Genomic DNA, 72,089 nt, shown 5'->3' on the forward strand with positions numbered 1-72,089 from the left:
TGCAAACCATCCTAATTGTTTATTTTTTTATTAAGATAATATAAAATTGTAGGCTAATCTTTTTAGATAGAACTCAGTTGATTTTATACTAAAAGTACAAATATTAGACTTGTCATTAAAAGATTTTTAGCATTTGCTTAATTTCTAAAAAATCCATGTAGGATCAATTAAGTATTTAGAAAATTGTAAACATTACTTGAAGAAAAATTCAACGTCATTTTATTAGGAGTTGAAATGGTCATTTTCATTATTATGATCGATAATGTTACTCCCCTAGATATTTTCATTTCTTTCCATTCCATTTTATTTTAACATGAATATGTTAAAGACGATAATGGTCATATTCATACCCCACATTATCCATATTATTTTATCTATACAAACAAATGAATGTACATCAAATGGTTTCCTTGGAATTATAAAAATCAATAATCAAATAGATGTCATATATAATTTTTGGAGACCAAAGTAAAATCGCTTTTTAATTTTCATATTACAGGAAGAATGGTTTTTTTTTCTTTTTTTGTCGTTATTGAGACTTTGTGTGTTATTTGCAAGTGACATGAATGGATCCGGAAATGTTATTAAGGGAGGCCAATAACACATATGATTAAAAATTATATAATATAAGATGTATTACAAAAATATACCGATAGAAAATATATTTTAAAGTATAAAAAATATGTGTATTTTTTATTAACGAAGTTGTCGATTTTTCATATGATATAATTTATCGATAAAAAAATTTGTGTTAAATTTTTCAGCAATTTTCTTTTCAATATAATTAAAAGATAATTAGCAAAAAATTATTTTTTATTTTGTTTTTAAATTATTTTTCACAATATTTATAGTTGGAAAAGATCTTTTAGTTGTAACATTTAAAACAGAGAAAATTAATACTAAATAATGAATTTTTATTTATATTATATTAAATATTAAATAATTTTTTTAAAATTAAATTATACATAATAACTTATTACTATTAATTTTTAAAAAAAAGTTGAACAGACTCGCTCCCCTTGTGTCGTCACTTGGAGTGTGGTTTATGAAAAAAAAAAACAATTCAATAACTGCACTTTAAACTATGGAGTTTGAACAAATAGGATTAAATGTTAAAAATCGACCCACAAATTTGTGACAAAAAATATTTTTAGGGATTAAATCAATGTTAAAAATATTTTAGTTAAATTGATCTAGTACATATGTATCTTTCAAGAACTAAACAATTGTCAAAAATATTTTGTGAATTAAATTAATAATTCTTCTATTTTTAAAATACAATAATATTGAAAAAATAAAAAATAATAAATTCAAACTATTTAAATGATTTTATTTATTGTATGGTATATTAAATAAAATTAAAAATAATAAATTTTGATAGTTTTAATTTTTAATTTTTTGTTATCAAATATTTTAAATAAGCGTTTCTTTTATTTCTGCACACGTAAGTTTTATTATTGATATATAAACATCACAGTATACGGCAAGTCGTTTCAGTTAGTAGTATCAAACTGCCATTTCTTTTTTGCGCGTACCGAAAACAGCAACACACTGAGACCGAGTCACTGACACTCAGCGTGATACTTCGCGCTCTCTGATCAAACGACGACGTCGGAGCATAAGCCCTATCGTAAGAGATCACATTTTGCAGCAGCGCCGGAGCTCCATGGCGGCGCCAAGCATAAGACCTTTGCCGGAGGCCGTTCGCAGTTCAGTGCGTTCCGGCATCTTCTTGTTCGATTCCACCCGCGTCGTCGAGGAACTAGTTTTCAATAGCCTCGATGCTGGTGCCACAAAGGTAGTATAGTATCTAGTATCTGTAATTTTTGTTAGCTTCTAATGCTGAACTTAAAACTGAAACTGTTCGGTGCGTTGTTTTCAGGTTTCTGTGTTTGTTAGCATTGGGAGCTGTTACGTAAAAGTAGTAGATGACGGTAATTCAATTTTGCTTAGCAATTTTGATTTCGTATTCTTTTTCCTGATTAAAAATTTTGATATACTGCAATGGACATTGGTTTTTTGTTCATTTTTTGGTTTCAATGAATGTATGTTTTGTAGGAGGTGGAATTGCTCGAGATGGACTTGAATTGGTGGGAGAAAGATATGGTACATTGCATATCCTTCGTTGTTTGTTTCTTTCTTTCTTAATGCATGTAACTTTTCTGAATGCAGCAGTATTAGTCTTGGGCTGTGTTCATTTTTCAAATTTTAGAGGGCGTCAAAAGACATTTTTGTTGTCAATTTTTTTAATTGCTAATACAAGTAGGTAGTCAAAATGGTTTTGTGGAAGCGATTATAGGTTATCAAAATATCCTTATTTCCTTCTCAAGTTGTATTATACACAGCTCTCCAGTGGGGCTGGCGTTAAGGGAAGCTGTGTTAGGACTTAGGAGAGTGCTTGAGTTTGTTATTATAACGTGCCAATCTCAACTTCTAAAAGGCTACAACTAGCGTGTTTTTATTTTGGATTGATTTAATAAGGAAGGGAAAAAAAAGAGGCTTTTCTTGTTTATCTTTCATGAATTTGATTTTGTTTATGTTGTCATTGATAATGTGATTCGGTGATACCTGCCTGTTGTGCAAGCAGCAACATCAAAACTTCGTAATTTGGATGACTTGAATGCCACCAGCGGAAACTTTGGTTTTCGTGGGGAAGCTTTAGCTTCCATTTCCGAAGTCTCTTTGTTGGAAATTGTGACAAGAACATACGGAAGGCCCAATGGATATAGAAAAGTATTGAAGGTGGGGATAATTTCCAGCAGTATGTTCATTAGTACTATCTCATGCAAGTATATATTATGATTGCTGTTGATTTTGATGCAAACTTTGTTCTGGTTTACTTTTCTGGTTTTACTGCAGGGGTGCAAATGCTTGTATCTTGGTGTTGATGATGATAGGAAGGAAGTTGGTACAACAGGTAATTATTTTGATGAATCTGAAAATTGTATGGTTTTAATTTCTCATTATGGTGGTGGTACTTGTTAATACATGGATGTTATTCAACTTTAGTGCATAATCTTTTATACGCTTCAGCTATTATTGATACAAGATTGCAATAATACTTGATTGATACGTAGACTAGTAGAGGCATCTAATGTGTTTGCTACTTCTCACTTGCTAATCATTTTTCCTTTTGCTTGCAATAAAAGTATTTGCTTTAAAATTTTCTCCTCCATGCTTGATGATCATTTTTATCTCATTTGTTTAATAGAACAATTTCATTGCTAACCATGAGCTGGTGACTGTCAGTTGCTGTCCGCGATTTATTTTACAACCAACCAGTTCGGAGGAAATACATGCAATCCAGGTTCTTTTCTCTTGTACCACCATGCAAATGACATATTTTGTGAAGTTTAATTTATCTTTAATGAACAATGGATCTGTTTGATAATTTTGTATTGACCGATGAATTCACCTCTGCAATAAAAGTCCCAATAAGGTGCTGCAATCAATCAAGAAATGTGTACAGCGGCTTGCTCTTGTGCGTCCAAATGTTTCCTTCAAAGTTATCGATGTTGAAAGGTATCTTCCCTTGCAAAATAACAAAGTCAATCTTCTTTGTATTTGTCTTAGTAACATTTTATATACTTTACGTGTAGAGATGATGAGCTTTTCTGCACACAAATTGCTTCTTCTCCACTAGCACTTTTGACCAGCGGCTTTGGGGAGGAGGTATCAAGCTTTCTTCAAGCTTTAGAAGTTGAGAATGATATCATAAAGCTATCTGGATATGTCTCTGGCACTTGCAATGCTTTGAATATGAAGGTGATTTATATTTCTCATGTAAAATCTTAAAAAAGTAATTAATACGTCAACTTTTTCTTCCTTTGATATAGATTCTGTCCCTGTCCCGTCCGCTAACTTCTGGTGTGTTTCTGTATTTGCTTTGCAGGCTTTACAGTATGTCTGTATCCTTGTGACTACAAATTTAGATAGTGTAATTATGGCACAGTAGATATGCTGAGGTTTGAAAAGTACTGAATACCATAAACATTTGAATTGTTGGCCTTAACATTGTTAGATGTTAACTCACAGTTTGTTAGCAGTGGCCCAATTCATAAGCTTCTGAGTCAATTGGCTAATAGGTTTGAGCATCTGAATTCATGGAATACTAATAATGAGTTTGAAAACAAGAAGAAAAGTAGGTCTCAACCATGTCCAGCTTATATCTTGAATATAAGTTGCCCTCGTTCTTTCTATGATTTGACATTTGAACCATCAAAAACTTGGGTACAATTCAAGGTAATTCTTTTGCCTTTTTCTTTACTCTTTTTTTTTTACCATGTTTGTCAATCATTGTTGCTGTATGGGCTCCATAATTCATAGTTGTTTGTTGAAGGTCCAAAAGTGAATTTTATAGGGTTCTAGTCCAAATTCAGAACATTTATTAGAGATGTGTAGAATTTCTTTTTTGGGGTTCCTGTATTATTGTTTCATTCAGTGGGAATTGTCTTATCACTTCTTGGTACACTAGATAAATCTGATTTTTTTTCTGGCTCAACATTTTTATATCCTGCAAATTAAGGATTGGGATTCTATACTCAACTTCATTGAGAAGGTCATAAAAGAATGCTGGGAGGAAAACCTAGATTGTGGTATGCCCTCTCACTGCATCTTACATAGGTATGATGAGCTATTGTTTTTCACATTTTTATTCACTATTTATTACTGGGATTCTTATAGGAGAGTCCTTCAATCAGTCCACTTACATGGTACATGAAGATCAACCTTGGGAAGATCTCAACATTCTTTCAACAGAAGCAGGTAAGGTTTATTGTTTTGGTGGTCAAACAGATTCCTTTGCTTTATTTGAGTGTGATCAATTTTGTTCGTTTACTTTTTGCTTTCTTGTCTTATACACATGGGTTGAACATTACATAAGGTAGATATCCCCATAATTGTTTTTTGTACAGTGGATCATGCTGGCTTGTTTTTATATACATTGGACTACTATTGTCAAATATCTTTGTTGCAGATAAATCAAGATTTGGAAGCCATACTAAGAATTCCCAAGAACTCTCTGTTTCCACTTCAGGCAAGCTAACCAAAGATGAATATCATCAATCTGACAGGGAAGATGTTAGAACCTCTCTTGGTTACTTGTGTCAAGGGACTGAAATATTGAGAGAGAAACAAAACAAGAGAGACTTCTCTTATCAGACTCTTTTTTCTGGAAATTTAGTGGATGATTCATATGCCAGATGCATGCCAACTGTTGGAAAGCATAAGAGTTTATTGATGTATGATAAGAATGGTCAATCACTAGGAGATTACTTTTCAGATGATAATGTTCCTAGTGCAGAAATTTTATTTGATAATGTACCTTTTGATGCACCAAGTTCTTCAAAGGGAAGAAAATCCTGTGCTGTAGGAGCTGATATGATCAACGAATCATTTGAAGACTGCTTACTTAATGATAGCCATGGGTTTTGTAACAACGTAGAGGTAAATGAGGATTTTCAAAAGCCTTTTCTGAAAAGCTGTTCTATAAAAGGAAGTATCCTGCGAGAGAAGGCTTTCTTTATAAATGATGAACATGAACTCCACACTGATGGCTTTTGGAGAAAACAAACAAGGGAAGACTGTGACAGTCTGAAGGACTATGGTGCTCAACGCTGTTCAAATGTGAAAAAATTAAAATTGTCTAGAGATTGTGATTTTTTCTCTAGAGCAGTGGCTGAAGATCTTCCATATTCATACTATTCAGCAGCACAAACAATGAACTCTGGGACTGTTGATCAGCTATTTACTTCTGAATGGCATTCTGTCTATCAAGAAGCCTCATCTCCAGCCAGTGCATGGGGTGGTGATCATGCAGCTGATATTAATGATCTTGGACTTCATCGTACAATACTTACTGATGAGGAAGAAAATGACTGTGACTTTGTCTACGATATTTCAAGGAATGCCAAACGAAATGTCTTTGAATTTACTGATGCTATTGATTCGGAAATGATATTCGACACAGAGGTTGACTGGCCTGATCGTGGTCATAAATATTCTACTAAAAAAAGGCCAGATGTTTTATTTGAGGAATCTGAGTGCTTGTTGCCTGATACATGTGTTGAAAAGTGCAAAAGCCATGACAAGAACAAAAGCAGGATGGATCATTTGAGACATCCAGCATTGGACAAGAATAATGAAAGATCTAAAAGAAGCTCTTCAGCTCCACCATTCCATAAAAGGAAAAGGAGGTTTGTATCTTTAAATCAGCCATCAGAAATGATAGCCAAAAGGCCTACTGGCCAAGCCTCCAATCCTGCTTTCAACCATCCATCAGGAATGATAGCCAAAAGACTTACTGGCCAAGCCTCCAATCCTGCTTTCAACCATCGAGGTTTTCCATTTTCCTTTGCCTTTCCCTTCCTATTTTTTGAAGCAACAATAATTCCCATTTTCATGATATTTCCCCCCTTCTCTTTTCAATCTGCAGAAGCTTCTGATTTTATATATGCTCAACAATCTAGTGGAGCTCTTCACCCAAGCACTGAAGATCACTTTCTGCAAGAATTCAAGTAGGATAGCTCTTGTTGACCATTTCTCTAGCTACTCAACTGTTGGGAATAATTTTTCACTGACCTCTTCAAATTACCCTGATCATAGATCTAATGTGAAACAGAGATCAGATGCTCTGGGAGATGCACATTGTAATGACAACAAGGAGATTGATGGGTTTGATAGTTTCAACATTCAGAACAATGCTCCACTCAGAGGTAAGTTCAAGTTGTTAAGAGAAACTACAGTATGACACAAGGAGCTTTTGAAAACTTTTTTTTTTGGCTCATAACCATGCTCAATATAGCCCGGCTTTTAATTCAGAATGAGTTGTCAGAGATCTGTTGTTTAGTAGCTGGTCTATCTTCAGAGATTATTTTGAGTAATATTTATAATTTTAAAATAGAAGTTTTGCTGTAGCATATTTCAATGTGCTGTGTCAGGCTGAAAGTTACTCTCTCATGTTTAGCAGTTTCTACCAAAAAACATAGGCAAGAGTTGTAGAAGCTTTGCATTTTGCACCATCTTCTTTTGCGGAAAAAGTTTACTTTCGGATTAATTTGGTTAGTTGAAACTTTTGTAAGCATTCATCTTATAATCAACTTTTAAACTGCTGTCGCATATTGTTCTGTATTTCAGAGTTGTTCTCAAGGGAAGCACAAGATTCCATAGATCAGGGGATCAAATGGAGGACATGCTCACCTGAAATTCCAGTTATGTTTTCAATCTTCGTGGGATTACTATGTTACATTTGAGACATTTATTACTATAGAGGATGACTGTAATCTGACCGTGAGTATGACCTTTGACTTTTAATAGAAAAACAATAAAGTGGTTGAAGTTCAAAGTCAAAACAATATACTTGATATCTCTTCGGGATTTTTGCATCTTGCTGGAGATTCATTAATACCTGAAGCAATCAGTAAGAAATGCCTTGAAGATGCCAAAGTTCTCCATCAGGTGGATAAGAAATTCATTCCAGTTGTGGCTGGTGGAACCCTTGCTGTTATTGATCAGGTCTGTCTTGCTGTACACTATTGCAGATACAGTACAGTTGAATATCAAATAAGCAAAAGTAATGATAAGTTTCTATGGAAATCTCATTGACCTCCAAATTTCTATTAAAAATCTCACGCTTGTATCTTAAAATTTGGCTGTCCACCTCCACGTGTACGTTTACTTGTATCTGCCTTTAAGCAACAGATATATTGCCTTAGGGTTATGCATTTGCATCTTTTCGGCTTAACACAAGCCTGGATTCTTGCTAAATGATTTTTTTTAAAAATAATACACTTTACAGATGCAGTAAGTTGTGTATAACATTGATAGTTCTTTTGTTACAGCATGCTGCAGATGAAAGAATCAGACTGGAAGAATTGCGGCAAAAGGTAAACTTGTTTGTGGTGAATGTCAGAAGATTTATCCAGTGTTATTTATGAGACTAAGTAACATGTAGGTATTATCTGGAGAAGCAAAAGGAATAACCCATCTGGATGCTGAACAGGAACTGGTATGTATCCTATGAATTAGAGGGTCTATGAGACTCTTTTCTCTCCCTGATTCTTTAAAATGATTACACCATTAGCAAAACGCATTATACAGGTGCTGCCAGAGATTGGTTATCAACTACTTCATAGTTATAACGAACAGATTAAAGATTGGGGTTGGATGTGCAACATTCATGTTCATTCTGAACCCTATAAAAGGTATGCTTGTCTGCTGGCTTGCAAAAGTTGTATACTTCCTAGATCAATGTTTTTAGAAGGCGAATAGTGTTGATGAGTCATTCATTATTTATTGTTTTGTCAACGAATCAAGATAGAAAATGCCTTTATTTGCTCATATCGTGCATCTTATTGTCTGGCCCCAAATTAAACTAGAATAATTTGTTACATCAAACTTATTCAGTTGGATGTGGTTTTTTAATATATAATTTTCATTGGCTTGCAGGAATCTGGATGTTCTCAACAGACAACCTATGGCCGTCACACTTATAGCGGTTCGCATCGAGCCATGCATTTATTATTATCAACTTCATTTAAATTCAATTTGCAAGAAGTGCTAAATGCCTTCCATGTTTTACATATTACTGATGTGTGGTGTTATGTAATTGCTTGTAGGTTCCTTGTATTTTAGGTGTCAACTTAAATGATGTTGATCTTTTAGAGTTTCTTCAGCAGGTTTAAAAAAAGCCTTATCTGAACCTTTGTTGCGTTTTAATTGTATTCCTTCAATAATTGAACATTTCACATCACCTGATTTCTTTATCTTAGCTTGCTGACACTGATGGATCATCAACTATGCCGCCCTCTGTTATACGAGTCCTAAATTTGAAAGCATGCAGAGGTATGTGGCCAATATCAAGGAGTTTTAAATGCCTTATTATATTTACACGAATTCCATATTTGAGTCCCATTTCTTCACCGAAGTACAGAGGGCTGCACATAATTTATGCAGTGCCTTCTCGATGTTGATATAAATCAGACAAACTTAGTTGAATGAAAGGAAATGTTGGCCCGTTTCTGGAACTTCTGTGGAATTGCTCCCTTTGTTTTATCATATCATCTTAAGTCTTAAACTAATTATTTACTCCGTTGTTTATCAATGTCTTTATCGTGTAGGTGCAATTATGTTTGGGGATTCATTGCTACCGTCAGAGTGTTCCCTTATAGTTGAAGAGCTAAAGCATACGTCACTTTGTTTCCAAGTAAGATATGTGTTTTTTAACGTTCCACTATCTCTGCATGTGTATTGATGGGAATGCATGGTTCGTGACATGAATAGAGGAATTTACCGTGCAGTGCGCTCATGGGCGACCGACAACTGTTCCTCTTGTCAACTTGGAGGCATTGCATAATCAGATAGCCAAGCTTGGACAAATGAATGGCTGCTCAAATGATAAGTTTCATGGATTACAAAGGCACAAAGTATGTGTTGAACGCACAGCAGAGCGTTTATCTTCTGCTAGAGGAACCTGAGACCTTTCAATTTTACTAGTTGCAACAGAATGTATGATGTATCACTGTTTATTCATTTGATGTAATTGAGTGTACAGAAGAACATTCAGAGAATATACAAGATAGATAGACAACCGTGCTATAGATGATTGTATATAGATAGATATATAACCGATTCAACGTCATTTTACATGGTGTATAATGAGAGGTCCAATTTGATCGCTAAGATAACGATACATGTAAAGTTGTTTAATGCGCATAGAAACATTCTCTTGGCAATAATATTCAGCATGTACAGCTATGTCATGTCATGTCACGAAACATTCCTGTTTATGCAACCTACCTAATTTATGGCACAACAATCTAGTTGATTAGCCCTCGGTAGATGGCCAGAAATGCCAAAAATGTATACTTCCCGAACTATGAACTTTGAGATTATTTCAAACAGGTCCTGAATCACTACATCATAGCTATCAATTGTTGGTTGTGCATGTGTTCAAAGCCTCTTCCTTAATATCAGTTGCAGCACACAGGGCCTTCCATACATGGACCAGCATTTTCACTGGTGGATGCAAGCTCTATAAAATAAAATGCAGAGATTCTTTGTTAGAAACTAAACTGATCTCTGTCCAAAGAAAAGAAACTAAAATGACCTATTTGGTTATTAGTAACTGCCCTAAAATGTATAGCCTTCTAAAAACATGCAACAGTGTTTCCACCATTAATATTTTTACTAATGTAACCAAGAATAATTTTACCTTGAAAACTAATACCATTTCCGATTCCCCACGAATCATCAACGATAGTGTCCAGTAACAAGTCACTGGTGTCACACATTCTACTAGAACAGGTTTCAGAATCTTGTCAATGGGAACAAAGCATCTAACGATTTTTCCACTGTGACAAAGTATCCAAAGACAAAAATAAGGATGATATACATAAACACCATGCTGGATAACTACTAAAATGAACTCAAAAATATTACATATGATGTAGATTGCTGATAGCTAAACACAAATTAGACAAGGTATTCTCAAATGTACAATCCAGATGCAAGCAGAGGCATACATTAAAAATGTCTCAAGCATGAACATTTTCAAAAGGCTGGGAAACTAGTGCCAGCGTTCAACTTTCTCAACCTTTTCTTTGAAAAGACTATTCTATGGAACAATTAGATATTACATTTGGCTTCTCACTTGGTCTTTACTAGCTTGTTGAACTACGAATAAATAATCAATTAACTAAAAGCTATACCTCATGTAGTGAGTCTCAAGCTGTACTCCAAAAGCTGGCATAATTACAACAGACTCTGCATGCAAGTACAAACACTCAAACGTGAGAAAAGAACTTTCGAACTTAGAAGATAAACCACACATTAATTCTTGCCGGTTACAAAAACTAAAAATTAGCTTCCAAAACACCTTAAATACTTTCAGGCCCTCACCTTTCTTAACAGGCTTTCGAAGCAATAACTTGACAAGAAATATGTCGAAAAGCAGGCTGTAATATACAATACTAATTGATTTTTCCTGTTAAAACAAGTGGACTAATCAAGTTAAAAACAAAAAACAGATGAAAGAGTTCCAAAAGTTTTGAAAACATCAAGTCATTGTAAAAAGCCAAAAAGAATGTTGAAAGGCTTACCCCAAGAATATAGAGATATAAGGCAGAAGCTAATACAAGAACCGCTGAGGTGTATACAAAGACATAATTTGCCCTACCACTCTTCAAAATTATGTGGTGTATGTCGACATTTTCGCAGGGATATTTCTGATCATGGGTATACGTATATCTGCCCTTACTTATCGTGAATTTTACCATTCTGTAACCAAAAGGCAAAACGGAAAAGATATATAAATAATCAGAAAATTCTTTCTTAGACTTGCACTCTGCAAGAGAGTTCGCACATTCTCAGTGATAAAAACAATAACAAGTTCATTGATTCAAGTAATTTACATCTTAAGAGTATGTTTGGTTCGGTGGTAAAATAGGGGGGAACATTTTCATGGATGAATTTAATATGTAACTTTACAAATGAGCTCATTTATGAAAGTTTACACCCCAACCAAACATAACCTAAATTTTTAAAAGATTCATCATAAAATAACAAAGCTTTGCTGAACAAACACGCTTTGTTAAACGGTAAAAGGAATTAAAGAACAAAGTTAACCAATCCATGAATTCAGAAAATTGGCAAACTGGTGTCCAAAACTCTAGCCTATATTTGAAAGGCAATCTTTTATAAAATGCCATAGCACAGCACACAACATGAACACAACAAAAACACTAGAAATAGTTGCTTGTTCTCTAGAGCACGCAACTATTTCTTCGAAAAACAAGTATCGGAATCCCAAAATCCATGGAAACCTAGCTTAAGTTGAAAATTGAAACCTCAAATTAGTTTTATGTCAATCTCATTGCCAGATTCTAACCGTCACATTCAAAATCACCGGCTAAAGAAAATCGATGGCTACTAGGTGTTGAGTATATTAGATACTATATAATAAAATCATTCACAGCTAAGATCAGAATTAATTGAATTACCCAAAATCATCAATCAATTGATAACATAAAAAAGTAACAGATGACAGCTTCAGGACCCTAAAGAACCCAATATCAAAAGGAAAGCGTGAGAATGCCATAGACTTACCCTTATGATCTGATTTGGAAGAAGAGGAAAGAAAGATAGCCGAAGCGCAAATAGGGGAAACGGTGATGCTTCAAAGAGTGAAGTGAGAATCATCAATGGTGGACCCACAAAAAAACACTACATATTTTCATCAACATCGACAAATTTAAATTTTATACATTTTCAGAATTGAAAACTCTTAATTCAATAAAAAAAAAATTAACTAATATATTCAATACATAAAAATGTAGGAAAATATCTTACCTCTATTGGATTGTGAACTTGTTACATTGTAGTACCCAAATAAACCCCTCAGAAACTCTTCACTGGATCATCTGAAACAATGCCACCAAGTCCATAACCAAGTTTTGATTTGAAATTGAATTGCAACTTCAAACTAGCATGCCTTATCACCTTTGTGGGTTAGCTTCATACAAAAATGGTAGTCAGTAGCTAAGAAAGGGTTGCTCACGTGAGAGAGGCAGAGAGAAGCGCCTCGCAAGGCACAAGTCGCAAGATGGAGCAAGAAAGAATGGTTCCGGCGTCCTTGCTCCCACTGGTGGCGGCTGGCGACGGCGGCGTGTAAGGCTGTGGCAGGATTTGTCAGCGTAGAATTCGGGACCTACCAAATTACTCAAATTAGGAAATTAGGGTATAAATCTGGTTTCATTTCTCACCGATTTCGTTCCTAAAACCAGAAATTAATTCCGCTTATTTTAAGAAATTTTAATTTATTCTCGTATTTGTTTAAAGTTTTAAAATATAATTTTGAATCCTAATTCCTACGATCAAAGAAACATAATTTATACCCCGTCGTATTATTTCTGATAGCCAGGGTGCTTTTGTGAAAAATAGACTAATAAATAATAATAACTGATAACATTTTGTTAGCTTATGATAGGATTGAACGGGTTTTTCTAGGAAAAAAAATCAGGTTAAGGTTTTTAAATCAATCAATTGATTTTTTGGCAAGGTTATGAGAACCGGACCGATCAATAAACCGATAAAATTATTGGTTTATTAGTTTACTGGTTCGACCAGGGTTCAATTGAGATTCAACCAGTTTAATTAAATATTAAATAAAATTAAAAAACCTATATATAATTTCAAATATATAAATTCAACCTATAATCTTTCATCAATAGAGCTAAGATGTTGAGTTTCATACCTTTTAAGACCAAAAGAAATAACTTAGATAATCAATTACTTATTAATTCCACGAACTCCTCCAATGACCTCAATAGTATTGCTGCTAGTATGTTACCTTGGGAAGAACCAATATCATACATTATCAGACCACCTTCTCCGAATAAGCCGCATTTCCTGGTGGCGCAAAGCTGAATTGCAGCTCTTAAAACAATAGCAACTACTGCTGTGGTGAAAAATGTCCTCCACCAAAGAGCACTCCTCCACCTAAAGAAAAAGAAAGAAAATGATGAGTTTTCAGGCTATGCTATGTAACATCTTTGTTTGCTACTCATTTTACACATTGATGATCAAAGCAACGTAAACTCTTACATCTAGTTAACATTTTATAGAGAATGTTAGAAAAATTGGATTGGTAAATAAGTTTTTCTTTCCCTCAATATAAAATTTACAAGCTATATATAGTATGAGATTGAGAGAGTAAGAATGAATAGTCTAAGCAGAAATAGATAGATACCATGAAGCTGCCTCTTCAAGGGCAAAGAAAGAGGACACCACCTACTGGTGCGCGAAAGGCAGCAGCAACACCAGCAGCCGCGCCACAGATCATAATCAACAAATTATTCCAAAATCATAATAATAAAAATAACGACTCAGAATTATTATAATCAACAAAAACAAAATAAAAAAAAAAACAAAAACAAAAACAACAACTCACAATCGTTACAATCAACAAAATAGAAAAAAGAATGCAACAGCAACAAAAGTTCTATCCTGGCAATCACGCTCCAAAATCAACAAAAATAGCAATTCAGAATCTGAGAATCAGCATAACCAACTCCAGTTTCATAAACATAGGCAACTCAGCAAAACAAAATAAGCAAAAACTGTAACTCAGAATGACAAACCCTAAATCAGCAACTCAATTATTAACAACAGTAAAATCAGGAAACACAGAGGAGACGACGAGGAAGCGACGACACCGGCGAACACAGTATTACCAAAATCGAAATCACAGTGCTTACCGGGCGGCGAGAAGGAACGGGAGTGACGGCCACGACAGAGGAGACGACGACACCGGCAAACACAAAGAGATAGAGCTCGAACAGAAGAGACGACGGAGGTTCCTACAACGGCGACACAGCTCCTGCGACCGCTACGGAGCTTCCGCACGAGATGCCTCTACCCAGTGGAGACGAGTTCGGCTATAACAACGAAGCGTGGCTGCGGGGTTGTGGGGGCTGCGGGGCTGCGGTGGCTGCGGTGGTTGCGGGGCTGCGGTGGCTGCGGGGATGGAGAGCTGGAGGGCTAGAGTTCTGTGCTCTGAATTTCAAATGTTCACTTCAGTTTCAGAGATGATAGGAATGGGGCTTCGCTTGGGTGCGGTGGGGAATGGGGATTTAGTTTTTTTTTTTTTTTAGGAATTAAAACGGCGCCGTTTGGAGGGGCTTTTGAACCGGAAATCCTTTAAAAAACCGGCCAGTTTCAGCGGTTCACAGGTTAACTGTTGGTTCGGCCGGTTTTTTTACCAGTTTTATTAAACAGTTTATAAGGCTAACTGAATCAGTTTAGTGACCGATTTTTCGATTAATCCGATTGAACCGGCTAGTTCGATTCGGTTTTTAGAATTATGTTTTTTGGTTTTCATATGAACAACACTAATTACTTTTTTCTTTTTTTTTTGAAGTAAAGGAGCTCAACATAGGGATGTCAATGGGATGGGGCGGGGCGGGGCCGGGGGATGCCTCCCTGCTCCCCGTCCCCACCCCGTTCCCCGCCATGGGGGAATAATTGTCCCCATCCTCATTTCCTGCGTTTTCCGCGTTCTCCACGGGGCCCCATTCCTCATCTCCCTATGTTTAACATTCATATGGAAATTATAATAAAAAATATCAAAAAACCAAAAAACAAATTACAAAATATTATTACAAACACACAAACATATTTTATCCAAGATTATAAGTCCAGAAATATAACATAGCAAATCATAGTCCATAAAATAAAATCTTGAACAATAGGGTTAGGGTTTTTCAATGAGTGAAATTACTAAAAAAGCCCTATATTAGAAATAAAGTAAGGGTTATTAAGTAAGTTCAAAAATTCGGGGAATTATCGGGGATGGGACGGAGATCCCCGCTCGGGTCCCCGCGCCTATCTCGGGAGAATTTCGCTCCTCATCCCCATTCCCACGGAAAAAATTTTTCACCATTGGGGCCCCGTTTGGGGCGGTCCTTGCGGGGATCCTTGCCTCCTGGAAATTTTTGACACCCCTAGCTCAACACAACAAGGTGGAGCAACAAAGAACTAAGAACTAAACAGTAAAAATAAACAATTCATAGTCATCTCCGGCATTGACATCAACAACCATTTGGATCAACTCTACTCCAATCCTTACAACTCCTAAGCGACCTATTAATAATTTCCACAATTCCTGCTTCTTGACTCCTGAAGATTCTGTCTTTCCTTTCCATCCATATATGCCAAACAATAACAAAAAATCCAATTAGCCACCTATTACGTTCCTCCTTCCTTACAGTCACTCCCGTCCAGCTTTCAAAATGTTGCTTAATTGTCCCTGGAACAACCCATAATCTGCCATAGTCAAACAACTATGCACACCACACCTGCCAAGTAAACTGACAACGAAGAAACAAGTGGTGGAGGTCCTCAACATCCTTTTTACATAAAACACACGCGCTATCCAGCTGATCAATAACGCCTAGCCTTCGTAATCTTTCCTTAGTATTGACTCTACTAACTAGCACAAATCAGGTGAATAACTCAATACGTGGAGGTACTAAACCTCTCCAAATGGAACTAGTGAAACTATAGCTCGTAATTTCCTCCGGAAGTGTTTTTGCCTGCACAAAGGAGTTAGTAGTATAAAAGCCAGATTTATCAAATTTTCACACCAGATGGTCCTCTCTCTCAGTTGTTAACTTGACTGATTATAGAACTTCATGAAGTTGGTTAACTAATTCCATCTCCCATTGAAATAATTTCCGTCTCCACTGAAAGTTCCATATCCATTCTAACCCATCCCAAAAACCACAATCCGTTATAACAGATCCGTTCTGATTTGAAACCGAGAAAAGCCTTGGGAAAGTGTCCTTTAACATACCAGTCGGCAACCAACTGTCCTCCCAAAAATGCACTTGTCTACCATTACCTACTTCCAGAGATAAACCCCGAATCATCTTCTCCCTCACCTCCTGTTCCTTAATTTGTAACTGGCAAATATCCTTCCATGGTCCTCCTTTGACAAATACAGACTAATGACAAAGCAACACATTAGGGTTTAAGTTATTACAAGAGCACACAATCTTCTTCCATAATGGACAATTTTTCTTAGAAAATCGCTACCACCATTTGAATAGCAGTGCGGTATTTCGAAGTACTGCATCCCCCACTCCCAAACCTCCTAACTTTTTCGGGGCTTGTACTATTTTCCATTTCACTAAAGGTATTCCATGCTTGCCATCTTCGTTGCTCCACAAAAATCTCCTTTGCAGTGAAATTAACTTCTCTGCTACTGCTTTTGGCATTTTGTATAAGCTCAGGTAGTACACTGGCAGACTATTAAGTACTGATTTAATAAACACCAATTTACCAGCTTTATTTAATGTTTTTGTTTTCCACAAACTGAGTTTGTCTTCCACCTTATCTATAATCGGTTTCCATGTTTTGACAAGTCTTGGGTTCGCTCCAAGTGGAACACCAAGGTATTTAACAGACAAGGATGCTTCCTTACACCCCCAATAAACTGCACATTCTTCGCGACCACTCCCTATCACAATTAACTGGAATTAAGCTGAATTTATCAAAATTAATACTCAAACTAGACATCACCTCAACACACTGCAAAATCAACAACAGAAAAATCCTACTAGTCCTCACAGCTTCAACTATCATCCTATAGAGTACATCCACCACAAATATAAAGAAAAAATGAGAGAGCGGATCACCTTACCTTAAACCTCGTTTCACCAGAAGTACAACACTAATTACTTATATCATCATGCTTCAAGACTTAAATCAACTTTAAAATTCATTCTTCATTGTAATTTTTGTCTTTAATTTGTTATTGGCATTTAGATCCTATTATTATTTTAAAGAAAAATGATTAATTTAACTCAAATTGTAACTGTACCATGACATCAAGCTCAAAATAATACGAAAGAGACAAGTTTACTTATTATTACTATTCGAAGAAACCAACATTTCTCTTTATTAGTATAGAATACATAACAAAAATAATAATAGTATGATCAGATATAACAAAAAATTGTATAATTTAACAAACATATAAATTATATAAAACATATTTACGACTTTTAAAAGAATATAAATATCAAATTTAGAAATACTTTAATAAAATATTATACAATTATTTTTATCATCTTTCAAAAGTAAATTAAATTAATTTTATACTAAATTTAATTTTGCCGAATCAATTTTGTCAAATACATTTGAATTATTTTTCTTTTCAAGTTACATCATCACACAAGAATTTTCATATTTTTTATTTTTAATTCTTTGAGAATGTCATATAAAATAACAAATAAATATTACTTTTCTTAAAATCAATTAATGACTATTATAAACCTTAATTCTTAATAATGATGCAGTATAAAGGCATAATAAAAAATATTTTACTTAAAACATTTCTTATGCATAACTCTTAAAAGTATCACGTAAAGTAGATGATTAAAAATATTTTTTTAATGAATTTAATTTTAATGTACTGTCATGTAAAACAGTTTTACATATGTATCCAATTATATAATGCCACATCAGTAAAAAATAACTATTTTTGATATTTAACCGTATAAATTATCATCTAAAAAAATAGATATAATTACATAACTGTATAAAATATTTTACACTACAATGCATCAAAATTAAACTCTTTTTTAATCAACCCATTTGCCAACAAAATTTTATTTTGGTTTTACTCATAACATAAAAAGTCATAATAAAATTTATCTAAATCCATGTTAACAAATTTTCACTACAATAAAATTGATACACACATAAAATAAACAATTAATAAATATAATTTTTCAAATAAGCTTAATTGTTGACAAAAACTGATTTTAGTTTTTACTAATACTCATAACGTCAAAAATAATAATGAAATTGACCTAAGTTATGTTGATAATTTGTTACCATTATAACTATATAAATTACATATATATAGACCTATATAATACAACATAATTTTTCATAAACATAATATAATTATGATTTTTAAGAAGATTGTATTTATTATTAATTATATATTCTAGAATAACTGAAAAATAATAAATAATTATTATGAAACTTATTTCTATCTTACTAAATTATTTGTTCAAATAAGTCACCAAAAAGAAAAATTATTTGTTCAAATAATGTTTCATTTAATATGTCTGCAATGATTTCATTTAAAAAAGGAGTACGTATTCCCAAATATTACCCGCAATGGGATTTAATGGAACCATAAAATTTTGAAGGGGACAAAAATTGGGATAGAAGTACTGGCTCCGTGGAGACCTATCGAATATCTATAAGAATTAATTTATACATCTAAGTCATTTAATTAATTAAATTTAATTAAGTAGTTTTAACTTAATTTACTTCCACACATTTATATATAACTATTTTTTTTATGTGGATTTTTTTTTTGAATTTTCTCATAGTTTTCTACGTCTTTTCCTCTTTTTTTCCTCTTCGTTCTCTTCGTTCAAGATCAATGTTCTTTTATGTGATTTGAATATTTGAATCAAATTTTTTAAAATGAATCAAATGGATAAAATTTGGTTCGAACTTCGTTAATATAGTTCGCTAGTATTTAATACTCCTGTAGTTGAATAATTTTGATTTTGTTTGTGAAAATCAGTGTTCATGGTTGAATATTTGAATTTGAATGTAATGTAGGATTTTTGAATTTTTTCGTTGGATCTGTTTCTGTTCCTAATTTCGGTGTATTTTGGATTTAATTCAATGTAAAACTAAGAAATTTATGTGTTATTGTTAACAAATTTTAGTGTATCTGATAAGTTTTACATAATTCAAAACTATTCATCTTCCTGTTTTTCATCTTCTGCTGCTTCTTCTTCTTTATTTCGTTTTTGAAAATAATAAATGATGCAAGTTCACATTGTGAGTTGAACCAGGGTAAATTGGATTATTGTATTGAAACAAATCAAGTGAATGAGATTTGGTTCGAATCATGTTAATGTAGTTCGTTAGTATTTAATGCTTCTGTAATTGAATAATTTTGTCTTTGTTTGTGAAAATCGGTGTTCATCATTGAAGATTTGAATTTGAATGTAATGTAAGATTTTGAATTTATTTTCATTGAATCTGTTTCTGTTTTTTATTTTGGAAAGAGGGGAGAGAAAAAAATTCGAAGAAGAAAAGTAGAGAGGAAGACCGGAAGCAGAGAACGTGGGAGAGGAGGAGCCCTTCAGCTACCATACACCGCCGCTTCACCGTCGTCACCGCCGGAAAGGACCATAGCCATCGTGCCCCTCACCTGGTCTTGCTTTGCCCCCTTATCTGTTCTGCCTCTGCCATGGGATTTATTTTGATAAATTTATTTTTTTAATTGCTATTTTGCTATTTTTTCTTTCTGTTCTTCCCCTGCCATTAAAAATCATGAGACAGAAGTGCAAGTATGAACTTAAGGTATTTTTCTTTCATGCAATTTCTGTTTTATAACAGTGATAACGAATATGGTGACCAAAAGCATATATCATAATGTTCACTTCTAAAGCTCATACATTTTCTTAATTATTCATCAAAAAACGTGTTTTCAGATCCATCTTTTAAAGATCTTATTCTTGAGAATCAATGATAGTACTATCAACATTGAGAATCTCTGATCTGTCTTCTGATCAAATGATAATGGTATATATGGATAAATTTTAGTTTGTTCAAATCTGCATTGTATAATTCTAAATTATTTCTGGCAAAATACACTATTTCTGCCAACTAAATTTATTTGAAGCATACTATTTTATATTTGCATTTTGGTCTCTGGTCATTATGTTATTTGATCTATACTTATTTTGGTTTATATGTTTGGTATTTGATATTGACAGAGATGTTTATATTCCAAATTTCTCCTCTCTTGCAGATTCCATGATGCAAATGCCGTGTCACTAGCATTTAGTGTTCTTGAGAAGCTTATTAAGCTTTTATGGAGCAGTTGGCAACAAGTTCAGGACATCCATCAAGAAAATGGAGAGCTCTGAGATCCTTATACCATCCATATTTTTTGCAGAGGTCATTTTTCTTTTTTAAAAGTAGAAATTTTTTTCTTCTTTCTTTTTAATAAAATTACAGAAAATATCGTTAGGGTTCGAGATGCAAGCAAAGGAATCGCCGGAGGAAGGTCAGTTCCGTCGCTAGCCTAGTGAAGAGTTAGCCTAGAAAGGCTTTGAAAGCAAGTCAAACATTCCAATCCCAGCGTTTGAGTCAATAGCTATTGAATATAGTTCGTGACTGACCCTAGAAGTCAATTCACTCTCCTCGATAAGCCTAATAACCAGACAAAGAATTCGATCTGCTTCTAATCCTGTGATGAATGAAATAGAAATAGAGGAATTCAATCCAATACTAAATAGACTTATTACGGATCTACGCCTTTACCTTGGACTACTTTAGAGCTCCTTTTGTATTGTATGCCGCTTTATCCTGCTCAGTAGAATCCAAATTCTCTTTCCGTTGACTTGAAACTTGACTTTCTCAGTAGCTCCCCTGTAAGTTACAAATCTTACTAGCAGCTGTAAGGCCTTTGGAAGCAAGTCCGTTTAACTTGGTTACATCTAACTAAAACCTCAATCTCACCGGACCATGAACCGAAAAGAAAACTCATCCTCATATGATTGCAAAATATGTCATTGAAATTAGTATTACCAGGATGTTTAAGTCAATTTCGAAGTCTTCATCTCTGCCGGGATTCAACAAAGCTTGCTTGAGATTTGTTGCTTGCCTACCTAATCTGACAAAGTTGGAACAAAACCAGCAACCTTTGACTCGCTTCGAGTCAATCAATTCAAGACTGCTCTGCAACCATACTTTGGCATATGACTTCTGACCAAAACGAATTCCATCCTTAACTAATTTTTCTTTATCCTACATTCTGTTGAACTTCAATCATCAATCTCTTGAATTCTCTCTGTACCGAGGTCTAAGTCAATAGCAAGACCAAGAAAAAAAGATGAGCTTTCTGCTTACTTCTTTCTCTGGTCAGGAAAGTCAGTAACGTAATCACTGGCTTCTCTATCCGAGTATGGCCTCAATCTAAATAGTGAACTCGGGCTCTCACTTTCTGCCCGGATTGGTAAGAAGTACTTAGACTGATACTTCTGGGACTGCTTAGGGGTCAACTTCCAATGAATTCAATCAGCTCCCTCTTTTAACCGTAAGTCAAACTGAGGATAAGGTTGCAGCTGTTTGAGGAGTCTGTTGAAGTTTCATATCTTTCCGCCTATTAGACAGTTAAGACTGACTGTTTGAAGTGATAGTTAGAGGGACTTTTCTCAACTACAACTGTTTGGGACGCTCCGGCACCTTAAATGCGAGAAGTGCGCTATTTCCCCAATCCAAATAGTCAAAACTCACGTAATCGTAATAAGAAGAGTTGCTTCCTCCCTTTTTCTTCAGTTAAGTTCAGTCAAATCCGAAGCAGCTGCGCCTATTGAAAGAAGAAATCATCCCTCGTCCTTTTACCTGGACTCCATTCTTTGTCTAGAAGGATAATGGGATCCAGACTATAATCAAGCTATGATCGTCAAACTTCATATAGAAAGATCAGGTTATTGCGCATCATCCGGTCTATCACTCCATTTGAGAGTGACATAAGCCTGCCTTTCCCTTATGGGAAGGAATAAACTTCACCGCAGGGAACTGGCCTCACAGAGCATCATAGTCAGCACGATAGCTCCATAGTAGCCACGGTAGCTTTAGTTATTACAGGAGAACGCACCCATTCATGCAGAGGATCTACCGGGATTATCGACTCCCCTAATGTATAGGGCAGGAGCCAGTGTTGGCTTGTGCGAAGTTGACAGGGGTGGTTGATAAACACGTATTATTGGGATGGGGCAGCAGGAAATGGATACAGTTCCCCCATCGGAGCCTGCTGTTGGTAGGCCTCTGTACAAGTGATTGGTTTCGGCAAGCGTTCCGGCACCGGAACACCAGAAACCGAGGCTTGATCCGTTTGCGGGTACTCCACAGGGATGATCGTTCTGGATTATGGCTGTCGCCATATGCCGACGAAGCGACTAGACTTCCCTGCACCAACAACACCTTTGAGAAGCTCGCTAAGGTTTAATCTTAATCTCTTTAAACAACGACTATATTTTTGCATCCATATTGAATTCTTACATTAGTGTCAAGTTGATTGCCCTCCCATATATGTTACATGTATAGGTAGCATGTCTTGCAACATAGCATTTGTTGATTTTATAGTTTGTTTTGATTAATTTGTCTACATAAAGTAAATTCCAGCTTCTATTGTTTTATTTGGTTGCATCTTCACAGACATTCATTTTTGCTCTTTTTTTCAAGGTATAATAAAATTGTAGGTTTTTTCAATAACTATGATACTATCTGTCAAAGTTGTCAAGGAAAGGCATAAATTTTGATCCTGACAACAGCTCTAAATTCCTTCCAAATGCTACAATTGAGGTTTGTACCAATTAGCAGTAGCATATGCTTAATTAAGTTTATATAGTATATACAAATTTTAACATTCAAACAACCTAGGTTGCAGTTTAATACAGAAGGCATGGTGTGTTACTATGTTTTTGCTCATGTTCATTAGAAATCATTCAAACTCATTATGTGATGCCATAATGGTTGAATAGACATTTTCGTCATCTGCATTTGAAAGTACATATATTTACATGTGCCCATTGAATTATTAGATTGCATAGATAATAGAGAACTTATCTGATATATTGTTTTCTTTCATTACTTAATGTCAAGTTTTAGTTTCTTATGAGTGCAGTATTAATAAATTTTTTGATTGTTGATCAGGGTATTGGTTATCTTTTCAGAACTATTACCAAATTATCCTTTATTTTGTTAATTTTTTTGGCTTTTATACTCATATTTTGAGGACTCAATTATATGAAAAACCAAGAAGAATAAGAAAATGGAAGTATCCACATTACTCTATCATCTATATAGATAATTTCATGTGTTACCTCATATATGGGAAGCTTATTGAAAGAGTACTGTGAACCTCTTCTTGCCAAGATACAACAAACTATGATAAGGTAATTGTTATAAGTTGAATTATGCAATTCCATTTTTTGTTAAACAAGTTTTTGGCTATTGTATAATGCATGATTTTTTTTCATTTTTATTTTTTGTAAACTATAGAATTTGAAACTTCTTGAGTTTGCAATTTGATCTTAGCAAGCTTAAAATTCAGGCTATTATGATTGCATTTGCTCCACCGGCGCCAAAAGTCTTTAGTGCCTTCAAACAAAAGTTTCATGGTGGTGTTGTCCAAGAGATAAGTACATTGTCTATTTTTCTACAATGTTGTTAATTGATAGTACTTAGATAATATAAAAGATAAAAACAAAGAGTAAATAAGTTCAAAAAACTCCTTTTACAATTGTATTAACAATATTTACACTATTTTTTCAGTAGGGTTTTTTATTGAGAAGGAATTTCCTAAGTCTATAACTTTTAGTAGATAGGTTCTTTCATATGCACTTATGCAGTATGCTTTTGTTTGTGTGAAGAAGAATCATTATATGAGTTCATAATAACTGTATTGATTCAAAATAAAATCATTCCTTCTAAACTAAAGATTGTTATTTGGCTTTTTTTACTACAAACAGAAGAGAAACAAATTTTGTGAAATGCAGCTTTTAGAATTCTAATTGCTTTTGCTTGACCCGGAAAACTTGAAAATAAAACATGGTGTTTTAACTATACTGTATATCCTTTCCTTCTACCTAGTAAGTTGGAATTTTTCGTTTCAAATTTTACTGTCTTTTGTGGGATTAAGTTTTTGTTGCAAACTTATTTATTTTGATGTAAATGTGTTTTTGTGATTTTTGGATTGAGGTATTGTGTATGATATTGTTATCCTTCACTATTGTTGACCTTTGCCCAATGCTTGATTTGGATTTGTTTTTAGATTGTCCTCTATCTTTGTTGCTTATTTGGTTATTTGTTTTCTTTTCACTCTCAAAATCTATGTAAGATAAGAAGACAAACTAAGATGTGAAAAAAATATACATGATTTCTTACAAAAGTATACATGATTTCTTTTCACTCATCAATTTAACATTTTTGCTCTAGAATATATTTGCTACTAAAGTCATAATTTTTTATATGTCTATAGGCATCTTTTCTTACATAATTTCTTACGGTCAAAGAAAATATAGAGATAGTGATCAATAATGAATTGCTTTATATTTTGGCAATTTCAAAGAGATCATAGCTAGGTACAATTTGCAGAAGCATTGTATGGTGATCTGACATGGTATAAGATTTTAATCATTACATGGATTAATGCTGATTTTAGAGGGTTATTTGATACAGTACATACAAACTCTCTTTGTATTTCATTTTTCAAAGTTGTTCATCATTTTAAATTGCAGTCACGGTGGTGATAGAAAAGTTGGTTTAATTTGTCTCAAGATATACACATAAATGATGTCAAAATGTGATCTTAACTGTCCATTTTGTAGTGTTCAAGTTAGTACTTTGTTGTGGTTATGTATGAAAATGGAAATTGCAAATAAAATAGAAGCTTTATAGCTAACAAGTTAATGGCTAAATGCATGTTTGAGGTTAAATAGGAGCAGCTTGATTTATTCCATTTTTGCATAGTTATCATTGTAAGTAAAGCATTTTAATAGGCAACAATATTGGTGTTTCTTAAGGTCCTTTATTGATTTGTTTTAATAAACATTTTTAAATGAGTGTATTGTAAGTAAAGCGTTCTATGCTGTTCTGATCAATGATATTACTGCACTGTAGTTTAATTAAGTTCTATGCTTAGTTCTATCTCTGCATGTGTGTAATTCTAAAATTAAAATTGATAAAGTTTGACGATTGAAAACACATTGTTGTTGCTCAATCTGAGACATGATTCAATAGCTTTCTTATTTCATATTTTTAAATGCATCAGTTTTCTTTTGTGAAGCTATCTTTAACACTGTGATGCAAAATTTTTAAGTCAACATAATACTTTTTCTTTCGGACAGTAGTCTGTTCACAAACTCCAATTGGTTTCCATTCCAAGAGGATAGAATTGACAAGATTGGAACAAACAATATAGTTAGCATGAACAGATTTTTGTCTAAATCCTAAATTGAATTTCAGGCAGGGAAGAAAAATTATCTGCCTGTAAGGATCTTGGAGCTGATGTTGCCATCAATTATAAGACAGACTCCCTTGCACGAGTGAAGGAAGAAACAGGAAAGAAAGGTATACCATTCTCTAACTTTTGTAATTGATTTGTGCAATAACTGAAGCTTTTATATCAGTTGCCACTACCTGTATTGCTGTAGGTTTTGATGTCATATGGGTCAAATTGTAGGATTGTACCTTCAGCGAAACCTCGACAGCTTAAACTTTGATGGAAGGCTTTTCCTCATTAGCATAATGGGTGGAGCTATAGGAGAAGTAAATATGAACAGTATGCTCAATAGGCACGTCACAACTCAAGGTATGGCAAATATCTTCATTGATTTATTGACATTATATTAGGGAAGAGAATTTGTTAGTGTTATCTTTTAAATGTTTGGTTAGTTTAAAATCAGATTCATCTTTATAAATTTGAGTGAATCTTATAATGTATTTTGTATGTGTTGCCTATGCATAAGATTTTGAGTTTCTACCATACTTGGTAGTTGTTTTGTTTCAATTAAGAAAATGGTTGCTTAAGACTTATTTTTTATTTCAACGTTTAGACTATAAGCTAAAAATTATTTGCAAATTCTTATTTCGAATTCTGAAGTCATTGCTGAAATTTTCCTTTTCTCTTTTAGGGAGTAGCAATATATGTGTGCAATAACTATCCCATAACTATACGTGATTAATTTGTGATAAACTATTTGCTCATAAGAAGTTTGTGTATTTGTCTATGTGAACTTTGAGGAGGAATTAATGCTAATTTTTCATTTTGAACCATTAATTTCCTTTCTTTCTTTCTTTACAGACAGAAATGGATGGTGAAACAGTAGTACATCTCGGAGGTTGCCATTGCCAGAGTGTGGTGGAAAATGGTTGCTCCTTCAAATGATGTTGCATGGGAATGCATCTGCTCTTATTGCTCCATGATAAATTTCAGTTTTTAGGGGATTCTTCCAAGTTTATTACAACTTATACCTTAGGCACTCATATCAGCACCACTCGCACTCAACACTATGAATGCATACTGCGTTTTTAGTCCTTTTATATGAGATCTTATTTGATGTTTTGTGTTCTCCATTTAGATTTGCTCTTTTGCAAATCACTTAACACAGATATTTTTATGCTTTTTGGCCAAGAGAGGTGGTTTTTGAGTTGTCTTTACCATGGTTTAGTGTGTTTCCTTTTGCTGCTTCATTATTTTTTTTAAATCTATTTTTGTTTGTTTTAAACATGTAATTGAAGCTTAAAGTTTATTTTTCTAAGTATAAAAATTTATACTTCATTTGAAACTATTGATAACAACTAGAAAAAGGTTTTAGTTTAATTAAATTAAATTTTGATGAACATGAAGCTATTTTTTTTGCAGCTTAAATATATGATGCTTTGATGAGATAGCTTCATGGTAATTTCAAGATTCGTATATTAAAAACTTTTGACATCTATATATACTCACTTTTGTTAAGTTCTGTAATTTTTTTTCTATTTTGCTCTAGCAGCTAATCTTGATCATAGCTAACTCCCTTCTTATTTTGTAATTGAATTTTAATAAATATTTATCTTAAATTTAGCTGTCCAGTAATAAAGGCTTTATCAGAAATAGCATGTCAACTAAAATGTGGTAGTGAATTTGTGTGTGTGACTTTATATATTCACTTATTCTTAAAGTTTGACTTTTTGAAAATTGTTAAAGGTTTTTATTTTGTTCATTTTGTGCTTGATCTTTAATATATTTGTATAGTTTTTTAAGTGTTAGAAGAAGATATTGAAAGATTATAAAAAAAAAGGTGGTTTTGTTTTTGTATGCTTCTGTTACTAATGAGAGAAGAGAATAACATTGTTGGTTAGATCTTTTTTATTTTTTTGCAAAAAAAAAAAGGGGGCGTCTTTTGTCCCTGTTAATTTGTACTTTATGCATTTTATGATAGTTTAATATGTCATCATTTCACGTTTATTTTGTTTGCTTGATTGTTTATCTTTGACCAATATCAAGAATGAACCTCCAAATGAACCTCCAAACAATTGAGGGATTTATTGTTAATTTAAGATAAGATTTTGACTCAGAGTGTCATAATCAACTTTTTATAGCTAGGAGTATCAGAGTGTCATAATCAACTTTTTATAACTAGGAGTATCAAAGGTGCAAAGAAAGAAAAGGGTGCAATTTAATGGGAGAGTAGAAGAATGACTTCTTAAAAATGAGTTAACTTTACATATTTAAAAAAATAAAATGGAATTGTGATTAGACCTCTAGTTATGTGTAGCATTTGTAAAAATATTAGTATAATACTGATAGAATAAGGTGCCAAAAAGATATTATTATATTTTTTATACAATTTATTTGTATTCAATGTATAGTTGTAAATAGTAATATTTGAGTTTCAATTTAAATATATATATTTTTTATTTAAAATTAAATGTACAACACAAATTGCTATTGAATAAGTATACAATCTAAGCATATTATTAGTAGTATGGAAGAAAATATTATTTGGCTATGGATGTGAATTCTAGGAAGTTTTGTGGACATTTAAAAATTTATTTAACTAATATTTTATTTTATTTTTTCAATTTATTTTGATATTGTATCCTAAAACTAGGAAAGTTCAAGTGCCATGTGAATGTGATTTGATGATTTTCTGTATAATAGTGATAAAAATTTAATAATTAGAGTAAAATGAATATAAAATTTTAAATTTATGTATATGATTAGTCTTTTATATGATTTTGAGTATATAATTTTTTTTTTATTAATTTTATCAAATAGATAGAAAAAAATTCGAGAGACATGTGAAAATTGAATCATATCAAAATTTTTTACTTTTCACTGATTTACTATTTTTTTTATATGTATTTTTTTGTATTAATAGTAATCTTTTTTTATAGAATTTAAAATTGATATTTGATCTCATATATAACTTTTTATTTTTTTTAAAATTTTAAGATTCGTGTACCTGATGATGATGGTGTATGTTATTACTACTAATTTTATAGGGAGTATTTTTGTCTTTTTATTTTTAGATATTGTATAATGTATAGCACTTTGTTATGAAAGAATTAAACAAATAAATAAAATATACAATCTTAACTGTTATTATGGTAGGTAATAATTTAAATTTTTTATTTTATTTTATTTAAAATTTTGGTAGAAGACATATTACAATAAAAGATAAAATATATTTATCAATTTATTACTAATAAATATTTTTAAAAAATGTATTAAGTGATTAATTTTTTTAATTATCTCCGTGTGTACATTTTAATAAATACTGTTTTGATATTGATATTTTTTTTAACAATTATATACGACTTTATTATTTTTGTTAATTAAAAAATTTTAATATGTAATTAATTAATAACAATTGTATTTTTATATGGATATAAAAAATATTTGGTATACGAATAATACTTTTTTATGTATTTTTTAATTTAATTAATATCATTAATCATTATTTTTCTACTAAAATATTAATATTTTTTAAAATGACACCCGATATGTTAAGATACATAATAGTATTTGTATTTTATAAATCTGGTTAATAATGTATGTTTAAGAATTTAAAAACTAACCTCAATTATTTAAATTATATTTATAAATTATAAGATAATTTTTATATTAATAGATAGGTATTAATAAATTTTTATATCCCGGTTTTACACTAGTTTGATGAAATTAAAATTGCTTAACTTTTAATAATATAAAAATTAAACATAATAAAAAATATAAAAATTATTATCAAAATATTTTAATAATAGTACTCTGAAGATAATTAAAATATTTAAAATAATTATAATTATAAATATTTAACAATAAATATAAGCATTTTCAAATAAATATTTTATTATTTTAAAAAACATCTACCCAAAGAGTTAACCTTATAATAGAAAACATTTTATTAATCATTTTGAGTCATATTTTTATATTAATATTTGTATAGTTACAAGTAATCTATACCAATATATTTTTATAATAACATAATTAGTTGGTATTGTATAATAAAATTAATATATACGGTTTATATATTTTTTATGTTTATTGTTTAACTTAAAAAAATTATATATAACAGAATACTCTTTAATGAAATCTATACCAATATATAATGGGATATGAAAGTTTGGTATCCAAATCTTTCTTTTTATTTTACCCCTTTTTTTTGACTCATGACAAAACTTAAAAACTGAACTATCTCTATTAGATGAAACTGAAACCACGTACTCAAAAGATATAATATTTTGAAATTAAATTTATTAAATGAACTTTTATTATATTTTGAAATTAAATTTATTAAATGTATTTTTATCTATAATTATTCATGATAATTTTTAAAAATTATTAAAACATAAATAATTAATATAAATAACATTATACTACAATCATAATAATAATATAAATAAATAAATTACGTCAACAAAATATTAATTATTTATAATTTTTTATGTATAATTTTTTTATAAGTGATCAATATATCATGATAGTACAGTAACTGATAGTATATAAATATATTTATTTTATTTCAATGGGACAATAATATTTAAAGTATCAAAATAATTAAATGTACAACACATGGTTTACATATTTTTTTGTCCAATATTTACTTTTTAAACAAAATTTACAGATAAAAGTGTACTCATTAATTAAATTTATACCAATATATACAATATACCAACGTATAATGGGAATAAAAAAATTTGGTACCCAATTTTTACTTACTATTTTATCCCTGCTTATTTGTTTATTTAGACACTGATTCAATATATAAAAAACCTACGTCCTTCATTTTTCTTATTTTTTATCAAGGAAAGAATTTACTCCACGATAGAATGTCAAACTGATTCCCATTAACCCACGATATATTTTAAAACTGTAAAAACTGCTACTACTACGTACTCACTTTAAAAACTAACTCACTTTCAACTCTTAAGAGACTCTTTTCCTTTAAATCGTGCTCTCACAAACGTTTTTTCTCTGCATATTATTCCTATCTTTCTGACAAATAAAAATAGAAACTTCACGAAATTCACAGCCACTTCAACGTTCGACCCAGTTGGACAGATTATGCTAGGCGAAGAAGACAGAATATGACCGAAGAACAGAGACAACAATACCTGGCTAGAAGACGTGCAAGTTATCGGGAGATGATTCGACAAGGAAAACAAGTTGCCATATCAACTGAGACAACTTCAATGCCAAACACTGGTGGAGGTGCCCGACTAACTACAAACATAGGGGTAGCCAAATTGACTACAATTAGACAAATGGCCAGACCTACCACTTATCATCAATCTGTTACAGGTAACACGACAACATCATTTAAATTTTTTTGTTATAAATTGAATTAGTTCTTAATAATTATATTTTACATTTTAAAAATGCAGGAATAGAAGTGCATGGCAATAGAACTGCCACAGGTACAGAAATAAAAATAACATAATTGGTTGTTATTTTATCATTAATATTTTGTAACAAAATTAATTAAATTAATATTACTATACATGGTTTACCATTCAACAGTATCTTTCTTAATCAAACAACATATTAATCATATATGAATTTAAAAGTTAACATTCCAAATTTTTTAGACATGATTCATCTATAAATTTTTTTTAAATTTGTATAAAAAAAAAATGATGTCATGTAAGACTAACGACAAAAAATACTCTTATATTAAAATTTTTTATTATGATTTTACAATAAAAAATAAAATTCATATAAGAGTACTTTAATATAAGAGTACTTTTTGTCTTTAATATATTCAATTTCTTATAAATTTATCTAATATATTAAACTTTTTGTCCAATATAATAATTTATATAAAAATTTATCTGACATTATTAATATATTTAAATTATTCATGATCTCGACAAATTAGGGTTGTCAAAATGGATCAAACCCATCGGGTCAGTCCATTTATCCATTTAAATAGGCGAACTTTGCCTCTAAAATTAAGCCCATTTAAATTTCGGGTTAAACGGGTTGAGCCGATTAACCCGAAAAAAATAATGGATTAAATGGGTTAGCCCGTTTATTTTTTTTACATTTTTTAAAAAAATAGCACTTTTAGCCGATATTTCTCTCGGTTCAACCCAAAAATCCGATCAATCAACTAAAAAAATATTATTTTTAAAAAAAAATTTTTAAAAATAAAATAAAAAATAAATAAACTGACCCATTTAACCTACGTGATTGACCATAAATAGTCCGAACTAAAAAATTATAGTCCGTAAATAAAATGAACTTAAACGATCCAACTTATTTAATTCACGAATTTAACAGTCCAAATCTAAATGGGTCAGACTAGGCCGTTTGACAGCCTTACCACAAATTGTATTTACTTAACTTTAGAACAATCAAAAAACATTATTAATAATATATGTATTAAACATTACTTAGTGGGTGCATGGTGGGATGTGGAGATGTCCATAATGTTTCCTAATTAAGGTGTGGGATGATGTAGACTGGCTAGTATCAATACCGTAGTGTTCCACATTCTATTCACAATATTTGGTGCATTTATACTTATTAGTTTGAGTTTCAATTCCTTATTACAAATTCAAGTGTGTATTTGCATTGGTTTGTTGTCTTTAGACAGGTAAGTTTATATCTCAAATCAATACCATTATATTTGGATAATATTTAGAAACTCAATTTTGCTCAAAATATGATTCTGTTGACATCTTTGAAAATGAGGTTGAGATAGCAATGATCTAATTTGAATTTTTATGTATATTGAAGACTTGTATTTTAGTTGGTGACCATACAAAGACGTTTTCATGTACGTAATAAAAACAAAATCTTATAACAAAAATTTAGCTATTATATTAATTTATTATTTAACATGTATATCAAAAATTAATTATTAAATTATCTATTCGTATAAATTATATATTAAAATATAAAGTATATATTAAAATGAACTAAATAATACATCAATTTTTACATAAATAATAAAATATATGATGATTAATTTTATGATTTTTTTACGTATTCAAATTATTTAATTATTTTTTTTTACATGAATACATCTTTATGTATCAATAATCACCATATTAGTTTTGAGCCTTTAATTAACGGTTGCTTACTTAGTTCGAAATTTGCATTTAGGGGTTTTACTTTATAAAAAAAGTTTGTAATTATATTATTTCATAATACTATTTCTAAGCCTTATTCTTATATTTATAATTTATTTTAATAAAAAATTGTTTGTAATGAAATTTGTATAAATAATAATGTTATTTTAAATTAATTTACAAAGTTAAATTGAAAAGAAATTAAAAATAAATATTATGTATTTGTTTTAGTCCTTCTTACATGTAAACATAATTTTGATGACTTAGATAATTAAAATATTTTATTTTTAACAAAAAAAGTTCCACACAATAAAATAAAATAAAAAATAAAAGATAAACAAAATAAAAAATAAATGTAATCATTTGTCGTCTGTCTTTAGTATTGTCACCAACAACAAACAAAAGAATATATACCACTCCATTCTTTATAGTTTAAAGATAATCGATCAATAATTATCACAACATCCAACTCTTTATTTTAAAATATCATTTTATTTCTTTCCAATCAATATGTTTCAAATGAAAGCAAAGAATTTCATTAACCATTTTTTTCGTTTCTTCTTTCTACTACAAATTTATTTATGTTCAACTTTTAAAGTATTACTTTATTATTGTATCTGAAATAGTTCAAATATAAATTTGATTCTTAACATCAAAGACCCAAATATAATCTAAATACCCCCTAATATTATTTATGATAGGATTGATGGGGTTTTTAATTTCTAGAAAAAAGAAAATCAGTTTAAGGTCTTCAAAAATTAATCATTTGATTTAATTTTTTGGTTATGCAATAATATTATTCTTCCATGCAAACATACTTTAAAAGCCTAAAGATTCATCATAAAAATAAGAAACTTTTGATGTACATAGTGCCATTCAAAAGGCAACGTTTCAGCACCTTAGCTTTAACAAATTAAACTAGTTTAATATGCTCGACATAAAAAGAAGTATCAATATCTTAATTATTATTTTTACATCTTTATACGAAGATATTTCCAAAAAAACACTAGAAATAGTTTAAATGCTTTGGAGTCTGGAGAGCATGCATTAAACCTATCTAAAGTTGAAAAACCAAAACTCAAATTAGCTTTGCATCAATGAACGCTTTTTCTTTTGCTTTATTTGGTATTTGGTAATAATATATATATATAGTGAGAAGACAGATATTGCTAGATATATGTATGACTCTATTTGCAAGGTCAGTTAATTTGATGCTCTATTCCTGTTCCACTTTCTACGCCGAATGATTTCAATCAATAATATCATGGGCCCTTCTTTATCCTTTTAAAAGCGAAAATTCAGATGCAGTGATTAATGGTACATATATATACTTTCAATATATAAAAGCGAAGTATTATTGGTTTAATATTAAAATTTTAATTTTTAATAAAATAATTTTAATTTAACCTCTTTAATAAAATACATATTTTTTTTTATAAGTAAAGGTGGTGATAATTCATGAACCAAGTAGCAAACATACACCGAGAAAGTTGATTTTGTAAAATACATATTAAATTTCAATTTTTAATTTAATAATTTAGTGCACTAGAAATTCAAATGTAAAAGTGGTGTCGTGGTGATAATACAAGTAACACTTTCTGTAAATTGATTTTGTCATTTATGTAAAAGAAAATCCCTAAAAAAATAATTTAGTATGGGCCCCTTATTTAATTTGTCCTCTAACCCTTCGCACTTTCACTAACGTAAAGAAGTATATGCTTATTAATAAACTAATGCTAAGGCCTAAGGTAAACAGAATAATTCAAGAGTATGCTTTATTTAAAGGAAAAAAGAAGAAGGAGAAGAAGAGAGATTCAATACGTCATTATTCATCTTCTCTCTCGTTATATATCACTCTGCATACAAACAAGCATCTGGTATTAATACTTATCGAGAATTTGACTACTCTATAACAAAAGAAAAAAGAAAATAATAATAATAGAAGTAATCAGACAGTACTTTGATAACAAAGAGCAATGCTAGGGGCCAGCAATTTTTGTGATTGTTAGCCATCAACTAGCCATCAATGATGATTTGAGGCCAAAATTCAATAAAACTGCTGGCCCCTAGACTTTTCCTTTTTATTTTGTAGTATTTTCCTAATGTATGTACTGATGGTAAATAAATAAATGCCATATTGAAAGTCAATATTATGTAAAGAAACATATCAACTTAAAGCAATAAAGAAATAACAAGAGACATCCATATTGGTAAGTGAATACAAAGGAATCTAATTTCCTCAATCTTAAAGAATCTGTTGTTTCTTTTAGTTTTAAAAATAAAATTATACGTTATATTTAACATAGTTGAATGTAAACAAATAAACTAAAATAAATTAAAACACAAAAACTTCTTCGCTAACAAACTCATTTCGTAAATCATAAAATTCAAAATTCAGATAACCAATGAAAATAAAAAATTGGAATACAATAATTTTTTCACAATTTTAGCAATTATAAATAAAATTAACAACAACTTTAATAATAAGGATCGACCCTTCAAATTTGACGTGGTGCTTTGTAAGAGCACTTTAAGAATATCCAAAGTAAAGTTGTAAAAGCAAGAATCTTTAAATTTGTAATGTGAATAGGGGTTAAAGAAGCGATTTGAAGCTGTATATATATTTCTAGGGGAGGCTTCTCTCTCCCTATACAAAGTGCATTACTATCGCTCAAACAAAGACCCAAAATATAATTTTGATACCTAATATCCCCCTCTTTCTTTTATTTCTCTCTCTGAAAAATTCTCTATCATGGACAAGCGGTTGGTGGTTTTTTCTTTGGTCTTGATTGCATCGCTTGTTATAGACTACTACACCATTGATACCACAAGTAACATGGATCCAGCTGAGTTGGGTGAGATGGGATGCTTCCGGTCTTCTGGTGAACAGCAACAAACAATGGTACCGTGGCACGTGTCGGTAAACCTGCCATTTCGCAACCTTCATGGAGCTGTGTTGGTGGATTTAAGTGGACACAGCATCGTCTTAACCATAGTGTTTCGCATTCCAAAGACAAAGGTTTGTGCTTGTCTTCGCTGGTTAACCATAGCCTTCCTAGGGTTTTTCACTTTTTTTTGGATTAAATAGGGTTTTTTGGTCTTAAGGTTTTTTACATTTCCTACAATTCGACATGTCAATCTATGAATTACATAATAATAGGCTTTAACAGATACAGCTTATGCTTCCAACGAGACTTGAGGGCTTACTAAATGAACTTGCCTTACCTACAGGTAACGCTGTTGGTGGATTTAAGTCCTCACAACATGGTGTTAGCCGTATCGTTCCCCATTCCAAAGACAAACAAGGGTTGTGCTTCTCTTGGAAGGGTTATTTACACTTTTTAATGTCATATTTCATGACTCATGTTGTGTTTGTTTGAATCTCTTGATGGTTATTAAGTTTGCCTACCATGTAGTCTCATTATCTAATATATTTGTTATGATTTATAGATTAGGATTCACAAGTCAAAAAAGGCTTGGGATTGAGAGATGAAATTGGTTGTTATCTTGTTGCGATAATGTTCATCCTCACTTCAATGTATTTGTGTCTTAAATTGCCAGACATATAGGGTTTGATACCCAGTTTTAGGATTAAATAGGGTTTTTTGGTCTTAGCATTTTAACCAGTTTTAAGATAATGAGTACTTGAGTTAAAACAAATTAGAAACCTAGTTTAATATCTTACAGTAACTTCAAACATTAATGGTAGTGATACTATATTAATCAACTCAAAAGCACAAATCTTCGGAACTAAAAAGAAATCTATAGAGTGAATTTGATCCGGGCCCGACCTTAAATAATCATCGGGTCATGATAGGATTGAGCAAGTATAGCTTCTTTGATTTTAACCTGCCAAGTGCCAACCTTTTCTTTTCTTCTCTCTCTTTCTTCCATTCACGTTCAACCTCAATAGTCAATAGTATATGCTGGGTTGGCGATGAATGAGATGAATGTTTGAACAAGTATTTAGTAGTCAAGAAAAACTTCAAACTCTAAATTGATTTTGTAATTTTTTTGTCATTTATGTAAAGAAAATACCTAAAAATAATTCAGCTAACGTAAATTCATTTTTTGAAGTGTTATTTTATTAAAACAATTTTTTAAGAAATCAAAATGATAATTTATTCAAAAAGCTCAATAGTTTCGGTGACATTAAAGGAAGCATCCTAATTAAAAAGTGTTATATATGAACCCATTTTATGTGCCAATCACAATAGTCTCTATTAGTCCTTTACAAACTACAAAGTGAGAAGTCCACCATGACTCACACGGAATTAATATGGGCCTTAGCTTTGATCCCACATCCAATAAAAATTAAAAAATAAAATAAGAGTGCAAGACACACGTACGGCTGTATATATCATTAGGAAACATCAATGTTTGGTAACCAAATAGAAGTTAGTAAAGAAAACCAAAACTTTTCATGTTTAACATTATTTATTCGATGAGTGACACAACACGCACATAAATTTATGTATAGTATTAATGATGATAATAGAAGCTGCATTACCATTTTTAAATTGTATCAATTTTATTAATAGTAATAACGATGTAGATATTATATAATAATATCTAATTGTGACATTTTATTAGTCCTCATAATATTAAATTAGTAGTCAAATTCGACTTGCATCCTGATTCTTAAAGGAGTACACGTTAATATATAATTTTTTTAGATAAACAATAGACATAAAAAATATGTAAACTGTGTATTATAATTTAAATAATTTTGTTATAGAATACTAATAAATTATGTTATTATTTGGAATAAAATGAATCAATTTTAAACTCTATTATGAGTAAAACCAATTTTTTTAAAAAAAATTTAAATATGTAGTGACAGTTTTTTTTTTAATTAAAAGTGAAGTGAGTAAACCACTTTTTTTGAAAAGAAAGAAACAGAAATAAAATGGGAAAAAGGAAGGAATTGGATATCTAACTTCTATATCCCCATGGAATAGATATTAACTTGTGGAAAAAGTCCAAAGAGTATCTATCCAAGTTTAGTGCAAATCCAAGGCGACACACTGAAGTGGGAGAGATGTCAACTACTTTAAATTACTGAAGGACATTAAATTAAAGTAACTATTGTAAAATTAGATGTTATAAATTTCTTTCTTGATTATTAATATTTTTTAATAATAAATTATTTTTGAATTTATAAATTTAAATAATATTATTGTAAAAAAATAGTAATTATAGTAATTTTAATTACTTTAATTTATTAATTAAGTAGACTATAATAGAGAATAAAATTAGTTTCTCTTAATAAAAAAAAAAAGAAATATTTTAAATTTTTATTTATTGTTTATGACATAAAAATTGATATAAAATTATTTTTTATGATAAATGAACCATAAATAAAAATTGGAAGACACTAGTTAATCATCCCATGCAAAGTGTGGCATTTGATAATAATTACCTAAGTTTTCTCCCGCGAATACTTTTGATTATCGGTGAATTTTTATCATTGTACAAGTTTTAATAATTATTCATGTTATATAGGTTATTTTTTTGTTATTTTTAATAATTTTAATATATGTATACAATAATTTTTTATTATTTCTACTTAAATTTTGAATAGCTGTATTGAATAATAAACCTTTAATATATTTTATTATAAAATAAAATTAGTCTCTTTACAATGCAAAAGGAACAATTTATTGAGATGACTTTTAAAATAATACAAATTTAGTAAATATCAAGATATCTCATCTAAATTTTTTCCCGAACTAATTTAAGTATTTATATTTAATTTATTTTATCCTATACATACACAAGAACTGTTAAATATACTTCGTTTGTCGGCGTATGCTTCCCAATTGGTTCATGATATTGATGTGCCACAACAGTGATTAAAAGGATGATAAATATGAAATTTTAAAGTTTATCTTTTCGTCTCTCTTTCTCTTCTCTCCAATGAAGGTGATAAGAATAACATTTAATTATTCGTTTGAGCGGTTATTTGATGTATGTTTAGCTCAAGATTTATTAATTAATTTAAATCTTTTTATATTATTTCTTTTTTCTTTTTTGTAATATTGTTATCAGATTCCAATAATCTCTTTAGAAGGCCGCCTCTTTCCACGAGAAAATGTATGAGCAAGTGGTATTTGCTATTTGGGATGAGGAGATTTAATTTTTGATAATTTAAAAAAAATAATGATATTTTGATCGTTTAAAGGTATAAACGAATTATACATTTGATCTAATATTTAATTTTAGAAAAATGTTATGGTAAAGATGTAAATGATACATATTTATAAATATTTTAATTTGTGGTTATTTAGAGCACCACGTAGAGATTAGTGTGTAGATCTCTATTAATAAGTTATTAATTTTTTTTCTAGACCGTGACTTTATAACTATCATTAGTCTTTCTTGAACTATAGTTTATTTTTAAAATTAATATTTTTATTTATTTTATATTTAAATTAGTATTATCAATTTTTATTTTTTATTAAAAAATTTGATTTTTTATTTCATCCTAAAAACGCTGAAAAAATAAATGGAAGTTACTTAAAAAATATATAAAAACAAAATAATATAATAATATTATTCTTGTTCTAAATACTTTTGATATTTATGTTAAAATAATTAATTATGTTTTAGAAAAATAAAGAGTTCATATAATGATTATTACAAAATATTTTAAAACAATGTATATTATAGAAAATGTATATACGTTAAAATTTAGAATGTTTTATATAAATAAAATAAATATTTATTTATCAATATATATAATTCTTGAATATATCGATTATGGATAATAAATGCATAAATTTTAAACGATGTGTATTTAAAATAAGTAAAATTTGAAATTGACCATATTTTAATTTTACCTGTAATAGATAGTTAAGATTAGGAAGATACAAACATATTAACTGACTAAACGAGATGTAACACATCATCAAAGTATTGATTTTTTGGGATTGGTGTTATATTTTTTGAGTTTATTTTAAAAAATATTTTTCATTGTTGAGATGGTTTATTTAGTTATATTACAATAATTTTAAGTTAAATAGATTAGAATAAAAACAAAATAATTTAAGGTATTTTAGCTAGGTTAGTTAGTATTTTAAAGTGTTATCTTGAAATTAAATTTATTTTGGACCTAAACGTGAGGTCCAAATGCTTTAGGGGTGAGAGTTTCGACTTTTTCACCGAAAAGGCAGTTTATCCAACGTTCTCGTCTAGATGGTAGTGAAAAATGCCTGTAAAAATTTTTGATGCTTAAGTCAACAAAAGTTTATGCAGGTTTTAAGTCAAGGGACTGCAGGTTGTGGCAGACTCGTATCTTATGTGAGTCCCTTAAAACCTACATAAATTTTTGTTGACTTAGGCACCAAAATTTCTTGTAGGCATTTTTTACTATCGTCTAGGCGAGGACGTCAGATAAATCGCCTTTTCAGTGAATAAGTCAAAACTCTCATCCAAAGTTGTCAAACTCGCGAATCTAAGTAAACTCGTGGAGTTGACATAGACTCGACTCGCGAGTTAATTCTTAGACTCGTATGAGTTCACCTGTTATAAAGTTTATATATATCATACATAATGTATATTTATTCAATTCTAACCCCTCAAAATTAATAATAGCAATCTTAAAGTACATAATAAATTAAAATAATAGCATGCATTATAGCAAATACTTTAAAATACATATTCAAATCCTCTATAATTATTCTTATACAAAAATAACATAGAACACACAAAATTAAAAATTCTAAATATGTAATACTAAATCTTTAATTGAATATTGAACAATATCAAATAATCAAATTAACTCTAATCAGCAATGAATGGATGAACCATCTCGCCATCTAACATAAACGATAAGTAATAGGCTAAAATTAGAAGTAATAAAATTTAAAAAGCAAAAAAAAAAAACTAAATCAAAAAGAAAAGGCTTAAAAAAAGGGGCAAAAGGCATACAAAAAATAGAGGATACAGAAGAAAAGAAGGGGACAAAGTCCCAACAACAACATATCAAAGACAAGGGTGCAGAAGTAGTAGACGTAGGCAAACAACGGCAGCTCAACGGGGAACGGCAACTGCGGCAGAACATGGAGAAAGTGAGACTTGAGAGAAACGACGCAGATGAGTGAGTTGTGAGTGAGTTTTCTTTCATTCTTTGGGAGTGTTATTGTAACCCTAGTAAAAAAAATATTTTTTGTTTCAAAATGACATTTTTTTAAGCAAAAAGTGAGTTTTTTTTGACATTTTTTGGATCTCTTGTCTAAGTGCAAATTAATTTTGATTTTAGGTAACACTTCGAAGCACTAACTAAACTAAAATGTCTCAAAATTATTTTGTTTTTATTCTGATCTATTTAACTTAAAATTATTGTTATATAACTAAATAATAAAAAATATTTTTCTACTAAAATAAACTCAAAATATAACACCAATTTCAAAAATTTAGTGTCTCGATGATGTGTTACATCTCATTTAATCAGTTGATATTTCTGTATCTCCATAGTCTTAATTATACATTACAGATAAAATTAAAATCTGGTCAATTTTAAATCTTACTTATTTCAGATGCACATCGTCTAAAATTTATGTATTTATTACGCATAATCGATGTATTTAAGAATTATATATATTGATAAATAAATATTTATTTTATTTATATAAAACATTTTAAATTTTAACGTGTATGTATTTTTTATAGTATACATTATTTTGATATTAATATTTTGTGATAATTATTACACAAACTTTTTTTATTTTGCTAAAACATAATTAGTTAATAATCCTTTTCAAGGCGAAATGAAAAATCAAAACTTTTAATAAAAAATAAAAATTGATTGATACTAATTTAAATATAAAATAAATAAAAATATTAATTTTAAAAATAAACCATAGATTCAAGAATAATGACAATTATAAAGTCACGGTTTAATAAAAAAAAATTAGTAACTTACTAATAGAGACACACATTAGTCTTTTGACACGTTGTATTTTAAAGAACCACAAATTAAAATATTTATAAATATATATCATTTGTATCTTTACCGTAACACTCCCCTCCTTTTTATAGTTACTGTTGATGGGTACAACAATATCATGAACCAACTAGCAAACATACACCGATAAATTAAAGTATATATAATTAATTGGGAAATGCTACGGTGAGGAACATTATTTTTTTTTACACATGAGAAATTTAACATGAGAAACTTGGTTGGCATTTTTTATTAAGTGCCATCTATTCAATTGAAGGAGAGCAGTTTTTAGCCGTTTACAGACCACAATGCAAAATCTGAAAATATTTAATGTGATGTCAGTAAATTCTAAATTGCAATTAATTAAAAAATGTAATTAAGCCTTTTTTAATTCTCTAATACTTTGAATTATTATCTAAATTGTGGGCCTCTTTTTTAACCGACTTATGTTTGGACCTTGGAAGAATAATTAATTGCACTAATTTTTTTTATGATACAGAATTGATATTAGGCACAGACAAAAAGTCTTATTAATTAATATGTCCATTTGAGATAATATTTGATAATTTGTCTTTTTTACATATATTCACCTTTTTTATTTTTTTATCTAAATGATTTGTAATTTTTATTTGTTTTTTATTTTGAATATTAAAGTAAATAATTTATATTGGCTTATTAATATTAAATGTGACTATATTCAATGTGAAATGAATTAAGGTCTAAAGATTTTTTTTTCAAGAGTTAAAATTTGATCTGATATTAAAATAAGTTTGATATAAAAAATGTTAAAATATTTTATTTAGTAAAACTTAGTCTGTTCTGCATAATAAATACACAATTGATAAAAGATAATTTTTTTATTAACAAATAATCTCAATATTTATTGTCATCTATTGTATTCTAAGAAAAAAGATAAATTTTATATATTAAAAATGACATATAATAATAATAATAGTGAGTATTAATAATGTAAGCAAAAGTAAATAATTAATATAAAATTAGTCAAATTATCAAATATTTAGATTTTTTTATTCAAGATTATAAATTTAAACTAAGAAGATTTTAAAAATATATATTTAATGAGAAGAAATTAATCTTTTATAAAATTTTTAAATTATATATAAATATTTTTATTATGTACAAATTTAATTTTATTGTTATTCTATAAAAATTATAGAATTTGATTTACCCCCGATTTCTTTCAACTTTTTTTAATCTCACGTTTTTAATTCATTTTAATCCATTATCATCATCTCCAAATAGTATATAGATTTACAAATTTTATATAGGAGTACACAAAAATACACAGATAATAAGTATGACTTTTTTAAAGATTTTTTTAATTATAAATTAAAAAAATAAGTCATATTTAGCAATGGCGACCATTATCATCGTCTCCAGAAATACAAAAGTACACCAGAATAAGCCATATTTAACAAGAATTTTTATAATTATAAATTGAAGAGACTTTGCGGGGATAAGGCGAACTATAATTTTTATAGAGTTTGCCGGGGTGCGACGAACTTGCTCTAAACAAAAAAAATCGTATTTAAAAAATTAAAGTTTAAAAATGGTGTTCGAAAAAATATGAATTTTTTTTATTTTATTTCTAAAAAAAATCTAATTAATAGGGCTTTATGTTTGTGCCTAATATCAATCTTATATCATAAAAAAAGTGAGTGCAATTAATTATTCCTTCAAAGTCTAAACATAAACCGGTTAAAAAAAGGTCCACAACTTAATAATAATTTAAAGTATTAGAGAGTTAAAAAAGACGTAATTGTATTTTCTAATTAATGTGTAATGTACTGGCACTGCATTAAATGCTTTCAGATTTTGCATTGTAATTTGTAAACGGCTAAAAACTACTCTGCTTCAGTTAAGATGGCACTTAATAAAAAATACCAACTAAATTCCTCATGTGTAGAAAAAAATAATGTTCCTCATCGTAGCATTTCCCTAATTATATATGTACCATTAGTTATAATAAATGTGTGGTTTATCTTCTAAGTTTGAAAATGCTTTTACTTTAATTTTGAGCATGGTCACTACTACATGAGGTACAGCTTTTAGTTGATTAATTATTTACTCATCATAATTGGAAGAATATTGCGTCTGAGATCAAATTCATATAATAAAGCTAAAGTATACATACAGTTCTTCATTAGAGAGAAGAGAAGCATGCAAAAGCTAAAGTATACATACAGTTCTCTGTTTCATAATCTATTCATTACTGTTGCGTGCTGTGCACAACAATACATACATGAATAATTACAAAGGAATGGTTTAAGGTAAATCCAAGGAATATATCAAAATAAAAGGATAATTATATATAGTTATAATTAAGAATATTAATTATAATTAAATAATATATATTGAATATTGTTAGAAGAGTAATAAAAAAAGAGATGATATTTAATTTGATATCTAAATTTATAAGTAAATCTTAATTTAATCTTTAAAATTTTAATTATTTTTATTTAGTTTTTAAATTTTATAAACGTGACTTATGTTAGTTTTGGGATAATTTTCGATAAAAAATAATTATTAATAGATAATTTATTTAGACAACCAAATGTCACTAGACTCTTAAAAACGACGTTATTTTAGATTTGACATTTAATAATGGAAAAATAATGTTGGACACTTGTTTTGAGAAGAAAGAAAAACGATGGATATCTATGCCAAAAGAAAATTAATATGAACATAATACGATGTTGTTTTTTTGCGTTATTTGAATATCAAAATTAAAATAATATTATTTTTAGAAATTCAACATGGCATTCATTTGTTCGTGCTAATATATATTTTGTTAATGTTTATTTGCCAAAATTATTTTAAAGACTAACGTAAATTGCGTTTACAATGCAAAATTTAAAAATTAAATAAAGATAATTAAAATTTAAAAAATTAAATTAAAATTTACAGTTTACACACAAGTTCAAACCAAATTAAATATTATTTCTGTAAAAGAACAATTAATATATCTAGTAATCACTATATAATTATCCAAATGATATAAATAATAAATTTGTTTTATTGATTATTCGAATACGTACAAAAGTATAATTTGTATCCATTAGTTAATATAATCAACCAAAAATATGAATTGTATATTCTAATAATATAATGCAATAACTCAAATAAAATTATTTCAATTTAATATGAAAATACCGTGCAAGCATGGTTTGCTTCTCTATTTTTGGTATATTATGAAAAATATTAGAAAAATATTAATGATTAATTAATAATAAAAAAATAAATTTTAATAATTTTTTAATAGTTTTTGTATATTATGTATTATGTTAGGTCTAATAATTCTTAATATCAATTTTATATAAAAAGAATTACATGTAAGTTTAGAAAAGAAGAAGAAGAAAAAAATTGGTGTATCTCTCTAATTGGTATATAACATACACTATAATAGTAATGTGCCCAACAATATTACAAAAGTAATGAATTTATGTTAAGTGAATTTTTTTAAGGATTTTTATTTAAATAAATGACAAAAAAATTACAAAATCAATTTAGAGATTGATTTTTTTCTTGATTACTAAATACCTTTACAAGCATTTTAATTAAAGGATGATCAAATATATAGAACTATATATATCTTTTCGCTTTGGCTTCTTTCTCTTCTCTCAAATCAAGGGCACCTCTTCCACCTGAAAATGTAAGAAAATATAAAACCAAATTATTGGTTTAATATTAAAATTTTAATTTTTAATAAAATAATTTTTGAACAAAAATGATATTTTGATTATTTCAAAATGATTTTAATTTAATAAAATACATATTTCTTATAAGTAGCAAATAATTTATATATTTGATCTGATATTTTATTAGAATGAAGTGGTAGAGTATCTAAGTTCAGTTCCCATAGAAATTCTAACGTAAAGGTGGTGATACAAGTGGAGAGGTCGGTTCAAAGGATCTCAACTAAATAACCCCATATTTACGTATTTACTTTTATCAATTTAAATAATATATTTGACTCATATATATGAATTATATATTTGATCTAATATTTAATTAAAATGTTTGAAAAAATATTTAGTAATGAAGAAAAACTTCAATCTCTAAATTGATTTTGTCATTTATGTAAAAAAAAAATTAATTTTATTTTTAAAAATTCTTTTTAAATATTATAAGAAATTAAAAATATGTTTAATTTTTGTATTTTTATTTATATTTTTAATATTTTTTTAAATATTATTATCTTTATTATTTTTATTTTTTTAAAATAATGCAAAAAATAAAAATATTAAAAATAAAAAAAATAAAAATGCAAAGTTGCAAACTAAGGCACGTAAGTGTTTGAGCGAAATGAAAATGACAATTTATTCAAAAAACTAGTCGGAGGCCCCATGTGACCATGTCCGTGACCATGTCCCAACTTCCCAGTTCCCAACTTGTGTAACGTTTGTGGTCTTGTTGCGACTAGCGATAATTAATTAAAGAGGAATGTTAAGGTAGGTAAATTAATATTTTTAAGGTAAACAAATAGAGAGTTGGTTAGTGATGTTAATTCAAATATAAAGTAAAAATAAGAAAAATATTTGTTAGCTAATATTTCTAAAAAAAAAGGTTACAAATTAAAAATAATTTAATTATTTTAATAGCTCTTATAGTTTCATTAAATTTGTTTGTAATTAGATCTTTATATTTTTTTGTTAATTTGTTCTCTATGTTACTTTTAATTTTATAATTAAGTTATTTTCGTGTCAAAGTTAAAATTAATGGAGTATTACTTTTAAAAAGTGCGTGATCAAAGATCTAATTAAATTTTTAATTGTGGATATCTTTAAACAAAAAAATATTTCATTAATTTTAATATTTTTTTACACTAACAAAAATATAATTAAAAGTTAAAAGCAGTGTAAGAATCTAATTGAAAAAAATATATATAAAAATTTAATAAAACTATAAAAATCAATAAAGTAATTAAATTTTTTAAAATTATATAAAAAACTCAATTATTTTAAATTAGGAGAAGGTTTTTTATTCAATTAATTGATTTTTGGTTTTCAAATGAATGGCCCTAATTATATCATCATGCGTCAAAATTAAATTAAAATCAAATTTAAAATTCATTCTTCTTAGTAATTTTTTTTCTTTAACTTGCTATTAATATTTAGATATTATTATTTTTTAAAGATAAAAATGATTAATTTAACTCAAAATCTAACTGTCTTTTTCAACAAAAGTTTTCCTCCTATAAAACTCGAGCTCAAAATGATATGAAAGATACAAGTTTATATTTACTATTATTACTATTCGAGGAAACTAAAATTCCTCTTTAGTATTTAGCACAAATGCACAATCGTATGTTTATGTATTATGCAGGAGAGATATACATATACATGCATTACGTAGGATGAGGGAGACAGGAATGATTTTATTATATGAATTTGATCTCAGCCGCAATATTCTTCCAACTATGAGTAAATAATCAATCAACTAAAAGCTGTACCTCATGTAGTAGATAGTGACCATGCTCAAAATCAAAGTAAAAGCATTTTCAAACTTTGAAGATAAACCACACATTTATCATAGCTAATGGTACATATATAATTATATATACTTTAATTTGTCGGTGTTTAATTTGTTTGCTAGTTGGTTCATGATATTGTTAGGATGATCAAATATATACAACTATATATATCTTTTCGCTTTGGCTTCTTTGTCTTCTCTCAAATCAAGGGCACCTCTTCCACCTAAAAATGTAAGAAAATATAAAACCAAATTATTGGTTTAATATAGAGATATATAATTATTATACAAAAATAATATTCGTACACTGAAATCACTCATTAATATATTTATGTTTAAATATATATGTAATTTAATTTATTTTTAATATGTATTTATATTTTAATATGTATTTTATATTGATGATTAATTTTAGTATATACATAACATAGTCTATAATTATAAGACAGAAGCTAAAATAAGAAAGAGAACTTATAAGGAACAATTTTTAATCTTCAACAATAGTTAATCAATTTTTTTAATTCTAAAAATTCTTATTTTTTAAAGAATTTAGAATTTAAAATTTATAATTTAAAATTTAATATTAAGAATTTATGATTTAAAATATATAATTTAAGATAAATAGAATAATTTTAAAAATAATTAGCTGATATTAAATTATTAACAAAAAAAAAAACTTCCTAACATTACTCAATCAACAAAGACGAGTAGTGTACAAAAATATAATTTGCCCCAGTGCTTTTCAATTTTGTGGTGTATATATGTGGATAGTTTCACAAGGATATTTCTGATAATGGATATACAAGGTTCACACTCACATAAATATTGCAAAGTTAAGGTACATAGAATTCAGAAGTATGCTTTATTTAAAGAAAAAGAAGGAAGAAGAGAGACCCAAATATGTTATTATTCATCTTCTCTCTCTCTCTTTTTATATATTTCTCTGCATGCTCTCATTATGCATATAAATAAGCATCTATATATGTAAATCTGGTCTTAATATTTATTGAGAATTTGACCATTATTCTATAACAAAAGGAAAAAGAAAAAAGTAATAATAAAAGTAATCAGACAATGCTTTGTTAACAAATTGTTAGTGAACACAATCAAATTCATTAATTCTTGTGGGATTTAACTTTTATAGATTCAGATTGATGTTGTTATTGTTTATGTTTTTTGTTTTGTAGTATTTTCCTAATGTTTCTGATGGTTGATAATTCTTGGTGATAATAACGTGAAGGAAATGGTTTAATAAATCATAGGATGCTTGTCTTACTTCCTCTTTTGGGTTGAGTTGTAATAACACACTTAAAAAAAAAGTTTATTAATTCAAAAAATTTATGTAAACTTACGGAGAAGTTTACAATTTATATTTGGTCTGAGAGTAAAATGAGGTGAAAATTTTCATGGATGAATTTGAAGTGTAAAAACTAAAAAGATATCTATTTGTGTATTATTAAAAAAGATATAATGGTATACTTTGTTTATTCAATTTTTAACTATAGTGTTGTAAATATTTAACTCGATGATGTGGACTCTAATTTATATTTTATGTTTCTTGTGTTCCCCTTAATGGGTTATGTTAGGTAATATTAAATATTAATGGGTTATGTTAGGTAATCAATGACTTTTTTGAATAATGGACTTTAAAATTAGTTCAATTCAAATAAAACACACTACACTAAATTACTCGCATAAATCTTAATATTAGAATAACTATAAATTAGGTTAACTATCTATTTCAGGAATGTCACTATATCATGCATATAAATCATTTCAGAAATGCCAAAAGCGATTAGGGAGCTTGAACCTTGAATCGTTCAAGGTGAAAGAAGAAGCTCTTCTAGCAGAGAACCATTTTTTACGCTTCTCATTTCTACTATCAATTTATGTCCAACTCTCAAAATATATTTTATTATGCCTAAAATAATCTTAATATAATTTTGATTCCTAACATCAAAAGACCCAGATATAATCTAAATAACCCACTAATATTATTTATGATAGGATTGAACGGGTTTTTCTAGAGAAAAGAAAATCAGTTTAAGGTCTTCAAATCAATCCATTGATTTTTTTTGTTTTCAAATGAACAACACTAACACTAACTAATTATATCACCATGCATAAAAACTAAGTCAAATTTAAAATTCATTCTTCATAGTAATTTTTGTCTTTAATTTGTTATGACATTTAGAAAAAGTGGGCAAAGAATACAGTTCATAGAGAAAGATATACGTACACATGCATATTATACGTAGGATTTTGTTACTTCCAAGTTTAGCCGTACCCGTATGAATTTGATCTATGTGTGGGAAGCGAGGAAGTCTGCCCATCCCGCCAGAAGCATGTTTTTTGGTGGGCTAATCTGTCCCACCACGTTAACGGCCGGTTTAGCTCGGCAAATATTTTTTTTTACTTTTAATTATTATAACTTTTAAAGGGATAAAAAAATTATAATTTTTATATTCATAAACATTAAAATTTTTGTAATTATAAATATCTAATAAGCATAATTATAAACCAAGTTTTCATCCAAAACATAATTATAAATATTGTCTCTAAAGCAAAATAAACATAATCCAAAACATAATTATAAATATTATTTCCAAAACAAAATAAATATAATCCAAAACACTCAATTTTCATCTTCATTCTCTTATAAATTAGGTTAGGAGAAATTGGGTTTTAACAAAAAAAATTACAAAAATACCCCTTGCCAAAAAAACTAAGCCCGGCGGAAAAATCCGTCTCGTCCTGCCAAAGCTCGCGGTTTAAGCGGTGCGGGTTAGGTATGCTTTTACTATTTGACGGTTCCAATTTTTCAACCCGGCCTGTCTTTTTTGGCGGCTTACGCGGGCCGGACTAGCGGATTTAGGCCCGTTTGCCCGTGTGCCGCTGCAATAATATTAGAGAAAGTATAGGGAGCCAATGAAATATTTAATGGAGGTTTAGGGAGTTTTAGAGATATAATCATTAGTGTTAACTTTACCTATCAATTGAAGTTTTTGGGATGAGTAGTATCATGATATGGTATTAAAACTCTAGATTCAAAAGGTTAAGAGTTCAATTCTTGGTGAACTCCAAAATTAGTTTAAATTTTTTGGATGATCTGGGATGGTTATTCTAGATAATATGAGTGATGTTCATTTTATAACTCAATAGTCCATTGTATATATTGTACACTTCATAATATTATTCTTCCAAGCACCTTTGCCGTATAAACCTTTGCTGCACATAGTGCCATTCAAAAGGCAACGTTTCAGCACCTTTAACAAACTAGTTTAATATGTTTGACATAAAAATAACTATCAATATCTTAATTATTATTTTTACAAACTAGTTTAATATGTTTGACATAAAAATTACATTAAAACCAAACTAACAAAAGAAAATATTAGCACAAAACTTAATTCTATTTCAAGATTATCTTATTAGTTATTACCACCTCTAAGCTGTGGTGGTTAAGCGCATTATTAGTTTAGAAGAGAATAAGACTCATTTCTAAAATACTACTTATAATGAAAATCACTATGTAATCCATAAATGAAGTAATTTGTCGTGCTTAATATATATGCCTTCCACATATTCTATTATTAACAATTGAATTCCAAACCCCACAATTTTGAAAATTTTAAAATATATAAGACTATACATAAATAAATCAATCAATTTTTTGCTTAGAAAAAATAGCCTAAATAATACATTCCCACTAATGTACAATAACTATCACCGCCACTCAATGCTTCCTCTGTCACAAACATTCACGTCAAATACTAATATACTCTGTATATACACACACATATTCATGTAATATATTCCACTCACACAACTATATCAATCATCAAGCTCTTATTATCTTCCAAATTGCATAGATTTATCATTTGCAGAAAAAGGCTTGTCTGCAAAGCCCTTTATTGTGTTGATGGTGATGTCAAAGTGATGCCTCACACTAAATTCTCTTAGAATATGTCCTTTACACCAATCTCTTGACCAAAAGTCTCAAATTCGAGAATTCAAAATTGGTAAATTCTTTGTTAGGAAACCTCTGCTTCTTTTCATGGGACCTCAATCAAGTCAGCTCGAGTTAGTCGAATTCCTGGTAATAAGACTCGGATGCTGGTGGTTCGATTGAGGCCGAAAAAGGAGCATGTCTTTTGTGAGTTCTTCAACCAGATCATTGGTTATCATACATTCTATATCTCTTTCCAATACATTGATCTCTTCAGATACTAATCCAGACCAAGGGACTGACCCCAAATGTTGAGCCACCAAATCATCAAGAGAATAAGGATATATTTCATCACATTGCGGATACAAAGAAGCACTGATGATTTCCCACACTGATTTCAACAATTCTTTTCCACAAGGTGGTGCCATCATCATGGAAGTGTTGCTTACTTTCCTTCTGAATCTTGATAATGTCAAAGATGGTCCAAGAACAACCGAAAGTGCCTCGTTCAACAAATCAAGCAAGACCCTCTTGTTTATCATATTCTCATTCCGATCCTTTATAGAACCTTCGTCATTCTCATTGATTGATCTCTCGCCAGATGCTTCCACTTCTTTGAATACCGAGTTTCCGATAGGCTTTGCCAATGAGTCTCCTCTTAGTAAAGATTTATCCCATGATCCAAAGTACAGACCAGAGGCAACTAGTAGATCTCTTATGAAAGATTCTGCTGGATCCTCTAGTTGAACTATCTCGGATTCAAGAGGCTCCTGTTTTGTTGTGATGTCGTCAGAACCATTGGACTCGAGTTGATTGAGCTGTCTCCTTAGCTCTGTCAAATCAACACCAAATCATCTATCAGCAAGAATTGAAAACCCAAGGGAAAGAATTGAAAGGAAAAAAATTACATTATAATCCGAAGTGAATCTAATATTGAAAGTCAATTCCAGATCTTGCAAGCTAGTTCAATATAAAAACAAGGTAGTTTGTTGATATAGTATAACCAAGTTTAAAGCAAATTAAAGCCTATGATATCATTACTCAATGTACTAAAGTTAGAATTATATCATACCACTCAAACCAGAGCTGATATCTCTGAAAACCTGCGGAACAATGTTGTCGTCCCTCGAAGAAACGTCTGGAGTTGATAGTGGACTTAAGTATTCAGCTCGCTTCCAAAATTCTTCATGAACACTGCTGCACACTGATGCAGGACTAGGAGGTACCTCAGTGGAGTTCTCCTAAAGAATACCACAGAAAATCCAGTGGTTAGACAACAAATAATGTGAAATATAATTTTCAAAGGCAACACCGGAGAATGGTAAAAAATTATAACAACTTACATGCCTCTCGCCGTAGGTCAATAGAACTGTCGGTCCACTGGTGACATCTCTCACCATGGAACCATATTCATTGCCATGTGATTCTACCATTGATTGAATCCTTTTTCCGAAAAGCCTCCCTCTTAGACCAAGGCTATATCTAAAATGAGAGACTTTCTCTTTAATATTGAATCTATCCTTTTTCTGTTTTTTAACATCAACAGAAATAGTTTCAACAGCTTCAAGCTTCCTTCGAATTTGTGCACCAGTTAAAACGTGGCGATCCTCTAGAAGTAGCTTCCCAAACGATGTTCCTGATCCTGATACAGGAGCAGACAAGGACCTTACAAGGTTTCTTGGGGACAAGTCCCTTTGGAACAACACATTGTCATCTGGATCATGTCTGAAAGATCCTGTTTGTATTTCATTTTCCCCTTTTGAAACTTTCCAATGGCTTGTGCCATTTGAACACTTATCTTCTGTTTGCTTTTGCCTAACTCTGTGATTGACTAAAGCATGTGGCGCCAAGTTCCTAGAAGTCACCTCAGGAAGGTCAATGCGCATTTCGCTTTTCCCAATATTTCTTAGCCTCTCCGACGAGAACCTCCTTGTGTCTCTGTTGATAAATTCTGGGGAGCTTGGTCCGTTGAACAGCATATCATTTTTATATGACCTTGTTGATTCTGACCGGAATAAATTTGCTTCGACGTCTCTAGTTGCACTTTCTCTGACCTGTTTTGCTATGTGCTGGGCTATTAGTTTAGGATCAGCTGGCTTTTCATTGTAACGTGTCTCAATTCCACTCCCTCGAACCACAGAACCCTTCTTGACAGTTCTCCCTTGTAGTTCACTTTTCAATCGCTCTTTGACCTCCTCAAGAAAATCTGCTATACTGTTTCTGCCTTGTAAAGTGCCAGATGAACCAGTCCAACTGTCTTCATGGTTGCAAATGCTATCAAGGCCAGGCTTCAAGACAACTATCCGAGTCGGAGAAGAAGATCTATCAAATTTGTGATAAGATTTCATTATCAAAGACTCCTCAAAATCTCTACTTAGTGTTCTGCTCCTTGAAGGAAAGGATTTCTTTTGCATAGCTGGGATTAACTCCATCACATCATCACCATATTCGGGACCACCAATGTCGGGTAGCTCTGATTTGAGCAAGTGGCTATCAAGTTCTGCAAGTTTCTCCATGGTTGTTCTGTGTGAACTTGTATCATGTGTCAAATTTTCCTTGTTCAGGTTCTCTTGAGGAAGTAATCGTCTAGGAATACTATCGATTTCGGCAACCTTTGAGCACTCCAGAAACCGTGTTGCTTGATACGCTTCAAACTCTTTCTTAAATTTCTGGAGTTCCTCTTCTTGAGGATGTTCCCGTGGCCTTGGTTTTCCGAAACTTTGGCTCCACCCATCATCATCATCTATGCCTCCATAAAATGAATCTAATTCCATTTCACTAGAAGAATTGAAATTATAATAGCCCCGACTAACCGAATCCCTTCCATTCATTTCCCTCTTTGAAAACTTTGTCCCCATAATTTCACTAGTTCTTTCTAATGGAACAACAGATTTTGTGTCTGGTGGCATCGTATCAATCCCCATCAACCTTGCCACGAGGCTTGGTGCATTTTGCTTGGTGGTTGAGCGTTTGGATAGCTCCTCATTGATAAGTTTTTTCATCGAACCCATATTTGCACAGTGAATGTTCTCTGACCAGTCTTCTTCTACTTGATAGTTATACTGAAAATTCAAATCACAATACAATTTTCAACTCAATTCAAGAGTGAGAAGAGAGAAACATGGTGTTTTTAGACATTTAGCAAAATAATCTTACTGCTATTGGTAATTCTCCTTCCGGACAGTGGTACTGAGACGTCTCTAATTGCAGATCCAGGCTATTCCGGGGAGCTTCCAGGCCTGCATAGAACCCCAAATCATAACAAACAACAACATGCCAAAATCAATCTATAAGAGTAAAGAGATAAAATAAGATTTTCAAGGCATACTCAAGATATCTTCAAATTTGCAACAAAGTAATCAATCTATCCACATTGACATACGAATGATACGATAAACAAAATTTTAAAAATGACAAATTAGCAGCTAGTAGCATTTCATTTCCGGAGACGAACCATAATAAAATAGTGAACAATTGAGCTTCCTTGTAGTTTATCAGCACTCTAAGAAAGCCTTTCATGGCATGAGTACCATTTTCTGTGAATATATGTATATGTATATAAAGTTATAAACACTTACCACCCTGATGCCTTTTATGAGCATGAACTTTCTTGGCCATCCTCCCCTGATTGAACTCAAACAAGTGTAATAAACCTCCCATACGTCTATAGACGGTCTACAAAAGGACTCTCATGTCGTCAGTCTCCATTTCCATGCCTCAATTCATTAAGACTTTAATGATCTTCTCTTTTATTGGGTATGGTATAGAGTAAAAAGCAGTACTATGCCTTTATACCCTGCAATGCCACAACTCTATCAGCTAAAAGGCGATCTATAACATAGAAAGTAGCATTGAAACATCTCAAATTGAATAAATGCAGTTGATCATTGAAATCAATCTAAATTGTCTTGTAGTCACAAAATAAATACACTACCAAAAAATATTTCTCTAAGAGAGAGAAAGAGAGGCTTAGAATTCTGTGAAAAAAAAGTATCAACCAACTAACTGATTCACATCAAAGCACATAATCCCCAATGTTAATTTTGGATATTGTGATCTAAAACTGCATTTTTTTTTTTTTTGCATTTAGAATGTTAATATGAATGAACCTACCAATAAGGCCTACTAAAATTAGCATAAAAAATCAATCATTGAATATAATTTCGAATGAGAAGAATGAAGCATACAAATCTGTACATGAATTATTTATCGTCCAGTAGTAAATAAGATGAAGATTTTGAAGATTCATATGAACAGGTCAACTTAGCAAAGTCTGAAAACTTTGACTTTCATCATGCTGACCCAAAAACACATAGAACAGTGTCTAAGCACCCCCCCCCTTCTCCCCACCCACAGAGAACTGAATTTGGTTCATTGATTCAAAATTTCAACGCTTTTTTTTCTTGGAAACCAAACACTTGAATGCGAAGAATGAAAGGGAAACAGAGAGAAGAAAAAGCATAGCGTACCAGTAAGAAAAAACACATACAACACAGAGTGTCAAGAACTAAGCCTTCAGCTATGAATCAATCATGCATTGTGAGAAAATGACAAGGTGGGTGTGGTTGAAACGCAGAAAAGCATCGAACTTTGAGGAAAATGGAAATGGGTGGGGCAAAAAAGTTGGAAATTTGAACTGGAGTTGATGTTGTATAATAATAATGACTTAATGAGGAAGAAGAGAATGAATTAATGAAATAATAACAATAATAATAATTAAAATAAGAAAAATAATAATTAAATGATAAGGACGATGACAGAGAAAAAGGGTAGGCTACGAGGTTAGAGTATGGGAATAGGGTACAAGACGTTCATTGCTGGAAAGAACTGAAGAAAAGTGAATCTTCTATTTTCTCTTTTTATTAATTTATTTATTTTTTAAAAACTAATAATGATCATTCTCTTTTAATTTTTTGTTGATTAATTTGTAGTCAGCAGTGTATAATCCTATGTATGGTGTTGAAGTGGCTCACATTCACAAACCTCAATCATAATAGTTCTCAACTCTAGCCTTTTATTTTAGGTTTCTCTTTTTTCTTTTTAATTCCTTTTTAGTAAATTATTGTAAGTTAGACATATATTAATTTTCTCAAATAATTAAATTATATTGCATTTAATATTTTTATTTTTTTAACTGTGATATGGACATTCTTTCTAAAATATATAAAATATGACTCTAAAAGAGTTGTTCTAGACAAAAAAAATTAAGATGTTTGTTTATAGTATTTAATTTTTAAAAATTATAATTTTTTGTCAGTATTTAGTCAATAATTATTTGTACTTATATTTATAAAAATTTTGTATAAAAAATATATAATTTGTATCTATATTTATAAAAATTTATACATATAAATCAATTTAATTTGTATTCATATTTTTTAGAATTTACATATATAAATTAATAAATTTATTTGTTAAAGATAATTTAATGTTTTTATTAGTCAAATAATAACTAAAATTTTTAAAAATTACTGACTCTAAAAATTGCTGTTTTAATTTACTCAATTTTTCTTTCTTTACTTAATTGGTAGTTTTTAGAGAATGGAGATTATGTCACTTAATAAATAAAGAAGGTGAATCATGGTGTGTTTATATATAATAACAAGGTTATTCAATTACCTTATTGGCTTTGGTTACCTACAATTTGAAAATTGAAACAAAGGAGTAGGAAAAAATAAAAATCCTTAAACTTTCTCTATTAATTTAGTGTGACAAGTCGTTTTCATGTCGGAAAATAAAGTTTTACTATTTCTTCCTTAAGCCGAAAATAATATGTTAATAATAATGCACTAAAAATAAAACTAATATTATGGTAATACAAACTTTGAAAGGGTTGATAATATAACATCCCCATTTGATTGCTACAGCAGTACTTCTGTCTTTTTTCACATAAAGTAAATCATTTAAAAAAAAATTAAAATAAAATTGGCACATAATAAAAATCCTTAAAAACTAAAGCTCCTATAGAGGTTGATGGAGTAAAAAATTATGCCAACAATTTGAACATTTTTCTCTAAATATATAGTAGAAAAAACAAAAAAAAAAATTAAACCGGAGAATGGAACAAAATTTTACACCTCAAAAGAAAGAAAATATAGTGAAGGGTTGAATAAAAAAATGGAGTAAAGTAACTGCTAGATTCGGAAAATGTGTCCAACTAATTAGTTTTTAAAGAAAAAAATTTATTAATTTGGTCTTCTACAATAATAAATGATGAATACGTTATGTGGTTTCATTAATTTATCATGTAAAATTTAACAATAATGCTTATATATATTGTTAATTACTGTAATATTTTATTTATAAAAGATCGTCAGGTAGATAAATTTTTTTGGAATGAAACTTTATAATAATAATGTTTCACTGTTTAAAACTACATTATTTCTATACTCATGTAATAACAATAAAACATCACTATTTTAAATAATAAAATACATAAACAATTTTATTTTGTTTTAGACTATTTATTAACGAAAAAACATACATATTTATTATTTATTAAGGTGGAGAATCTAATCAATATTTAAAAAAAATTAGTCTGAAATTAAAAGTTTTTATAATTTAATTGTCACTTTATTAAAAAATAAAAAGATTAATGAGTTAAGTGATGCATGTAGAAGGAAAATCTTGCTTTCTTGTGCTTGACTAAATCTAAAAAAAAAATATGATTATTGGTGTGATTAGTTAGTGCAAGCAACTAACAGCTCATAAGAGAGAGAAATCACATTCCATTTGGATTCATTTTGTTGTCTTTTTCCATCTTCTATTCCTTCTTCCTTTCACACGCGCCATCACTCTCATCCATCTTCATTCTTCACGCTCTCAATTTTAAATACAAGACAACATAAATAAATGCCACTTGTACTTTTCTGCTATCTTTAGTTACTAACAAAATATTTTTATTTTCATCGTTAAAATATATACGTTTTTTAATTCAAATATGTTCTTAAAATATTTCTTTTAGAAATGACCCTACTTTATATAACTCGATACAAAAATAACATGTCTATGTTGAAATTGTTTCATGAGAGTGAGAGAGATGAACGAATAATTTGATTGGAACTGAATATGAAAATTACTTAAAATGCAATCACAGATAATGTCATAGTTGCTTGTATACATGGAATCTGATAACTAATTAATTTTCTAACTGATATTTATTTACAAATATTTAAAAAATTTAACCCCTAACACTAACAATATAGTTAGCAATTAATTAATAATATTTAAAATTATTTACTAAAAATATATGTTAGACTATTAGATTAAAGATATTAATTTATATTAGCTAAAATTAATAATCAATATAAATTAAAATTGCTAATTTTTAAGTTTTTGTTCTATATCAGTAATGTTCAACATTCTGAAAAATATTATATTCTCACATATTATCCATTGCTTTAATTTTAGAATCCAAATGTCTTTTGTAATACAATTTTTTTAACAAACACACAAAAATTAGGAGATGAAAATTAATGCAGAATCCTAATTTATAGGTTTTCTGGATTACTGGATTACTTGATTAAGAATTTAGTTAAAAACGATTTATTATCTAACACTATTATTGAATAATAATGGGAAAAAATGAAATAAATACCAGTTAAGTAAGTCAAACCGATTACCCTACCCAGCTATTGGAATTAATTTACACATGTGGAGTTGGTAGAACATTATATTCATATTCTATAATGTCCTAAAAATCATATTAAAATTATGATAAATAATCATGTTACTTGTGTGACAAGTCCCAGTTAAACTAATAATTTAAGTAGGGTTGTGTTCTAATTTTCCTTTAATTTCTTGCTTCATGACATACATGAATCATGATTGTGTCAATAATGCTATCATTTTCAGTATCTTCATTATTTGGATGATAATTAATACAAGTTATAATTATGTTTTAGTCTTTGCATATTACTATTCAGATTTTGAGTCTCAAAAGATGAGACCACTTTGCCAAACATGTCTTCATCACACTAATAAATCTTAATGAAAAGAAAATGATTATGAATATATAAAACAATATATATAAATTGCTATGAAATGATAAGAGATATGAATATGAGAAACTAATCTTTTTAGAAACCTAAGTATAAAATACATAAACAAATATAGAGACAAAAAAAAATCAAAAGATCGATTTTCTAATAAAATTATAACTTTTTATAGTTTTTTTTTTTTATAAACAACTTTTTATAGTATTATTCATACGACTCTAATTTTTATAATTTAGATGATTTTTTTAATAAAACATTCCTTTGAAAAATATAAATCTAAAAAACAATTTAACTTGTATCAAATAAATAGCTGTATAGCTTATGCTTAATTATGAAAAGGTTATATTATGAGCCGACAGAAACCTCAATAATTCAATCGGACATCATAGATTAGTTATTGTTGAAGTTTATGAAGAAAAATTAACACTTTATGTCGCTTTTAACGTGCTATGATTATTATTATGAGAAAATTTCTTTTCCCATAACAAAAAGTCTAATGCTACAAAGTTGGCTACAACTCTCTTGTACTAGCAAGAGGGCCAATACCACAAAGGATTTTGTCTTACAAGTAATCTTAATTATTAGCATATAAATATCAAGATAATTTATGCTAATAAAATAAATGTAGTTTAATTTTATATAGATGTTATAAATTAGATACACGTTCTTTTCTGATTCGATTTATGCTATTTACACTAGTAAATTAAATTAGTGTAAATCGAATTAATTATATAAAAATATTTAAAATAATACATACAAATTAATTCTAGTTCAAGACATTTACATAATTTTAAATTTATTTATTTTATTAACGTAACTTACCCTAATTATTATATTATATTCATGCTATAGTCAAGATGCTGAAAATGACTACTTATCATCATCAATGCGATTTGAAAGCATGCCTCAATTTAATTTATAATTCTTAATATTCTTACTATCAATAACGTCCGGCTCAAGAAAAATAATGAATTTATTAAGCCTATATGTTATATCACACTGGGAAAAAAATAGAATTAATTAATATTATAACACACTTGCAAGTTTAAGCTCAAACATCATAAAACATAAATCTGTGTGGGTGAAAGTTTGGCATCAAATATTGGCTAATTTTGTTGGTTATGGAAGAGGAACAGGTGTTGTGCCGAATTATGGAATGTGGAGGTGTTATACTGACTTGTGAGAAGGAAGAAATTGGATTCTTTGAATTTTTTGTTTTGAAAATTTTGTAAGCAAATATGGGAGGAAACAGACGGTGTGATATGTCTTTATCAAAATAGAAGGTTTGTTTTCTTTATTAGTTTTTTTATTTTTATTTTGTTATACTAGTTTTTGGGTCCGATTTCTGCTTGGGATGGATTTTTTTTAATTTACAGAAAATCGGAGGGTCCAAGTTCCCATCAACAACTCGCAGGATTCGATTACTGTGTTCCTGACACCACAGTCCGGTAAAACTCCACTCCTCTCCATATTTGCGTCCTACACTAACGATGACTCCATAATAAAATTAATTTCTGTCAAATATTTGTGTGTGTTACACTTCATATGATTTGGACAATTAGGAAGAGTGAGGAGGGAGATTAATTAAGGAGGAAAAACTACCAAAATACGCTGACAAAAATACCCATAAATTAAGGAAATTAATGATGTACCTATGGAAGATGAGTTCCGTATGACAAAAGTATCCAAATCCTAATTTTTTATTTATTTTTTTAATAAAATTCCCAAACTATCCCCACCCTCAACCTCAACTCACTTTTTTAATCTTCCATAACTCAACATGCACCTTTAAAACTTGCTGTGGAATCCAAAACTACTCCTACATCAGATGAAATGAACCTTTTATGGTGGAAATTTTGAATAATAACGCAACAGAGGATTGCAGTGCCGAGATTAACAAAAGAATCAATCAATACTGATGAAGAATCAGAGAAAGAATCATAAAGGAACAGTTTTTAATCGTTTCATTTGTTTTTTCCTTTTTTTCTTAATTTGAGGGCTTTCTTTGTGTGAAGGGATTGGCGAAAAAAATGGAAAAGAGCTCACCATACTAAATTTATCTGCTAGGAATCGGTCGAAGTCCTCTACCACCACCACCACCATTGATTTTGGCCTGGTCTATTATAGGGGTAGTTTTAGACTCCATGACAAAGGTTTTAAAGGTACAAGTTGGGTTATGGAATGTTGAAAAAGTGAGTTGAGGTTGAGAGTGAGGATAGTTTGGGAATTTTATTAAATAATTAACAAAAAAATTAGGGTTTAGATACTTTTGTCATACAAACCCCATCTTCCGTGGATACATCATTAATTTTCTTAGTTTATGGGTACTTTTGTCAGTGTTCGTAAATTTCATGGGTACTTTTGGTAGTTTTTCCGTACAGGAAATTATTTTCATCCCCAAAACAGAAAAAAAGAAAAGAAAAGGAATAGTACTTTATTTATTTTGTTTTGTCATATATGATTTAAAATGGAAAACTACTTTGATTGTAAAAGCTATGAACTTCTCCAAAAGGAAATTTTAGTAAGAGAGGGAGAGGGAACTAAGGAAATTTACTTCCAGTCCATAGTATTTTTGTGTCCACAAATAAATAAATACAAAAAGAACGTGTTTTTTTTCATTTTTATCTTTTTTTTTTAGAAAAAGAATTTCGTCACATATATGATTAAGAAAATGAAAACTAGTTTGACTGCAAAAAGCATAGCACTTTTCCAAGAGCTCCATGGGCCACAAGTGGCCCAATATGGGGTTTAATTCAATTACATATCTGACCAAAAAATAAAAAATATCACCATGCAAACATTTATAATTGGCATTATTTGTAAGAAACAAATATATTTATATATATCAAATTTTTTTTTTTCAATGCAAATTATTTTATTAGATGATCTCCAAATATTTTATAGTGTTTTGAAAAAGCTTGAAAGTTGAAACATATTATATAGTCTTAGTAAGAAAATTGGTACAAATCTTATCAATAAAAAAAAGGAAAAGAAAAGAAAAGTTGCATATGCTAAAAGGAGGAACATGGTTCCTAAGAGATGTGATTCCCAATGCAAAAGGCAAACCAAGAAAAGCAAAGCAATGTGTTACAACTCATGAGGGATAATTATGCCGATATGTTTTAGGTTGTAAAGCCTCTCTTTTTATCCTAATCACATCATGCAAAGACCCTATAGAACTCATGTGCATGATGAGAGTTTAGAACTCCCACAATAAATAAAAGGATGAAAAATCTGTTCCTAGAATGAAAAGGAGATGGCATTGGCAATGGTCACTAGTGAGAGTGATGAGTCCATAACCATGAATCATTATTCATTAAACTCTTCATTGGGGACCATTGGTTTTTATTCCTTTAGCCACACACTCACGTGGCTACATAACAGTTTTGGCCACCTTTTTCCTCTTAATAGGGACACACCCTTTATCTTATGTTCTTTGTGGGGACATAATAGGAATTAGATATTCTTGTTAGGGCTCTTCCCTGGTCCATTTGTAGGTCCAGCAATATTCTCAATTGTGAGGAAAACATGAAACTTTGTAATTTTGTCGTTGGCCCAATTCAAACCATCATTGGGCCTAAAGCCCATATGTAGGTGTAGGTAATGGGTTTGGTTATAACTCTTTTTGTTCTTATTGGGCTTTTGGTTTTCTTTTCTTTAGAGTTCTCAGTCTCTTATTCTTCTACAACTATGATAAATATTAGAATTTTTGTTAAAAAAAATCTCATTTGTTATTACAAAGAGAAAAATTTTTTATTACCTTATATGTTAATTTATTTTTCAGTTTTCATTTAATTAATGATTACGATGCTATATCAAGGCCATTTGGTTTGGTAGGAATGTGGAGCTTTCCAATACATTGATTTACTCTCAACTATTTACCATTTGAAGAAAAATAAAATAAATGTAAGCATTATAAAGAAATAAGTCTTAAGAATTGAGAAGTATAGAAAAAAAAAAAGAGTAGTATTTTGTGAGAGTTTTTTAATGCACGTTACCATTGTTCAATTTTGCTAGAATAAGAATTATTATGTAAGGAGACATTGTTTTTGTATGTATGTATTTTTTTTGTTTACGGTATTTTTTAATTAGACACGTTAAGACTCGTAGCGAATTTGAATTCTATTTAAAGGTAATAAATTATTACATACGTAAACTAGAATTTAAACTCTGATACTTATTTAAGCGAACGTGATCCAAGTTGATATATATATATATATAAATGGAATCTCTACGATAAGTGTATCATTATATCATAACTTTGATATAATAGTGAGGTAACAGTTAATACCATGATTGATTACCATGTATGACTTTTGAGTTTTTGAGATTGTTATTTTATTCTTTAAATTAATAATTTTATAAAAAATAAAAGCTAATTTTGATTAATGATAAGACTTAGATGCTAATAGTAATGAGAAGGGGAAAAGAAAAATAACCAAGTGAATGGAAATGTAAGAAAATGAAGCAAACTCCTTTAGTTAGTGCCAAATATCCCCTTACGAAATTCCCAATCATTCTTCATGTTAAGTCAACTTTGTGTCTTCTATCAGAAAAACATGCATCCTAGATTTTGGTCCAATTTTTTTTTGTTTATTTGCAGTATCTGACTTTTTGAATTATGAGAAGGTTAAGATGGGAACTAATTCAAATATTAATTTTCATTTTTTGGTTCTATCCCAACTAAAAAACATATTTAAAAAAAAATCGTTCGTAATAATTATAATTGTTATCTAGATTATTTTTTTTATTAATAATAAATATAGGTTTATTTATTGTATTTTTTTAGTAAAAAGTACATATGGAGTATATAATATACAAAATGTAATAACTCAAAAAATATCATCATAATTATAAGATTCGAATCGAATTAATTAATTCAACTAAAAAATTAATGAATTAAATTTTAAATCGATCTTGTCTAAGACAAGGGTTATTTTCTGAAAACCGGATGATCACATTATAATCAGGTTCCACGTATATACACAATGAAATCCAAATCGTTAATTATATTATATTATAATACTAGTTGTCTTATAAAAACCGTTTAGAATGAAACTCTTTGTTTTGTTTTCTTGTGTGTCTATTCCTCCAGTCCAAGCAACGCTTCTCAGAAGAAGAGAGGGAAAAAAATGCAATAAACAAAGAAAACTGCTCCATTCTTTTTCTAAACAACTCTTCTTTTGTTTTCGGTTATTACAAAGAACATTTCTCATTCTTATCACTACCTTTTTTTCTCTCTTTTCCTTGTTTCAGTTTCTAGTTTCATAATAGTCTCAGATCCTTCAACAATAATACAATGTTTGTGAAGAAGTTTGTAGAGAAAGCATCCACAAAGAAGGTAACATATGTATAGTTTTCTTACCTTAATTTTTATTTTTATTTTTATTTCATTAAATCATGTTTTGCTTGTTTCATTGATAATTTCATCAGTTATTCTCATCAAGAACCTTATCAGTTTAGTTTCATTGACTTTAGAATTGATTAGATTTTGTAGAGCCTAAAAGTTTAGTTTGTATGTGATAGAGGAATAAAATTGAAAAAGAATTATTGTTCAAATTTCTATATGTGCTATTATTTTTAATAGATATATGGTCGTTATAGTTAAATTCCTTATTATAGTAATTTCATCAATTTGACGCGTATGGTTATTATGTATTAAATATAATTCTAAATAGATGAAATAAATTAAATGACATTTCAAATAAAATTAGAATTTAGTTAACAGGTTTTTTAGTCTTATTGACATATATATTAAGACCAACAAATCGAAATTTTTTTTATAAAAAGCATATATAATTTAAGTTTTTAATATTTATATTTTTATTAATGTAAATTTTTTTAAAATTCCTACTAATAATGTTAATATATACTTTCAAAACAAATATTAACTAACCCTGTATTTATTATTATTATTATTATTATTTGTGATGTTTTCTGAAATATAATTTGGTTAGAATTTATTTAGTTATTTTTTTTATGATAGAGACTAAGATGGAGCTGCTAGATATATGTTAAACAGAAACAATAACTTTAATATGCAAGCGTATTAATTATATATTAAAAGTAATCATAAAAATTAGTTATTAATGTATAATATATATTGAAATATAAAATACACATTAAAAATAAGTTAAATTACGTATATATTTTATACCAATATATATAATAACTAATTTTAGTGTACACATAATATTTTAATTAAAATAATATTACATATTTAAGTTTTTTTATGAATTATCTTTAACTAAATTAAATAATAAGATTTAAAATAATATTAGTCATAACTTATTTTTATTATGTTAGATTAACTTGATTAGACTTGATTAACAAAATTATTTAATGTTTATCAAAGTTCTTTTTATTCCTGGTCAAAATTCTTATTAAAGTCCAAATAATCGAATTGATGACTTTTAATTTGTCATAATGAAATATATATTGTGTTAATTGTATATCTGATCTTAAGTAAAAGAGGAGAGAAATATTTGGTCAAATCCAATCATTAAAGATGAAAAAATCAAACAAATAAATACATTTTAGTTTTAAGATAAACCTATCTACAATTTAGGCTCTTTTATTTTTTAATTTTGGTGTGATATTATTACTTACAAGAATCCAAAGCCCCCAACAAAAGAAGAATTAGAAAAGGGGTCTCATAAAATTCACAATCTTCCCTTTGGATTTTTATTTTGCATGTACATGTAACGCTCAAACTCGGCATAAATAGCATATAAATCGATACGAAGACGAACACTTATTGTAAATTATATTGTTAAGAGTACATTTAATACGTGTGTTTTAAAAGCATTTTAGTTACGAATATTCTTAAAATATGAAGTGAACTAAAAATTAGATTTGTAAATTTTGCATGGCAGGGTAGCGGAAATTCATTAGATGGCTTAAAAGCTAAAGATGTGGATCTACGGCTGGTATTTCATCAAGGGCTACCATCCTGTGGTGCCAAATTTGCCTATGATCACATTCACAAGACACTTGCTATTTCTACCAGGCATATTCTTCTTCTAAAAATATATAAATCTACCAAAATCAGCCATCAAATCAATCAAATCAATTATTACGTATTTATTTATAAATATATTTGTATATTTTAATATATATTTTAACATAGTTTGATTATTCTGTTAGTTCCTATTATTTTATCAAATTACACTTAGTTTAAAAATTTCATAAAATAATTAAATCTTTTAATATTTTATATAAATAGCTGATTTAGTAGTTAATTTTTAGTATATACATAATTGCCGTTATTCTTTACACCTTTGACATTTATACAAGCTCTTATCAAATGTTGCAACATTATATATACTTAATTACTTAATTAAACTGGTTTCTGTTCTTGATCTTGTGTACTCAAGGGATGGACGAATTAAACTGTTTGGAAAAGATAATGCACAAGTGCTACTTGAGTCCACTGATGCAGTGCCTAGCAAATTCTTACAGGTTAATTATATTATATTTTCTTAATTCATAGTTTTTTTATTGGTTTTCTTGATTTCAAGAGAAAGTGTTGTTTTTTCAAGGATTACCAGGTGTTTTCCTCTGTTATTAACAATACTATTTTGCTTTTAATACTGATCCAGTTCATCCATAACCATGGCATCCTCATAAATGTCACTGTCAATAACTATATTGAGGCAAGTATACTTATAGACCTGTTCAAATTTATTAGGAACTGATATATTACACATAACACTTTTTTCGTTTACTAAAATAAATGAAAAGTTTAATCAGAGTCACAGACAGAAATCACAGTTACATAGTCTTTCTTTCATATGAACATAAAACAAACATGTTTCACTATTTCTTGTAGATTGTTGATTCATATACAATACCATTTTTCTACAATTATTCAATTAAGTATTTTCTTTTTGTTTCATTCATACAATGAATGTAAAAACTAGTCATTTCTTATGACATGAGAATATGTAATTAGATACATGTATAAAACTTTTTTTACACGGATATTTCATACAATAATCTAATTACATCATTTCTTTTAATTTCTAAAAAATAGTAAATATTTTTGTTAATGTAAGAATAAGTAATTAGACGCATCAAAATTATTCCAAATCATGTTAAAGCAGAGTTAATTCAGAAAAATTGATTGCCCTAAAGATATTTCACATTTAGGTATGGGACATAGAAAAGAAGCTGATGTCTGATGTTTACATTGTTAAAGAAGAAATCACTTGCTTTTCAGTCATTCAGCATAGCCTTTACATGTAAGTAATGTGTTCATTTCCAAAATAATAAGGTAGAAGATCACAAAATTTTCTCTAAGAGAAGAAGAATCTGCATTGGTGGCAGGTATATAGGAGTCTCTAATGGTAATATATCAGTATTGAAGCTTGATCAAGAACCATGGCACATGGTTAAAATGAAATACACCATACCCCTCTCTGTCTCTTATGGTAAGATCATACATAAATTTGGTCTTCAGTTCCCTTTTTCCCACATTCACAAGTTCCTTAACAATATAATTTTCAATTTTTAGGGAATTCAGCTGAAATGGCTGAAGATATTGTTGTGACACACATACTGCCTCAACCCTTTGCTGAAAGCAAGAGGTAATCTCCATAAATTGTTCTGTTCTTTGTTTTATCTTTGTTAATTTTTTTTGTGAAAAAGGTTTAATGTTCTGTTATCTTATGTGTTCAATGCAGAGTTCTTATAATCTTTAGAAATGGACAGATGGTATTGTGGGGCATTCGAGAAAGCCGGTCCGTTTTCAGAACCGGTGGAAACATGTCGCAGCAATTGTACGGCGAAACAAAGAAGGTGTCTTCTGCTTGTTGGGTGTGTCCTTATGGAACCAAGGTGGTTGTAGGCTACAACAATGGAGAGATCTACATTTGGGGAATTCCTTCTCTTAACAAAGGAAATGTTCCAACAATTGATTATAGCAGCATTCAAAACACTCCTATTTTCAAGCTTAACTTGGGATACAAGTCAGACAAAACATCTATAGGATCTCTCAAATGGACTTATGCCGAAGGAAAGGCGAGCCGATTATATGTCATGGGAGCTTCCGAATATGCATCTTCAAATTCTGTGCAGGTATTTGAGCAATGAAAGTTCTTGTGCTGATAAACTAGGCCTATGTTCTAGTTACCTATTAGAGATGAAATGGATCTACTTGATTCCGTGAACTTGTGTGAATAATTGTTGTGTGAAGCAGGTGGTGTTGTTGAATGAACAAATCGAATCTAGAACAACTAAGTTGGGACTTCATTTGTCTGAAAGTTGTATTGACATGGAGATCATCTCAACCTCAATTGACCAAAACAAGCATAAACAAAGTTCTTTCCTTTTGCTTGGAAAATCAGGCCATGTATATGTGTATGATGATAGTTTGATTGAAAGATATCTACTGCAAAACCAATCTAAGTCAAGTTCCACATTGCCAAAGGAAATGGTTGTAAAGTTACCAATGGCAGATTCAAGCATCACGACAGCAAAATTCATCTGCAACAATACTAGTATGTTAAATTCTGGAGACGAGGTACCGGAGAATTTCAATGAATCTTTTCATACAATCTGATTCTTCTGTATACATGTAACTGATTTGTGATATTCTTTGCTTTTTGATATAGTATTATAGTCAGAAGATAAAAAACTATCCACCCCTTATTCCCATAGAAGCAAGCTACAAAGATGGGATAAACCTTAGTTCTGCCAACTTCAATGGATTTTCAAGTGTAAAAAATTTGTATATAACTGGACACAGCAATGGAGCCATAACTTTTTGGGATGCATCATGTCCCTACTTCACCCCAATTTTGCAATTAAAGCAACAGGTAATGATATTTTTATCAGATACACACTTTATGCAAGAAAGTCTTTTACTTGAGTAGCAAGGAACTATAATTTGTTCCTGAATTCTAAGCATTCATCTTAATGCAGAGTGAAAATGATTTTTCTTTGAGTGGTATACCATTGACGGCATTATATTTCAATATCAACTCTCCTCTCCTTGTTTCTGGTGACCAGAGTGGAATGGTGAGTTTCATTTGATCCTTGTATTTTTTTGTTCCTTTTAAAAATTCTCGCGTGCACGTTTAATTTATGGTATGTCTGATACAAACACGATCGACAGGTTCGGATATTTAGATTCAAACCAGAACCATATGCCTCCAGCTTCCTATCTCTCACTGGTAATAAAAATGCATAGCAAATATATTTCTTAGCTTATAACTTGTTGCTTTGTTATTTAACAAATGGCATTCCACCTCTGCAGGAGGTTCAAAGAAAGGGACTGATCATGTGATCCAAAGCATGAAACTTGTAAAGACTACTGGTGCTGTGCTTTGTATGAACATGGATCACTATTCAAAGCATCTTGCCGTTGGTTCTGATCAAGGAAATGTGAGAAAATTTACTAGAATTTTCTGTAGTTTTTGTTCTTTCCATGTGGAAATTTAGTTTTTTACCACACTATTCCAATTATTCAAAGAGACAAATCTTTATGTGCAATGCAAAAAGTATCAATTATTCAAGATACATTTATAGTTAATATATTACCTTGACATTGCTGATGCTAACAATTCACCAATTTGTTGCAGGTTTCAATCATTGTCATAGATGGCCCTTGTGTATTATATCAGAAAAATATAGCAAGTGAAATTTCTACTGGTATAATCTCCCTGCAGTTTGTGACCTGCAGTTTGCATGGTTTTGAGAAAAATGTATTAGCAGTCGGAACAAGAGACTCGTCTGTTCTGGCATTAGATAGCGAAACTGGAAACACGCTCAGTGCCGAAACAGTTCATCCTAAGAAGCCCTCCAGAGCTTTATTCATGCAGGTGTTGGGTAAGAATTTGTCAATAGCAGTGAATAATCATACTATTTTCAATATAAACTAGCATTGAAGGGCCTGATTCAATAGAGTAAGAGCATTTCTGTTATATTATTTGAACCAAACACAGGATCAATTACAGAAGATGGCCTGGACTTGAGAGAAGGGAATCATGTTGGGGATGCAACAACAAAGCAGTTGTATATTTTGCTGTGTTCTGAGAAGGCTGCATATGTGTATTCTTTCGTCCATGCTACGCAGGTTATCGCACTCGCTAGATGCGAATACTCGAATATTGGCTTATGCCTGCAAGGCTGAAATTACTTTTGCATTGCAGGGAGTTAAAAGGGTGCTTTACAAGAAGAAGTTTCATTCCTCCTCCTGTTGTTGGGCTTCAACATTTTACAGCTCCTCTAATATTGGCCTTGTGCTCCTTTTCACCAGTGGCAAAGTAGAATTAAGGTTATGCTTTTTGTTTCCCTAATTCTTCTCATACTTTGTAGAATATAATTTGATGGGGTATTTAACATTCAAGGCTTACCAACATTTATATCCTTCTCAATAGTCTTCTCTACTATGTCAACATCAGGTCTTTGCCTGAGTTATCTCTGATAGAGGATGCTTCAATAAGAGGTTTCACTTATTCATCTCCAAAACTGAAGTCGCTTTCCGACTCCCAGATATGTTGTTCATCCAAAGGAGATATTGTTGTGGTACGACTCGATTTTTCTCTAGTATAACAGGTTTCTATAAATGTTTATGAACCTCACTGACTCAACTTCTGTTTGCAGGTGAATGGTGACCAGGAAATTTTTGTTGTCTCATTGTTAGTCCACAGGAATATTTTCCGGTATATATATATAGCTAGATGACGAAATTAGGAATATCTGCAACCTTTTCTCTTCTATAGTATTTTATTTAAGATCATGCTGGTGAAGATGAAAAATGATCATGAAACTTACAGATCAGTGGTCGCATTTTTACATTTTGTTTGACTTCATTTTAGACTGTTGGACTCTGTTACCTGCATTGAAAGGAATGAAAGGATGCCATCACAAGAAGAGCTCGCTCCTAGTCCTGTTTCCCAAAAGGAAAAGAAGAAGGTATATAATTAGTAAGAACATACAACTATTTCTCTATTATTTTTGTGACTGAAGGAATTCGGCCTTGTTTTCCGGCATGGCAGGGTATATTCAGCTTAGTTATGAAAGAATTTACCGGAAGTAAAGAAAAGGATGTGCCCTCCATGGAAAAAGAAGATCCAAGAGAAAGTATCCGCGAACTCTCAGCAATACTTTCAAATGCAAATTTTCCAAGTGATGCTGACAATAGTGATAACTGGACCATGCATGAAGATGAGCCTGAATTAACATTAGGTATAACAAAGCCTCAGTTATGCAAAATCGATGTTATATAATACTTGCATGCTCTTGAAGCTCATTTAATGCGAACTTATGGCTATGCTAGTCAGAAAGCACAAATATTATGAAACAAAACATGGCTAAAATAAAATTATAGGCTTATAGCTCAATCTGCATCCCAATTCAGTTATCTAATATGTGACACTCTTTTTCCATTTATGCAGATGACATTCATCTAGATGATCATGTAGAAAAACGAAAAGAACAAAGCATATTAGGAGCTCTTAATAAGAAGAAATTGGCTGGCAAATTGAATGCTTTCAAAGGTTTCATGACAATGAATTCTCCCTGATGCAAAATGATTTTTCGTTATGTATGTTCATCTTTTTTAACATACTGTATTTTTCTTATGAATCAAAATCTACAGGAAGATTGAAAGAGAAGAAGGGCAACAATCAGAAAACACCAGATAACAATAAGGAAGAGCCACAAGATGAGAAAGCTGGTGCAGTTGATCAAATTAAGAAGAAATATGGATTTTCTTCCTCTTCTTCGTCATCATCCCGTGTAAGAATTATGTTGCTTAACTTGCATACTATTGTGATCTTGGAAACTTTTGAAGTGGCAAGATTGATCAGTTTTATGAAACTTTAGTACTAAACTTGGTTAAACTTACTTATGATGAATCCAATGGCTCTAGATTTCAAGAAAACAACAGAAAGTGTCGAAGCTCATGCTCATTTAGTAATTTAGTATAATGTTTTAGATTTTGGCAACAATTTTGACAAAAATGTTACGATGCAACCGAAATAAACTTGATGCATCATACACCAAGATAACTCATGCATTGATCGTG

The 72,089-nt window shown here is 29.8% G+C and overlaps 4 protein-coding genes and 1 long non-coding RNA gene across 15 annotated transcripts in view; 3 read left to right on the forward strand and 2 right to left on the reverse strand.

The window, feature by feature from the left end:
- The first annotated feature begins 1,511 nt into the window (after window positions 1–1,511).
- Window positions 1,512–9,567, forward strand: LOC107487401 (DNA mismatch repair protein MLH3). 2 transcript variants are annotated; one of them, XM_016108032.3, is made up of 25 exons: window positions 1,512–1,798; window positions 1,883–1,934; window positions 2,059–2,106; window positions 2,588–2,742; window positions 2,860–2,917; window positions 3,250–3,307; window positions 3,430–3,522; window positions 3,600–3,765; window positions 3,893–3,908; window positions 4,022–4,242; window positions 4,526–4,595; window positions 4,684–4,764; window positions 4,976–6,337; window positions 6,434–6,515; window positions 6,604–6,713; window positions 7,135–7,208; window positions 7,315–7,512; window positions 7,839–7,883; window positions 7,952–8,005; window positions 8,098–8,201; window positions 8,446–8,494; window positions 8,616–8,675; window positions 8,769–8,841; window positions 9,117–9,202; window positions 9,297–9,567. In XM_016108032.3, exons 1-25 carry the CDS (start codon window positions 1,667–1,669, stop codon window positions 9,471–9,473), a joined length of 3,624 nt encoding a protein of 1,207 aa, XP_015963518.1. In that variant the 5' UTR covers window positions 1,512–1,666; the 3' UTR covers window positions 9,474–9,567. The 2 variants fall into 2 exon arrangements, with proteins under 2 accessions (XP_015963518.1, XP_020997665.1); XM_021142006.2 differs by lacking the exons at window positions 1,512–1,798; window positions 1,883–1,934; window positions 2,059–2,106 and having other exon boundaries at window positions 2,594–2,742; window positions 3,602–3,765.
- Window positions 9,568–9,577: 10 nt separating this feature from the next.
- LOC107487402 (uncharacterized) lies at window positions 9,578–14,593 on the reverse strand. Of its 8 annotated transcripts, none has more exons than XM_052262073.1 (11): window positions 14,253–14,593; window positions 13,745–13,788; window positions 13,346–13,494; window positions 12,554–12,703; window positions 12,346–12,407; window positions 12,103–12,170; window positions 11,097–11,274; window positions 10,897–10,981; window positions 10,707–10,761; window positions 10,211–10,349; window positions 9,578–10,030 (listed from the first exon to the last, which is right to left on the reverse strand). In XM_052262073.1, exons 7-11 carry the CDS (start codon window positions 11,271–11,273, stop codon window positions 9,926–9,928), a joined length of 561 nt encoding a protein of 186 aa, XP_052118033.1. In that variant the 5' UTR covers window position 11,274; window positions 12,103–12,170; window positions 12,346–12,407; window positions 12,554–12,703; window positions 13,346–13,494; window positions 13,745–13,788; window positions 14,253–14,593; the 3' UTR covers window positions 9,578–9,925. The 8 variants fall into 8 exon arrangements, with proteins under 8 accessions (XP_052118033.1, XP_052118034.1, XP_052118028.1 ...); XM_052262074.1 differs by having other exon boundaries at window positions 12,103–12,219; XM_052262068.1 differs by having other exon boundaries at window positions 12,346–12,416.
- Window positions 14,594–19,525: 4,932 nt separating this feature from the next.
- Window positions 19,526–26,761, forward strand: LOC107487334 (uncharacterized). Of its 3 annotated transcripts, XR_008009305.1 has the most exons (5): window positions 19,526–19,896; window positions 20,348–22,546; window positions 25,573–25,677; window positions 25,761–25,918; window positions 26,411–26,761. It is a non-coding gene; the product is annotated as an uncharacterized LOC107487334 (long non-coding RNA). The 3 variants fall into 3 exon arrangements; XR_008009304.1 differs by lacking the exons at window positions 19,526–19,896; window positions 20,348–22,546 and having other exon boundaries at window positions 24,111–25,677; XR_008009303.1 differs by lacking the exons at window positions 19,526–19,896; window positions 20,348–22,546 and having other exon boundaries at window positions 24,117–25,677; window positions 25,790–25,918.
- A 24,002-nt stretch (window positions 26,762–50,763) lies between these two features.
- On the reverse strand, window positions 50,764–55,761 carry LOC107487403 (uncharacterized). The gene is made up of 6 exons (XM_016108042.3): window positions 55,529–55,761; window positions 54,638–54,855; window positions 54,216–54,298; window positions 52,403–54,121; window positions 52,132–52,300; window positions 50,764–51,891 (listed from the first exon to the last, which is right to left on the reverse strand). The coding sequence occupies exons 2-6, from the start codon at window positions 54,717–54,719 to the stop codon at window positions 51,185–51,187; spliced, it is 2,760 nt and encodes a 919-aa protein (XP_015963528.1). The 5' UTR covers window positions 54,720–54,855; window positions 55,529–55,761; the 3' UTR covers window positions 50,764–51,184.
- Window positions 55,762–64,355: 8,594 nt separating this feature from the next.
- LOC107487292 (uncharacterized) overlaps window positions 64,356–72,089 on the forward strand; it is an 8,056-nt gene continuing 322 nt past the window's right edge. Inside the window, exons 1-22 of the mRNA XM_021142009.2 lie at window positions 64,356–64,397; window positions 65,932–66,065; window positions 66,433–66,517; window positions 66,658–66,711; window positions 67,208–67,299; window positions 67,385–67,488; window positions 67,572–67,644; window positions 67,741–68,134; window positions 68,256–68,579; window positions 68,671–68,874; window positions 68,981–69,076; window positions 69,174–69,231; window positions 69,315–69,442; window positions 69,640–69,886; window positions 70,003–70,133; window positions 70,210–70,334; window positions 70,462–70,585; window positions 70,664–70,722; window positions 70,879–70,975; window positions 71,059–71,248; window positions 71,458–71,559; window positions 71,661–71,800. Coding sequence (XP_020997668.1) covers window positions 64,356–64,397; window positions 65,932–66,065; window positions 66,433–66,517; window positions 66,658–66,711; window positions 67,208–67,299; window positions 67,385–67,488; window positions 67,572–67,644; window positions 67,741–68,134; window positions 68,256–68,579; window positions 68,671–68,874; window positions 68,981–69,076; window positions 69,174–69,231; window positions 69,315–69,442; window positions 69,640–69,886; window positions 70,003–70,133; window positions 70,210–70,334; window positions 70,462–70,585; window positions 70,664–70,722; window positions 70,879–70,975; window positions 71,059–71,248; window positions 71,458–71,559; window positions 71,661–71,800 — 3,003 coding nt within the window. The remainder of the gene's footprint in view (window positions 64,398–65,931; window positions 66,066–66,432; window positions 66,518–66,657; window positions 66,712–67,207; window positions 67,300–67,384; window positions 67,489–67,571; window positions 67,645–67,740; window positions 68,135–68,255; window positions 68,580–68,670; window positions 68,875–68,980; window positions 69,077–69,173; window positions 69,232–69,314; window positions 69,443–69,639; window positions 69,887–70,002; window positions 70,134–70,209; window positions 70,335–70,461; window positions 70,586–70,663; window positions 70,723–70,878; window positions 70,976–71,058; window positions 71,249–71,457; window positions 71,560–71,660; window positions 71,801–72,089) is intronic.

This window comes from Arachis duranensis, chromosome 5 (assembly GCF_000817695.3).
Source record: "Arachis duranensis cultivar V14167 chromosome 5, aradu.V14167.gnm2.J7QH, whole genome shotgun sequence".
Taxonomy (NCBI): Eukaryota; Viridiplantae; Streptophyta; class Magnoliopsida; order Fabales; family Fabaceae; genus Arachis; species Arachis duranensis.

Bases quoted from the DNA above. Each gene is read 5' to 3' on its own strand.
- LOC107487403 (XM_016108042.3), bottom strand. From the start codon at position 54,719: ATGGGAGGTTTATTACACTTGTTTGAGTTCAATCAGGGGAGGATGGCC. The intron at 54,299-54,637 runs GTAAGTGTTTAT...GGTTCTATGCAG, and splicing joins TCATAAAAGGCATCAGGGTG to GCCTGGAAGCTCCCCGGAAT. The intron at 54,122-54,215 runs GTAAGATTATTT...TTGAATTTTCAG, and splicing joins AAGGAGAATTACCAATAGCA to TATAACTATCAAGTAGAAGA.
- LOC107487402 (XM_052262073.1), bottom strand. From the start codon at position 11,273: ATGGTAAAATTCACGATAAGTAAGGGCAGATATACGTATACCCATGAT. The intron at 10,762-10,896 runs GTGAGGGCCTGA...ACTTGCATGCAG, and splicing joins TCGAAAGCCTGTTAAGAAAG to AGTCTGTTGTAATTATGCCA. The intron at 10,031-10,210 runs GTAAAATTATTC...TTTATTTTATAG, and splicing joins AAATGGTATTAGTTTTCAAG to AGCTTGCATCCACCAGTGAA.
- LOC107487401 (XM_016108032.3), top strand. From the start codon at position 1,667: ATGGCGGCGCCAAGCATAAGACCTTTGCCGGAGGCCGTTCGCAGTTCA. The intron at 4,765-4,975 runs GTAAGGTTTATT...TCTTTGTTGCAG, and splicing joins CATTCTTTCAACAGAAGCAG to ATAAATCAAGATTTGGAAGC. The intron at 7,884-7,951 runs GTAAACTTGTTT...AGTAACATGTAG, and splicing joins TGGAAGAATTGCGGCAAAAG to GTATTATCTGGAGAAGCAAA.